Source organism: Aphis gossypii, chromosome 1, assembly GCF_020184175.1.
Source record: "Aphis gossypii isolate Hap1 chromosome 1, ASM2018417v2, whole genome shotgun sequence".
Lineage (NCBI taxonomy): Eukaryota > Metazoa > Arthropoda > Insecta > Hemiptera > Aphididae > Aphis > Aphis gossypii.
In genome coordinates this window covers 74650570-74719874 of record NC_065530.1, presented here as the reverse complement: position 1 = coordinate 74719874, position 69305 = coordinate 74650570, and the positions used below count along the sequence as shown (strand labels likewise).

General features: G+C 25.8%; 9 protein-coding genes across 14 annotated transcripts; 3 read left to right on the top strand and 6 right to left on the bottom strand.

The window, feature by feature from the left end:
- Window positions 1-14252: 14252 nt before the first annotated feature.
- On the bottom strand, window positions 14253-20426 carry LOC114119721 (transcription initiation factor IIA subunit 1). The gene is made up of 7 exons (XM_027981401.2): window positions 20140-20426; window positions 17544-17778; window positions 17097-17435; window positions 16903-17028; window positions 16560-16834; window positions 14803-14892; window positions 14253-14645 (listed from the first exon to the last, which is right to left on the bottom strand). Exons 1-7 carry the CDS (start codon window positions 20161-20163, stop codon window positions 14538-14540), a joined length of 1197 nt encoding a protein of 398 aa, XP_027837202.1. The 5' UTR covers window positions 20164-20426; the 3' UTR covers window positions 14253-14537.
- A 2988-nt stretch (window positions 20427-23414) lies between these two features.
- LOC114119715 (CAAX prenyl protease 1 homolog) lies at window positions 23415-26443 on the top strand. Its single transcript, XM_027981393.2, has 6 exons — window positions 23415-23715; window positions 23894-24040; window positions 24728-24928; window positions 25012-25306; window positions 25453-25736; window positions 25813-26443. The coding sequence occupies exons 1-6, from the start codon at window positions 23629-23631 to the stop codon at window positions 26176-26178; spliced, it is 1380 nt and encodes a 459-aa protein (XP_027837194.2). The 5' UTR covers window positions 23415-23628; the 3' UTR covers window positions 26179-26443.
- LOC114119717 (lysosomal acid phosphatase-like) lies at window positions 26164-29889 on the bottom strand. 2 transcript variants are annotated; one of them, XM_027981396.2, is made up of 6 exons: window positions 29660-29889; window positions 27777-28118; window positions 26959-27135; window positions 26738-26858; window positions 26466-26674; window positions 26164-26395 (listed from the first exon to the last, which is right to left on the bottom strand). In XM_027981396.2, the coding sequence occupies exons 1-6, from the start codon at window positions 29765-29767 to the stop codon at window positions 26246-26248; spliced, it is 1107 nt and encodes a 368-aa protein (XP_027837197.1). In that variant the 5' UTR covers window positions 29768-29889; the 3' UTR covers window positions 26164-26245. The 2 variants fall into 2 exon arrangements, with proteins under 2 accessions (XP_027837197.1, XP_027837198.1); XM_027981397.2 differs by lacking the exon at window positions 29660-29889 and adding an exon at window positions 28290-28307.
- Window positions 29890-32827: 2938 nt separating this feature from the next.
- On the bottom strand, window positions 32828-36435 carry LOC114119716 (testicular acid phosphatase homolog). The gene is made up of 7 exons (XM_027981394.2): window positions 36178-36435; window positions 35854-36097; window positions 35674-35784; window positions 34479-34718; window positions 33584-33766; window positions 33112-33447; window positions 32828-33020 (listed from the first exon to the last, which is right to left on the bottom strand). The coding sequence occupies exons 2-7, from the start codon at window positions 36040-36042 to the stop codon at window positions 32871-32873; spliced, it is 1209 nt and encodes a 402-aa protein (XP_027837195.2). The 5' UTR covers window positions 36043-36097; window positions 36178-36435; the 3' UTR covers window positions 32828-32870.
- Window positions 36436-41061: 4626 nt separating this feature from the next.
- LOC126549355 (FAD-linked sulfhydryl oxidase ALR-like) lies at window positions 41062-43318 on the top strand. Its single transcript, XM_050198236.1, has 4 exons — window positions 41062-41670; window positions 41804-41900; window positions 41968-42115; window positions 42797-43318. The coding sequence occupies exons 1-4, from the start codon at window positions 41461-41463 to the stop codon at window positions 42957-42959; spliced, it is 618 nt and encodes a 205-aa protein (XP_050054193.1). The 5' UTR covers window positions 41062-41460; the 3' UTR covers window positions 42960-43318.
- Window positions 43319-43616: 298 nt separating this feature from the next.
- Window positions 43617-45635, bottom strand: LOC114119937 (baculoviral IAP repeat-containing protein 5-like). The gene is made up of 2 exons (XM_027981681.2): window positions 45455-45635; window positions 43617-45352 (listed from the first exon to the last, which is right to left on the bottom strand). Exon 2 carries the CDS (start codon window positions 45337-45339, stop codon window positions 44860-44862), a length of 480 nt encoding a protein of 159 aa, XP_027837482.1. The 5' UTR covers window positions 45340-45352; window positions 45455-45635; the 3' UTR covers window positions 43617-44859.
- A 330-nt stretch (window positions 45636-45965) lies between these two features.
- On the top strand, window positions 45966-65158 carry LOC114119941 (coiled-coil domain-containing protein 174). Its single transcript, XM_027981687.2, has 7 exons — window positions 45966-46144; window positions 47169-47377; window positions 47901-48125; window positions 48268-48572; window positions 63902-64123; window positions 64194-64331; window positions 64485-65158. Exons 1-7 carry the CDS (start codon window positions 46112-46114, stop codon window positions 65033-65035), a joined length of 1683 nt encoding a protein of 560 aa, XP_027837488.2. The 5' UTR covers window positions 45966-46111; the 3' UTR covers window positions 65036-65158.
- LOC114119942 (uncharacterized) lies at window positions 52081-57973 on the bottom strand. 2 transcript variants are annotated; one of them, XM_027981688.2, is made up of 3 exons: window positions 57620-57973; window positions 53088-53303; window positions 52081-53024 (listed from the first exon to the last, which is right to left on the bottom strand). In XM_027981688.2, the coding sequence occupies exons 1-3, from the start codon at window positions 57675-57677 to the stop codon at window positions 52666-52668; spliced, it is 633 nt and encodes a 210-aa protein (XP_027837489.2). In that variant the 5' UTR covers window positions 57678-57973; the 3' UTR covers window positions 52081-52665. The 2 variants fall into 2 exon arrangements, with proteins under 2 accessions (XP_027837489.2, XP_050054192.1); XM_050198235.1 differs by having other exon boundaries at window positions 53088-53297.
- A 126-nt stretch (window positions 65159-65284) lies between the features above and the next one.
- Window positions 65285-68962, bottom strand: LOC114119955 (GRIP and coiled-coil domain-containing protein 1). 4 transcript variants are annotated; one of them, XM_027981705.2, is made up of 11 exons: window positions 68728-68962; window positions 68512-68671; window positions 68322-68434; window positions 68065-68196; window positions 67602-68006; window positions 67363-67527; window positions 66582-66726; window positions 66303-66517; window positions 66019-66231; window positions 65741-65946; window positions 65285-65671 (listed from the first exon to the last, which is right to left on the bottom strand). In XM_027981705.2, exons 2-11 carry the CDS (start codon window positions 68594-68596, stop codon window positions 65488-65490), a joined length of 1863 nt encoding a protein of 620 aa, XP_027837506.2. In that variant the 5' UTR covers window positions 68597-68671; window positions 68728-68962; the 3' UTR covers window positions 65285-65487. The 4 variants fall into 4 exon arrangements, with proteins under 4 accessions (XP_027837506.2, XP_027837504.2, XP_027837505.2 ...); XM_027981703.2 differs by having other exon boundaries at window positions 65741-65952; window positions 68728-68960; XM_027981704.2 differs by having other exon boundaries at window positions 65741-65952; window positions 68512-68621; window positions 68728-68960.
- Window positions 68963-69305: the final 343 nt, after the last annotated feature.

Sequence of the window (69305 nt, the reverse complement as noted above, 5' to 3'; positions counted from 1 at the left end):
TTCACATAATATACCTACGCTCCGCTATGATAGGTATCTGTATTATATTATTATAGTAAAAATTAGAAAAAGTAATTTATTCCGTTTGTTGTTTATAGGTGCGCAGTTTGTATTGACAAAAACGCTCGGGATTTCGATTACCGCCGGCTCGTATTATACACAGCAGTCATTTCCGGGTACGGTATGGTGGGTAGACGACCGCGGTTTTACGCTTCGATTGGAAACGTTACGTTTAGCGACTATAAATGCTTTTAGAAACGGATTTTCTGCAGATATCGAACATGCGATAGTTAGGTTCTCTTTTTTAGCACTTGCCGCGAGTTTCGAATACCATACCGCACGCCACTGGCGTAGAACTACAAAAAAAAAAAAAAAAAAAAATACTACCTACCAACGTCGGTGTGTCACCTACCGTTCTCTACATGTAATAATTACGATACACGTACGTCGTTCCCACTCGACCCACCGCCGTGTTTTCGGCCGAAACGGAGCGGTGGTGCGACGGGTAGGGGTCGGTGAGCGCCAGAGGGACCAGCTAATTGCAATCTGGCGTGGGTTTAATTTGCTGCAAGTCTACCGGGATTTATTTATTTGTCCAAGTCGTGGTCGAATCCCGACCACCGGTGGACTACACATCACTACCGCAGGGCACTGCAGATCGTATTTTTCAACATATTAAACCGCCTATACAACTATATAATATATATAAAAAAAACTCGTCCAAATTAAAAGTTTTTAAAACACGATTGGTTTACTTTATCTTATTTATTTATTTTTATTTTTTTGTTTTTCAGCGATATGCGTTTCTTTAAAGTATATAACATTTTTTTATACACACGTGTTTGTACGGACACGGTCAAAACCACTAAAACCCCATTACTAGTAATAGTATCGTTTAAATGGCAATCTCCAATATATCTATATAACATTTTATGTGTATCGATTACTAAACCGAGGGATCAACGGGATATAATATAAATCGCAATGATAAATCTTAAATTCTAACATAACTATACTACAATAATTGTTGTTCAATATTTTTCAGTTCCGTTTAACTTGAATCGTTATTTTATAATCAAACACTGTGTAAAATATGATTTAAATTATAATATCGAGAACACACAAAATAATGTTACCGATTTCATCATCAAAGAAAAATGTATGAAAAGCACATCCTAATAAACATCCAATTAAATGAATTTATAATTGTGTTTCAGAGTAGGTATATAGGTACTTGCCATTCGTATACATTAGGTATCTATTTAGATACAGTTATGAATAATGATTTTACAATAATGTGATAGTTTGTAATTAAACAATTTAACTTTACGCATTGATGAAAAGTTTCCTGTAACATAGTATAGGCTGTAAACAAAATGGTAAAAAAAATAAATTTTAATTACATTTTTAAGATTTTATGATATTGATAAATTTAAAAAAATAAATTTTTCTTTTATTATTAAATAAAGGGGTGGCTGTAAATTACGTCCCATTTCAAATTGTTTATGTAAATTGCGGACTGGGTATATTTTTAAATATACCTACCTAAATATTTTTTCGTACAATTCAAATATACTCGGGACGCAATTTACGTATGTTTTAAAAGTACACTGGCCGCAATTTACATAGTATATGACTATGATCTTTTTTGGAGGGGGGCGCAATTTACCGACTCCGAAGAAGGTTTGGGCATCTATGAACATTGAACATTGTTAAAAAAGTTATAATTAAAGACCTGAGGGCAACAACAAGACATTTCAATATTTTAGTCAAAATCGGTTTTTGATTGAACATTACCAAGAAAAAAACTGCGTGTTTTGGTACAACAACCAAACAAATCCGACTGTTAAATACAGAGATATCATATAAATGGATATGTCTGATTCTTATTTTAGCGTAACAACAAGATATCTCATAACGAATATGCATATCATTTCTTAGTGCAACAACACGACATCTCCAAGTCTTAGTGCAACAAAAAGACATCTCCAAGTATGTTTTTTTTATTATTTTACAACAAAAACATTTTAATTGTACAACTTGTCATTGGCACTTAAACTTATTGACGTTGGATTTAAATATTTTTTTCTCAATCTAAAAAACTAATTTTTAATTTTTAAAACGGTTTAAAGTTATTCCTGAAAAATTGTATTAATTGGAGAAGTCTTGTTGCTGCCCTCAGGTCTTCAATTTTATTTTATTTTTTATACAATAAAAAGATAAGAACAACATTATTTGAATATAAAAATTAATTGATAAAATTAATCATAATAAAATCCATAATATAATGTACCAATTACATTATAACATTATTCTAAATTCAAAAATATTTTTGGACTGTTACCTCCTCGTAACCAGCACTACCTAAATCGTGCAATAGGTTTTCGAAGTAGTTATTATCAGTTCCATACAATATACTGTATTCGTTATTATGTTAAAATAACTAAGATATATGTAATAATATACTCGTAGGTATTAAACAAATATTATAATACATTATATTTAAGCATTTCAAATTATTTAATGTATTCAACTACTTTTATTTAAAATTTAATCTAACTTCTATTACTTTAGATTAATAATTTAAATTTCAGAATAACTTATAATACCTATAATTGAAAATGTTTACATATAATATTTTACATGTCCCAATATATGCTTATATTCATAATCAATTCATAAAATATACAAAATTGTCGTTATATATTTATTTATAATGAAGACGTATTGATACATAAATTACTAATTGAAATATTGTGTACACACGAATGCTAATCGAAAATTTATATCTAATTCGTATATAGTTAACGAAAAAATTGCATTAAAATATTGTATTTATTCATTGATATACGTATACTAAATAGGTAAGCATCTCTTTTGTACTTTATAGTAAGATGTCAAAAAACGTTTTGTATTTTGGCACTGCGGTCATTGTACCCGCTATAAAAATAAATGTTCAAAGGTTTTTATTTTTTATTTTTTAAACTTTAAACATAGAAAACATTTTATTTCGAAGCACATTCTACACATATAGATATTTTTGTTCGTTCACAAACTATTAGTTTTTTTATACTCGAATCGTTCCACTCAAATATCTTCAACGCACACCTATCTAATACAGTAATACATCTATATACACACTACATGTGTGCTATACATGCCTTATGTGTAGGATGTGTATACGAGAAAATAATAAAAACAACAAGATACCTGTGGGAAATTGTCTAACAATTCTATGAACGTCCAACATTTTGAATCGAATTACACAACTCAATAGAATGTCGACCAAAATTTATTTATTTATTCCTATGTAAATTGAGAGTAAATAAATTTTTATAAAGTAAAAAAGTGTCATATAAAAATATATGGAGTGAATGACTTTAACTATATTTTACAATACAACCATGGCCTATATGATTATCCATGTATTATATAATATTTCAGTATGACTGCAATTTCAAAAATAGAATGTCAGTAAATTTTAATATTTCTAAATTGTATATACAATTTAGTTTATTTTAAGATCATCTATATTTATAGTATAAATTATAATAATATTATAACGCCTGATCATTTACAGTCCAATAATACGACCTTCCTTCATTAAAACATAATATTATGCCCTTATAGCTACTATAGAAACACCAACTTAATAATATTAAATTACAATATGACATTATAAATGCAATGTTTTATAAAGATCATTTTTTTTTTTTTAATTTTATGTTTAAATTAATTTTATGTGTAGTTTCTTTCAACAACATTTATTTTATAATAGAATTTCTCTGTGTTCTGTAGTTTTATTTATAAAGCCACTTGGCCCTCTGTGTGATTATGTCTTTAAATTTACTAAAAGAAACATTTATTTGAATATATTGTATAAATGTATAATGTATATTATAAAAGAACTTATAAGAAAGTTGTTGCTGTCTCAAAGATGTACATTTACTTGAATAAAATTTTTAGTTGTTGTTATTAACCGCAGTTCCTTAAAGTTAACAATAATATAATACCAAGGAAACAGAACAAATTTTGTAAAATCATTACGTCTCAAAATCTTAAAGAAAAAACAAAACTTGCATAAAGTAATTGAAACAATAATAAATAATAAATTAATACAATATAAAACAAATTAAAATAAAAAAATAACAAATTTAAATATACATATATCTATTATTATATAATGATCAGTACAGGTTTTAGTTTTAAGTATTGTTGACTGGGGACAGTACTTATCTGGCCACAACTAAAAATATTTTTAGATACCTAACTATACTCTATAAATTTTGTACAGGTAAAAACTTAATTTATATGCCTTAAAATAAATGTTTTATTTTATCATTATAACCTTCAGATATTCTATAAATCGTTAAAACTCTCAATACATCAATGACATGACACCATATTATTTGCTAATTGCTATTTAATATAAGACATATACTGGCTGCTGTGCATCGAATTATTGGGATATAGTTTTGAGGATCTACACACAGACGTACTCAAAATCGTGATTCCCCTAATGGGCAATGGCAACGAACTTTTGAACATATTTGTTTATATACCTATCATTAGCTAATAATAAATCATAATATTATAGTTTTAAATAATTTAAATATATATAAAAAAAGTTAACCTTCGATTAATGTTATAGTTTACCTACACCACCTATACCAAAAAAATTTATGAAAATCAGACTCTAATCATTCCGTGTTCTTGATTTAGACCAACTTCTATGATTCCTAAGCTAGGGATCCTAGCCTTACAGTAGTTTAAGCCTATTTATATATGTTATATACTTATATGTATATAAGATAATTTGGTCATGTGATTCTTGTACAGAATATTTTTTAAAAAAACCACCCTTTTTCTGAATTTGAAATTTTTGGAATTTTTAAAAATAGATTTAAAAAACACTTCATATATTTTTTTATTATTTCTTTTTTATTTACTCTTAAATATTTTCATGATTTTTCTAAGGTTGAAACTACAGTTCCTATGAATATCCCTTTTTAGAAACTGAATTTTTCTCATTAATCTTTAGGACGTACAGGAACCAGATTGTTCCCAGAAATATAAATACACATGATTTTTTTTCTAATATAATATGATAATTTAAATATTTAATTTAGTTTTTAATAATAAAAATTGTATAAAATGGTATTTTTATATTGTAAGTATTGTTATTTAAAAACCCCACAAAATAAATAAGAATTTTGATTTTAAAAGTACAGACTAAAGTTGTGGTGATTATATTTTATAAACCTATATAACAAATCAAATTAAATCATTTATTTAAAATTCAAAGTTATAAATAAATAATAATATAACATTGTTTGATATATTCCGAGTATATGTTAGGAACTTCAGCCAAGATACAAATTGTTCTAAGAAATTGTTAACCCTGTTTTCCGTAACAAATAAAATGATATATTTTTATAGCACCAAAGACGGAGCTCACAAAACGAGAAAATAGATACAGCCAAGAGTCCAAAATCCGAAACATTACATTTCTGAATAATGTAATTTTTTAGCAAATACAATTTATAAGTTATCAGACTTTTTTCAAATATTATTTTTTGTAAAAAAATCAAATTCATATAAATACAAAAACACACTAGTTAAACAAAAATAAAATTCAAGATTTTCAAAGAAGTTAAGTTAATTTAATTACGACAGTTTTACTATATTATAATTTTTACTCGGGTTGTTGGTTCGGAATAACAGAAAATGTACGATGTATTTTTTACACTATATAAAATCTAATTAGCCTAAAAGTACTAAAAGAGGTTACTATTCTATGTAAGTCTACAGTGTCTATGCTGTCTTATCTTTTCTACGTCTAAGATTTTCCTGGATGGACGAGAAGTATAAATTATTTATAAGTGAATTGCAATGAAAGTTTACTAAAATATAATTCGTAGGGACTTGGTTCTTTTTGCCACGGTGGCACGGTGTATATTATTATTTACTTCGTAATTATTTTTTTCATTATTTCTACAGTGAAATGCTCATTTAACTCCAACTAACATCAGAGATTAAGTCTAGCCTCTGCTTCAAAACATTTGATTTATTTGTAATTTTTTGATTTTCTCTGCATACATTTTTTAGACGTGTTAAAAAAACATGTTTATGTTAGCGATCGAAATTTAAAAGAGGATTTTTATCAAAATCGTCTTTTAAATGATTAATTACGATTTACAAACACTGATGTCAAGTTGCATAAAAAATTAATTGATTCATTAGTCGACTAAAATGTAATGTACCAATCATGGGCTGCTAAATCATGTTTAAAGAAACATTTATTATAGCTCACTATCGATTTATTAAACGAAAAATGTTATGTGATCGATTAGGTTATAACCAAACGCTTAAAAACTAATCGGGTCCAAACTGGATAATGTAGTCAAGATCTCATATCATACATTTTACGAAGTATAGTTTATAGTAATTAACTATTTTATTTATGTAATACATTGTACATAGACAAATACTTCATACAATTTATCATGATTAATTAAATAAGTTTAAGGTATATAAATTTAATTGTTGACTACCTTCTTCAAATGAAGGAGTTATTTCAGTTATATACCTAAAACATGTATAAATGTGCACAGGTATTCCAATTTTCCACAAAAACCGATCTTTTCGCTTACCGCAAAGTATATTTACCGCCAGTAATATAATATAATAATATATTAATACATATTTCTATTTTCCACCACGACAAATTTCAGTTATTAGATTTTGATAATAACATGTGTGAGCTCACATTGGATTGGCTATCTCTATAACATTTTTCAGAGAAATTGGGTTTCAAAATACTAGATTGTGCTTCATGAGAATTTAAATCGACATTAACTTTTAGATAGAAAAAAAAATAATAATTTGTTTTATGTAATAATGGATTGATCAAAAAAATATAAAAGAAAAAAAGAAAATATTTTTAAAAATGTAATGTAATGTATTCTTTGAAAATATTTCGATTCTACAATACTGTCAATGCTTGTGTGAATTTAAATTGATATGAGAAACATTTCTACGTATAAAAATCATAAGCTATAAATAATACGTACAATATCGAACAATATTTTTAAAAAGGTCTATCACAATTATTAATAATATAAATGTATTATAATTTATAATAATTAAAAATAATATTGGAAAACGTTTTTTTAGCCAAAATCAACTACCTAATATAAACGTATTATAAGTATCGTATTAACTAGATATACCTAACAATAAAAAAAAAAAATTACTCATACCATAATTCAAATTTAATTCCACTCATTATCTACTCGATGGTGAGATGCACTCAACACCTACTATATATAGCAAAGAGAGTATCCTATTTTATTTTTAGTTTATGCTCGATAAATATTGAAAAAAATTTTTGTTCCTTAATCGAAAAACATGATAATTCAATACAATGTTCTTAGGAATTTTTTTTACATCAGGTAAAAATAAATTTTAGTTACGACAAAAATCCAATAATATATCATAGTCACAATTTTTACATGCCATAAATTAAATCTACAGTATCATTTTGGAATAAACACAACTCCTGTGCACTACATAAAACGCTCGGACTTGAGCTACAAAACATGCGCCTAGAAAATTTCTTATAGTTCAGTATCATACAGTGATCGGTGTTTACGATTACCCGTTCAGACGTTACTTCAAATATCCTCACTATAAAATGCTGTGTCAATATTTTTTCGCAAATGGACAGTAATATATATAACATAATTTTTCACGGCTATCAGGTCTTGTGATTCAGTTTGAACCGTCAAGGTAGACGGTGTTTTAGTTTTAAACTCAATTCTACATGCCATCATTGTATAATCAGATATAGTGTAACGATTGTTATAGTGTCATCATTAATATCGATATTGCTTGTCACTTGGTGTTTGTTTGGAAAATTTGACTTGATTAAAACCAACCAGGAACTAAGTAGACGCACCGTGAAGTCAAAACTACAGACATAATTTAAAATATCAGGCATCGAGATAAGTATACGTACCTTCGTCAGTGGACCAGCAATTGACTTAATTTATAATACCACGTCAATATTTCATAATATATATATATATATATGTTGTACAATACGTGCGTTATTACTTTTATTAGGTACAATAATAATAAGTTCGTAAATACGATTCTGACATAATTGTGAAACAAAAAATAATTAATATATTTAAATAATATAGTTAACTATTTCTATGATTACTACATTTTTAGTGTTTTTTTTTTTATATAAATAAATAATTTTAATTTTATTTAAAAAACAAACTATATAGCAACGAATGATGATAAATCGAATAGATTGTACAACATAAATATATATAATATATAAAACAAAAAGGTTAATTTGTTTTAAGTTGAAAAAATCGCTATACTTTAATTATTTTACCTACATTTATTTAATGAATACATATAGTAATAGCAAATTGTATAGAAAAAATAAATAAAAAATAGAGAGAAAATGTGCAGTAAGAATGATGAGTATACCTCTTTATTGAGAAGTAATTAACTGTATAATTGCACGTGTTAAATTTGAATTCAGTGATAAATCATTGCGTACAATAAACGATTTTTGTTGTTTACTTTTAATTTACATATCAAAGTTTATACCTTTGTTTTGTATTAGGTCAATACCACTCGAACAACTGTGTTAAAAGTCTATCTATATAGTTTATATTTGACGGAGTTTAAGAAGGGACAAATCCACGAGCATTTAAATTGTCACGGGCAACGCCGTGCAGGATCAGCTAATTATATACACAATACTAGCTACATAATCTATCTTAGCCTGGGAAAAAAACAGACAAAAATACGGTGCTACACCGATGTATTTCGGTCTTAATGTAGATGTCTCAGTTGACAGGAAAATCGGTACCGGTGTACCTCGCTTTGTGAACTAATTCGACCGAGGCAGAACTTGATATATTTGTAAACGTGGTTCAAACTACTCTCTTAACTTTTCTGATATTTCTAAGAACGACCTTTGCAACTTTCATCAACATCGGTCGAGTAGTTTTCGAGTCTAAAAACCACAAACATAAGGACATTTCATCGTGTTGTACACTTAAAAACAAACAATTAATTAAATATTATTTTCTTTTATTTAAAAAGAAATTCCATGGTAACAAGTTATGGCGTCGACTAGTCTATGCATATTTTTAAAAATTTGTATTTCTTTTACCAATAACAACCATACATATTATTATATAAAAATAAATATTTTATTTTCGTGAACCGAAACGAAATTCAATTGTAAATCACCCTAAATAAACCTATACGAGTTTAAAAAAAGTTCCCACCGAGATTCAAAGGAAATCTATTGATATGACTTCCGTTTAAATCGACCAATATTTATAGAAATAAAACATAAAAGAGAAATAATATTATCGCCGAATCGTTTACCCGTCGTTGTACTTATATACATAAGTAACGTAATGTATTTATTGACCTGTATAACAGGGGAATTTTACTGCATGAAAATTTTTATTAAATCAAATGGTTAATAATTAATAAAATATAGATCGAATTTATTAATCATCATGATTGTTTTTTTTTTTTTTGTCATCCAAGGTACACTATATAATATTTATAATATAAATAGAATTAGTTCCTGTTGCGCAGTTATTACGCAAGAGTAATCTTTTCAAAATTAAAATTGAGAAGTTAGAAAATTAGCTGGGGAGAAATGTTTTTAAAGTTAGGAGTGAAAGTTGAAAAATTAATAATTTTATTTGTGATGTAAAATATATTTTTAAATATTTGAATTTTATTAAAATTAGATTATTTAACTACACCCTCGCCCAAAAGTTGTAGTGCTTATGTCAAAATAGATATGATGAGTGATTTGTTAATGTTATGAAAATTTATAGAAGTTTGTGAAATTGAAATTGAAAATGAGTAATTTAAGTATTCATAAACGAGCACAATAATCTAATGTCTATTGTACAGATTATCCTAGTAATTGGATAAAACTTTTGGAAACTTATTTGAATTCGCCATAAAGTTTATTTGAAAATTACTTTTTCACTTTTTATAAATTTAGCTCATAAACCCTTCAAAGTTAATTTTTTTTATATAATTCTATATTAAGAAATAAATTTAAAAATGTAAAAAAATCGATTTCAAGTACCTACACTTTATGACGAATTTAAATATGTTTTTAGAAGTTTTATAGGAAAACTAAGTTAGTTGACACAGTTGTCAAGAGACTTGATACTTTTACTTTTTAAACAAAAAAGTATTAGAATAATTAATATTCATGGTGTACACTGTACAGCGTTATTAATTTATTAATAATATGAACTATGAACACTTATATATATATTTTCTTTAACACTGCTTTTACACTACACGCACTTCGCACTTAGAAAATGTATTTACTTAACTCCCAAGAAAGGGTCAGACAGTAACAGTTTCTTCGTGTGAAAGTGTAGTGCATGCCGCATGGAATAATTTAAAGTAATTCATTTTATTAACTCTCTGTCTATGGGAGGTACCAACCAACTATTGAATTAAAATGGGATAGTAAGTTAATTGAAACTGTTACTGGATTTTCATGAATTGAAATAATATCTTATCGGGTTGGAGTAATCAGCTACTAAACTAACTTCAAAAGTAAGTTAATTTAAGAAAAAATATATTAAATAAAATAAGATACACGAACGATAGGTACCGCATCGGAATACTCTACTAACATTGATTAAAGAAATATCTAAAAGAACTGAGCCTTTGTATTTATTTAATAAGTATAGGTTAGAAAATGAATACTACTTTGCTGTACAGTAAGAGTTGAGTCTTGAATGGGTCACTGTAATAGATTTTTTAAATTTTAATCCAATAATGATATTGATCATTGTACCTATACAAAAAAAAACAGTTTTGAGCGGAGATTGTTTTTCACCCAATATCAGTAAGTAGCTACTATAATGATATTATTTTTTTGATATTGTTATAAAATTAATTTATTTTACTACTTATATTACCTACTGTAGGCTAATTTAATTTTTGAAAAAGAAACATTATTACATTTATCATATTGTTACTATTTAATTATCATAATAAGTATTTATAACATACCTACTAAATTATTATTAACTTTGGAGACAATACTCTAATAATTCTCTTACTTTAGACTAATCTGCATGTTTCTAAAGTATAGTACAATTGATAATATAAATAAAAAATTTAAGTAACTCCCCCCTCCGTTCCACCACAAATAATGTTTTTTTAAATATTACAAAATTGCTAACATCGCTATTCTCCGTTTAAATAATAAATATATAATTTTATCAAAAATGAACTTGAAATGTTTATAAAAATAAATTAGGCTCGTGTATTTTTAATGTTTTTAAATATGCAAAAAAAAAAAAATTATATGAGATAATTTGTAAGCTGTTTGACTGTGCAAAAAACTTTTGTCAATAAAAATTAATAAAAAATTTAAAACTTCTTGCGCCCATTAATATTTCAAAACGAATCAAAATATTTGAAAATGTCATTATAATATACGCGTATACGTTTATAAAATGCCAATATAAAAATTTCTACATTTAATACAAATGTCAAGTATCTACTCGACACTTACTGAACAGCAGAACGATAACCACTAATTTATTTTATTACTCTCGTAGTTTCGTTTTTATTTAATAATAGGTTATTAAAAATTGACGATTATTTGAAAGTTTAATCGTTTAATATTTAATGTTTTATCCATAATTTGAAAAAGCAATAAGTTATCAGTTTTTCTCTTAAGATACTACTGAATACTTTCAAGTTTATAAATAACGTTAAATAATTAAATCGATTATTTCGTAGGCATCGCAATAACATAATAATATGTGTACCTATCTAAAAACTAAATCATGCTTAACTGATGGTTTTTATTTTACAATAAAATTATTGTAATACCTACAAGAAAACCTATGAAACAAAACATTTTTTTTTTTTTTTTTTAATAGTAAAGACAATTTTTATAGTAAGACATTATGAAATGTTTAATAAACGTTAATAACTTTAATTAATTTTAACAGGGAAATTATTTCTTTGTAATTTATCGAATTGTCTGACGACTAAATGTTCGGATTATTTTATATTATTTGTATTTAATTAAATTTAAAAATATTTTTCATATACACAGATAAAAAGGCATCAACCATATTGATAGAAATTAATTATATTTTCCGTTGTTAATTTATTTTTATACAATATAAAATAAACAGTAAATTAAAAAATAATTTTTAATTTTATATTGTGCAGCGCACTCTAGTAGTACCATGCACAAATAATTTCTAAGTAGCTAATATATACATTACTCATCTATGGAGAAAATTACTGCAAAATTTTAAGATTCAATTTTAATTGTATTAATTTTATTCTATATACCTATAAACATTGACGTAAGTAGGAGGGTACCTAACCTACCCCCCCCCCACCCCTTAATATTAAATATATATTTGATCCTAACTGAATGGCAGTCGGTATAATTATGAGTTCTATTGCAAGTAAAGAAAAAGTAAATATTATGTTTATATATTGAATTATAGCAAGAGTATGTTTGATACATTTTTTCATTTTTGCCTACTGACTTTATACCAGGAAAAAAAATGTAATACCAACAAAATACTTACCAGTTTTAGTAGTTTGTTTGCCTAAAAACAACTATAGAAGAAAAAGCAGTGTAAGTGTTCATTATGGTGTCAGTGTTTATTAATTATTCAAAATTAAATACAAGTTTATGTAAAACTATTTAATTTTACAATTAAAGAATTTATTTTATTAATTTATTTATTAATATTTTGTTATATCATGTGTGGAATTATTGTATTTTCACATAGTATTTAATTTAACTATTACAATTATAATATTATGTAACATTTTGAAGAATTCAAACCATTATCTTACTAAAAAAAAATATGAAATAACTTCCTTTATTCATTGATGTGAAATACAATATATAATATTATTTACTCAATATAATATTATCAATAGTGAATCTGAGTTAAAACCCTGTTATTCTGGTTTATTTCACATAAATTGTATCATTTAACTTATCGTAAAGATATTATTTCCATACTGCAAAATTAAAGTCACAAAATCTAACAGTGGCTTATAAATGTAGAGATTAAAACTGTGTATAATCATATAATTCTTAATTTATAACATAGAATACAATTATTTTTTGTAAATAAAACATTTATATTATTTAACTATTTTAATAAACATCATAAAATATTAGCATTAGGTATTACTTTAAGTGTTATGCCATTGGATGCATGTCATAATGTTATATATCATATTTTTTTTTAGCATACACGCAAATCATCTATTAATTTATAAAAAATAAAAAAAGCTTCTTTTTAAACTGAAAAATTGTATTGAACAACAAGATACTTCAACGTTTTCAAAGATAAATGCTCTTCTATTGTCAGCTAAAATAAAAGTTATCTTAAAACAATATTTCCTAAATTAATATAATAAAACAATTAATTGCATGTTAATATGTTATGTAAAGACATAAAGTAAAATAAAAATTAGTGTTAAATATTCATTTTATTTCATCATTAAAATAAAGTATATCTATCACATTATATATTAATATATTATTTCACATAAGGTGCATGTTGTACCTAGTAGGTACACACATAGGAATCAAATCTAATAAAATGATATATCATACATGATATATACATACTTTGATAAAATATTCAAAAAAAAAAAATAGTTACATAAATGTTATAATGTATATTTTAAATTTTTATAACCGTCTAGTTGATTTCACAACAGTTAATTTTTAATTTCTCTTAAACTACTTTGTGACTAAAATAGAGTAAATGTAGTTATTTTACATTTCCCTTAGCACTAGGGACCAACCAATACAATTTAGGACTGGTAACAACGCTTGATATTATGCCACTATAAACCAATCTGCCATACCGTTAATATATTATTATAATAATATAATATAATATAATACTCCTTAACTATGTTGATTTTAAAATGTTTTATTAGTCTCCACGGAAGAAGTAATCTTTTTCTGAACTAGTAGGTTGAACCACTAACTATGACACTATAAATATAGAACCATCCTTTTGTTGTTCATTCTTTAACACCTTATAATTTCTTATTTTCATTTTCTTGATGTTCATTTAAGATTTAGGTTAGGTAGTATAATTATTGTTTATCATTGGCTTATCTGGCCATTCTTTTACAATAAACAAATAAATATATACATATTACCAATAAATAAAAATATATTATATATTATATTACTGTTATCCAAACTAAATTGATAGGAAACTTTATTGATTGTTAAAATATAATACCTCCACATTTTCAAAAAGAATATGACATAATTTGTATGTACATAAATCAAATTTAATTATTTGGGAATTTACTTAAAAACCTAAAGTAATTTTATACATTGAAGAAGACTTGAGAACAATTTATTAAATACATATAATTGATTCATACAGAGTACTTAACATTAGTTGTAACTATAACACAAAACATATCACCTCTTACCACTCAGCATCACCAGTTGCTTTTTGGAAGACATAGTCATAACCATTTAAACTCATTATACCATCTTTAAAATAAAGTTTCCATTTATTTCTGCTACGAGTAATCTATAGTAACAAATAAAAACATATTATTTTCAAACAATTTTTGAACTTTTAGATGAAAAATATTAGTTTAAACAATAAATAGAAAAAAGTCACAAGTTATCAGGAGTAATATACTTGATTACTTATTAAATTACTTTAAATTAAACATTAAATTTACCTTATCATATTGGCAAACAATAACATTTTCAGTTTCAAATAATTCACCATTGTCAATATCACTTACATCATCACCAGAATTCAATGGCTCCTGTAAATTTAAGTATATTTGTACATTTAAAATAGAAGTATCAACATATATTACAGTAATATTTTAATACATTTTACTTAAATATTCAATTATTTAAAATTGTAATTGTATTTAATGAATAATATTGTTTTTACACGAGGTCAATGTAGTAGTCATATACAAACAGGTTTAGGTTATAGCTTTATAAATATACAACCATGACACAAAGTGCATACCTATTATAATAAGTACTATATAATAATATATTACTATAAATTTAAAACATTTATCATATTTAATTTTAATTTATATTAAATTTAAAATATTTTAATTAAGCTATTTCAAAATTAATGTGTTACAGTCAGAGGTGGATTGGTTCACTCAGTCAGCTAGTTGACAAACGCAGATTGATCAATCACTAGTACTATATAGAATGTTTCTGAAATGAATAAGGACACTAGTATACGCGTAGTACTCACTGTGATGAACCAATGAAAATGTTTTTCTATCTTCAAAATCTGGATTTCTTCAAGTTATTTTTAGAATATTATCTTAAATGTAAAAAAAAATGTTCCAGTTGTATTTTTTGTAAAATTCTCATACGAATCAAGACGTCACATCGTCTCTTGAGCTTGTCGCGCATTTTTAACGCTCAAATCACCGACCAAAAAAAAAGTGGTGTGACACATTGATTTGTATGAGAAAACTGCAAAATTAACGCTGGTGATAGTTATTTGTTGTTATTTAACATACATAATTAACTAACACATTATATTAAAAGAAACCGAGATTTTGAAGATAGAAAAAAATCTTCATTGGATCATCACAGTGAGTATACGTATACTAGTGTCCTCATTCATTTCAGAAACACCCTGTATACTTTGGTCTTTGAACCAAGTTTTAAGAATAAATGAAAACCAACAAATATGCATCTTACCATCTTAAAATAATATTAAAATGAATTTTAAACACTAAATATACACGATGTTTACCACCAAAAATAAATGAATGTAGAAACATATAACAGAAATTCATATTTTAATTTTGTTATCAGTTTATTCCATTTTTGTTCAGATTATTTCCCTATGCAACTATAAAAACTCTAAAAACATAGTTAATAAACAAAAGAACATATTGTGCCAAAATCAAACCCAATTTTTTTTTTATACAACTAAAATGTTATTTAATTTAAATTACATTGCAACAGTTTTGAATAGCGTTAATTTACCATACGATTGTCAGAACAACAACATATTGTATAAACGAAGATAGAATAATAACTAAGAAATATTTTGTTTTGATAACTTATAATTATTAATTAAATTAAATTGTAATAATTTGGTAATGCCAGTGGTTATTTTAAGTGGTACCTACTAAACTATACAATTATTGTCACATTGTGAAATAATTTTGTCCCCATATAAGTAGTGTTTTTAAAAACTGAGCGACATTGTTTTTACTTTATATTAATAAGTATATACTCTAAGCCTAAACATTTATCTATATAAATACATAATAATTAATACTAATACCTATTTAAATAGTTGCAAAAACCTTTTTTTTCTTTTCCTTATTTTTTAAAAATAAAAACATATCTTTACCTACCTAGCATAATTCATTAAACTTGGTATTTCAACAGTTTTCACCTATTGAGATCTACATAATTAATTTATACTATATATGCTTACAGCATCAGAAGCACTATTTTGATCTTTGTCATCGTCTTCATCGTCATCATCATCATTATCACCAATATCATCATCTAAATCATCATCATCATCATCATCATCATCTGATGTTGAAGAATCGTTAGCTCCATCTATCTGAGCAATAGTTCTTTTAACACCACCAGTCACATTCCCACTAATAAATGCTTGATTATTTTGTTGAAGTTGTTGCTGTTGCTGTTGCTGTGTATTTCGTACATCTGATAAAAATTCTGGTTGAACAACATTTTGAACACCTAAAAATTATAAAAATATAATATGTAACATTAAGATAAAACAAAAAAGTTTCTAAAAAATAACTTACTTGAAATTGATTGAGCAGCAAGTACACTATTGACATGCTGTTGTAAAAATGATGTAGCTAAAGGAGTAGTCATTGCCATACTATTAGTTATTACTGGACCACTAAGAATACTCTGTAGCATGTTTCCTATTTAACATTTAAATTAATAATAACAATCTCTAAAAAATAAAAAATAAATAAACAATTATCCAAACCTTGTATGGCAGAACTTGGAACTTGAATAGAAAGAACTCTAGATCCTGATTCTTGGGAACCAGTCTGAGCTGGTAAGGTTATTTGAATTGGTACATATTTGTTTGCATAATCTGCAGGTAAAACTATAGTGTTCTGTTGTTGTTGTTGCTGTTGTGGCTGCTTTTGCTGTAACTGTAGCTGCTGCTGCTGCTTCTGCGGTAGTTGTTGCTGCTGCGGTAATTGTTGCTGCTGTTGTAGTTGTTGTTGTTGCTGCTGTGGCTGAAGTGGTTGCTGATGCTGTTGCTGTTGCTGTTGTATTTTTTGTTGTTGGACCATTTTTAATTGATGTACAGAGTTATCTAAAAATAATAATTGATAATTTAAATATACTATAGCATCTAAATCTATTTATTTATTAACAATTATAAAGAATATTTATTAATGATTTAAGATAAAAAAATACTTACTGACTATCGTAGGAGCATATTGGCTTTTAGTTTGTTTAACAACAGTTGAAGTAACAGTTTTAGGAAGTTGAGTAATTTCTTGAGGAGGTGGTGCATCAACTGCTTTACTTGCCATTACTTTAGATTCCCATGATTGACGTAACTCCATTAAAATTTGATCGTCAATACCTTCTTCAGCAAAAAATTCTCGAGAGCTATTTATTGTATCATCAATTACAGATTGATATAATTTCATCTGAAATTATTAACAATTATTTACTTGAATTAATATGCATACTACTATTCCTTATAAATAAAATAAACATATTTTCAGGTAAGATAAAACAAAGATGTTCTTGTCTGGACTAGATTATGGATGTGTGTTGGTAGAGAGGGGAGTTTCCTACTTTGAAAAAATTTACAATAAAATAAAATATATAAATTTATAATTAGGGCTAGGATTTATATGCATTTGCATGTTTTTTTCCTTAAGTCCAAATTTAATGGTTGTCAGATTTGTCCACGATTTGGCTTATTCTCGTTTAAATAGAACCAATTTATTTTTGCATATTTTTGCATATTTTGAACACAATGCATATAATTGCATATTTATAGATTTTTGGAATTTTGACTTTTTTTAACTTAAATTTTCAAATTTTTATAATTTATTGTTAATTTTAAATGGTGTTTTTTTCATAAAATCGATAATTTTTGGTTTATCCGTCGAATTATTGTAAATATAAAGTATAACTATTATCTGTCTAAGAAATCGATATTGATTAACTCCAGGATAAATCGCATTATTTAAAATATGCACAAATAACCTCGTGTGATGTGGAAAGGAGTTTTAGTCAGTATAAATCTATTTTACTTTCAAATCGCTGGATGTTTGTATTGAAAATTATTGAAACAACACATTATAGTAGCATGTAATAATGATATAATATAAACTAATATTTAATATTTTAATGTAATAATAATACAATTTTGAATTATGATAAATAATAATACTCTAGAAATAATAAAAATTTGTTTTTGCATATTTTTGCATATTTTGGTAAATAAAATGCATATTTTACAATTTTTTATTGCATATAAATCCTAGCCCTATTTATAATTATAATTTACATTCTCATTAGGTACTAAATACTCAGTAACCGTTAAGATTTGAAAAAAGCAGTGGTCAAAAAACTATATTATATTTTTAAAAATATATTTTAACTACGCTGTATATCTTAGACTGTAGCTATTTCCGATTTTAAAAAGACTGTTATACACATATACGCGTATCTTTAAAATTTAAAATAATTAGGTAATAATACCTTATCAATTCTATTAAAACAAACTATAATTAACTTTGTAATAATTGCAAAAAATAAAAAAATAACATTTTTCATGCTGATTACTATATAAAACTGAGTTAGGTAGGTAATAAAAAATTAGTTTAACAGATAAATGTATAAATCAAAATCAATAACCTTAGTCTTATAATATTAGAATTGTAAATGTTTGGTTAACTAAAACATTGTAGGTACCTATGAACCTTTTAATAGAATCATTGAAAATAATTTGCCTAATATTATATCAATTGTATCCATTTTATCCATTTTATCCAGCACTTCAAAATGTATTATAGGCTCAAAAATTAAAATCTTATAAGAAAATGATAAATTCTACTTAAGGAAATAAAAAGTGAATAATGAATTTTTAAAAGAACATAGATATAAAACAATAGGTAGACTATCGCAATTATTTATACTATGAAGTGCTAAAGACTAAAATATCCATATACCTAATTAAAAATTGTATAACAAACTACATAGTATTTATTATTATTTAATTATACTTATAACATTATTACTGATTATATGTAAGATAAGTGAATAAGTTTTAAAAAAAAAAGTAGATACACATTTAATGATTTTCATTATATTAGAATATACATGTTTATATTTTATAATTTGAATGCTTTATTTACATTCAGTTTAATAGAATTTAAGTACAAATCTAGTAACAATGGCATGAATATTGAAACAAAAAAAATTAAAAAAATTTCTATTAAATTCTGAACATTTTATAAAACTGACGTATATTATAGGAATAACATAGTACATAATAACAATAATTTTAAAAATGAGATTTATCTACAGGTATCATAGAAAAATTACTACTAAATATGATACTACTGTACAAATAATTAAATTTAATGACCTACAAAATTAACCTTTAAAAGGAGTCACAAATATAATGCATAACGACTGAGTCATTGCCATATGGAAATAATAGTCAGTTTTATGCTAGCCATGAAGAGTGGAATTCTTTATTCTTTACAGTCAAGCTCAACATAAAAAAAACCTGGTACTTATTACGATAAACACTCAACATAATATATCAAAGAACATATAGTAATAATTATTATGTGACCGAGAAAACCGAATGTGAACCAGCGCATATGTGGCAATATCGTATTACTTATTAGAAAAAAATATGATTTAGGTCGGACAAAGCGTTGGTCGATCGATGCGCGTCACTCAACGACAAGAATGTAAACTGTAAACGGTCGGGAGTGACATGCCCACAGAGGTGTACTTAGTAAGTAAAAGTAAGTACTACTTACCACAGACGATTGGGATAACGACATGTTTGAAGGGGCCTATGGAAACGTCCGTCAGTTTTATTTAAAATATTTTGCGGCTTTACGCGCGGACGGCGACGGCGAGGGCAAGGAAGCTAATTTTTTCGCGTTAGAAATAACCGACCGGACGCAACAACACGACCGCGACAGCTGCAGCAGCTAAGGAAAGCACTAGCGCAGGATAGCGAGACGTGTGGGGTTTCTCGTGCGAAAGAACCCAAGTTTCACCATGTGCTACGACTCCTTTTATACTGTCAGCGGATATAGGGAGGCAGCGGGTTTTAACCCACGACCGACGTCATCAGCCGCACGGGTTGGCCAGATGCTACAATAATTTACTACCGTACACCGTACCGTGAAATGTCTACGGAACAGCTGTTGCTGATGAATTTATTTTAAAATTAGTTTCATTTAGGTCACAATGTAGAGAAAAAATATGGATAAAGGTATCTTTTATAGTCTCCAATGTCTCTACAGACTACAACAGACGTCTACATCGTGATTTAGGTATACAATCTAAATAATGTACCTACCAGCTAGTACCAAAGAACATAATATAATACCTATAGTAATGCCTACGTACTACGTCGAGTACGTCCTAGCTACCTATATATAGGTATTTTATATTAATATGGTACACGATTTATCGACGTAACGAAACTTAGTGTCCCGGAATTTTGATATTTTAAGTATTTACTATTTTCACTATAATTATTTATAATATTTAAATATTTACCATACCCTGTGTGAAAATATGATGAACTAGGGAGCCTATATTTAATATAGCCTTTATATTATATAGGCTCTCTATTAAAAACTGTATCATAGTAAAATAGATTCTATTTTTTTTTTATAGTTACTTACGTAGGCAGTTACGTTGTAATCATTTCGAATGCTATTGAGTGTTCTGTGTTGGTTATATATCTATAGTGTTGAGATAGTTTTAATGTATAATTTATTGAATATTAATCAGTTGATTTATTATTGATACTTATTAATGTGTTGTGTGTTTAACAACATAATTTAAGTAAGATAATTATATTATACTATGTGATGTATCAACTTAATTAGCTAGGTATATATTTTATAACTTATATTGTACCTACCTATTAGTGTTTAATTAAGTATATAAGTACCAAGTAGATAATATAAAACCATTTATTAATTTATTAATTATTTTTATTGGATATTATGTTCCTAGTCACCATTAGGTATATAGTACGATGCCACATACACATAGGTACCTACCACATTACAAAATATTATGCATTATAATATTTATAACCCATCGTCCATCGATTAATGAGTAGATATAATAGGCTGATATAGCCATATAGGTATTAGGTACCTAGCTATTGGCTATTAATTATTATTATTATTTTAAATAATAAAATGTACTAAATCACCTACCTAATGGAAAATATAGAAAATTTAGAAAATTATGTAAAAAAAATATCAATTAGATATTATACACCATACACGAGGGTATCAATTTTATATACCTACCTATTGAAATAAAACTATTATATAATTTTAAAAATTAAAAAACCTTTAACTACTAGGTATATATAATACCTACTTAGACACTACTATAAAAATTGTTATAATATCATAAAATTAAATACTTTGAGCTTATTGAAACCACTACCTATATAATATGTGTATTGATTTTTTTTCATTATAAAGTATATTATGGATGTATATTATGGACGGATTACCTACCACTAAATAGTAAATACCTGCTAATTATTAATTACATAAGTAGGTACATGAGTTATACAATTGTTTTGTAACAAAAGTTAGCAAGGTACATATATCTAAGTATTAGATACCTACCTATCCATAATCTATCTACAACATGTCTCGTAAATACTTTCAAGTTGCAATGCTTTTATATATATCCTCTAGGATTATAATATGGTATATTTAGGTACCTATCTTAAACTTACCAAATTGGCAATTATAAATAATAACTCCTTAATATAATATACAAGTGTACAAATGTAGGTATAAAATATAGACTTAGATTGTCATGTAGGAAACAGTTTTATGAAGTTCAAGTGGGTTCTTGAACTTCAGTAGTGCAATTGTAGGTACATCAATGATGTTACTAGAATCAGCTACACTAATAAAACGTTTATGGCGGGTGGTTACACAATGACTACGATTATTATTTTTTATTGTAATTAGTATCACTGTATGCATCAATTAGCAAATATTTATGGTTTAAATACCTACCTAAATGTAATTATTAAATAGGTAGGACACCTATAACTGGCTATAACATACGTAGGTATACGTAATTTTATATCTACCAAATTGTTGTGCAATTCAGAATTGAATTATAAAAATAATAATACATGTTGTAGTATATGAATATTTTATAGTAAATTTAGAATTAATTATATTATTTTATAAACTAGCAGTCGATAAATCGAACTATCACAAATTTTTTTTTGTCATGAGACTTTATAGTGGAACCAAAGTAGAACTTTCTTTGGGAAAATCCAATACATTTTTTCCGTATTACTTTCTAGATTTTTTTTATTTTCAAAGTATTTATAATAAATAATAATTATTATTTAATTAAGCCTGTAGTCGAATCTGTATACATTTCTACCGGCTACCGGATTAGTGATGGGCAACCAGACGTCCAGATGTCTAGATGGCAGAGTTGTTGAGAGGCTGAGAATAAAAAATAAATTATAACACAGATTTCTATATAGAACTACTAGATAGCGAACTCCCGCTATCAATTGAAGCCAGGTTTTATATAATTTATATTGTAATGTATTTTATGATGACTAAACCTGTTGTTTAAATAAATTAAAAATATTTTATATTTGTATATAAATAATTTTTCATTTATTACTATATTTTACCATTAAAAACGATGTTATTCCTAATATTTTTGTATAGGAAATGTAATGTTTTGCCAACCGGCAACCGACAAAACGGCGGAAACTAATACACGAGCTTCAATGTAATATAAATAATTTACGAGTTCCTTATCTAGTTATAGTATAGAAGTCTGTGAATTATAAAAAATATGATTTTTTCTGTTTTTCATTCATTCTGTAATACTGTGATAGTGTGATGTGATTATATAAAATACAGTGTGTTCGAGATTGGTATATGAAATATTAGAAATTCACGTTAGCACTGATTTCGATTTGTGATCCGTTTATTTGTCAACTTGTCTTTGTTGTTGTTTGTATTTGTTATCTTTGGACTTGGAGTAAAATTATAATGTAATATTATTACTATTTCAATTTCATATATTTTATAATTTATAATTTTGTCAATTTTACAACTGACTATTTTATCTTTCAGGGTATGATTATTATGATGTTAATTTCTTTATGAGTTCATTCTTTATTTCAAACGATTTAGTTCGTATGTGTTTGAATATCCAATAAGTATTATATTACTACATTTTAATTTAGTATACATTTTCCAAAATTTTTAATCATGATACCCGAATTTTGTGTATTTTATGGTGTTTTAACTTTCTCTTGGATAGAATTCCTATGGGAACAGTATTTAACGCTAAGACAGGTAAAATATTTAAATTTTATATGGAAAAATTAATTTTTATATAAATAAAATGTTTATTCATAATTATTGTATTCATTTTTTGTACAACTTTAATTTTAAGAAAAATCTATTTAATTAAAAAATCGATTAGCACAAATGTTTACTTAATTCTTTACTTATTAATGTAATACATTTTTAGAGACGTGTGTATAAAACTACAGACAAAATTCCTGAAAGATTAACTGATGTACTAGATGTAGTAACATTTAATAAGGCAAAATCTTATGGTATTGATAAAAATAGTTTCAGTATAGCAGAAGAATGGATTAATATGATCATTTCAACTGTAAGTAAAAATATTATTAAGCAAATTATTTTAAATCTACCAAAAATAATATAATAATTTTGTTTATACTATCTATGTTCACTTTTTGATTATATACAAAACAGATTATAACCAACAAGTTTTAAAATATATTAATCTATCTTTCATTATTATTACTTATTTAAAATAATTTTATCATGATTTTAAAGAAAATTTTTATCTCTGTTTAATTACTCTATTACATAGGTACCTAATTTAAAATAAAATCATATGTTACATACATATTCAAAACTTGTTTCTTAACATCTGAAAACTTCTAGTAATATACAACTAGTTATTCTTATGGTTATTGATATGACTATTTTTAGATTAATTTTAAGAATGATTCATTTATAATTAAATTAAAAACTTAAAAACTGTTAGTGCCGTAATATTGGATTCAAAACGTAATATGTCATACGTGAACTATAAAATATTAAAAAAAAAAAAGAGCAAACAGATATTATTATTTTCCAACATTTATAAGAACATTTTCTACTATTTTTATGATTTAATTTTATGGACACTATAAATTATTAATTTTAATAAATAAAACAAAATAGTTTTAATAAAATTAATATTGCATTACATATTTTATCAGTATAGCATAATTACAAATACACCATACTTTAACAAGCTAAAAATGTATTATTTGTTTTAAATGTTTAGGGTTTCATCTGTTTTAATGGATTTACATTATTATGGAACTTTAGCAAATATTGTTTGGCTGAGACTCGATATAATGATAGTGAAATCATGACCAGTTGTGTATTTCTTCTGTGCATGAATACCTTGGGTACAATAATGTCTTTGCCAATCACAGCATACAGCACTTTTATTATTGAGGAAAAACATGGGTTTAACAAACAAGTAAATCACTAAATTAAATACCCAATATAAAATTTGTATTTAATATTTATTTATTAATATTTTTATTTTTAATATTTAACTAGACTTTCAATTTCTTCATTAAAGACAAGATCAAGAACTTTTTATTGGTTCAAGTAATTTCATTACCAATAACTGCAGCTGCAATAACTATTGTTAAATGGGGTGGACATTATTTTTTTATCTGGTTGTGGATATTTGCAGTGGTGACTTCATTATTTATCATGACAGTATATCCAGAATTTATTGCTCCAATGTTCGACAAATATACACCATTGCCGGATGGTGTTTTGAAGTCTAGAATCGAAGAGCTGGCTAAGAAAGTTAAATTTCCTCTTTACAAAATATATATTGTAGAAGGTAAATTATTTAAATTTCATAAAAAAATTATTTATCACCTATTAAATTATGTTTGTTTTATTTAAATATTGTCATACAATTAAATTTGTTGTATTAAAAATAATGATTATTTATTTTTATTATTGCAAATTTGTTTTTAACTTTAGGTTCAAAGCGATCAGCCCATAGCAATGCATATTTTTATGGATTTTTCAATAACAAACGCATTGTACTGTATGACACATTATTGAAAGATAATAAAGATATTATGAATAACAAAACATTAGTAGAAGAAAATACTTTTGATGATGAAATCGAAGAAAATATTTATGTTGATAAAATCAAAGAAAACGGAAAAGGAATGAATGATGATGAAATTTTGGCAGTCTTAGGTCATGAACTTGGTCATTGGAAGCTAAACCATATATTATTTTATCTTATAATATCTCAGGTATTTTTATTAATAATTTATCTTTTTGGTGTACAATTAGATTGTTATTTAATATTATAATATACTTTTGTTTCAGGTAAATTTATTTATAATGTTATTTGTTTTTGGATGGCTGTATGACAATTCTATGTTATATCGAGCATTTGGATTTTATGAGTCAACCCATCCAGTTATCATTGGTCTAGCAATTATTTTTCAATATGTATTTTCTCCATATAACACTGTTATATCATTTGCTATGACTACACTCAGTAGACAATTGGAGTTTCAAGCTGATGCTTTTGCAAAAAAACTTGGACTTGCAAAGTCACTTGAAACTGGATTAATAAGTTTACACAATGATAACTTAGGATTTCCAGTTTACGATTCTCTCTTCTCAGCTTGGCACCATACTCATCCTCAACTATTGGAGAGATTAGAAGCAATCTCTAAGACAGACTGAATATTTAATTTCAAAGTACACATAATTCAAACTAAACTTAAGCGGTGTTTCATACAATTTAATATTTTTAATTTTTACATTCTTCAATTAAATTACGAGGTATCATTTGTTGTGTGAGTGTGCGCAAATCTTCTAGTCGACATGGCTGTGGACAACCTGGTAATTCAATTAACTCAATGTTTGATTCTTTCCATTCATAGTTTCTGTTGTATAGTAGCTAGATTTTTTTAAGTTAATAAACATTTAATAATTTATAATTATACAACCAATATTTTTATATTATTTACCTTTACAACTGTTTCATTTGAATTTGTTGCATATAATTCCATTACAACAGCAGCTCCATAAAGTGGATATGTTATATTTTTTATATTTAGTGTCTTCAGAAAAGGAACTATTGTTGAATCATGACCTACATGTAAATATATTTTTTTTGCGTTTGGTGACTTATTTATTGATGCTTCCATTCGTGTTAACACATCATTTAACATTTCACCTAATAAATATAAATTTATTCTAATTTTTTGTTAATGAAAATATAATAAGTATAAAGAATAACCTGAATATAAAAGTTTCATTTGATCTGTTTCGGCTAATATGGTCATAGAATATAATATATACTCTTCAATATCAGTATATCGTTCTAATGCCCAATCAGGAATTGGATGGTTTGCCATATGCTAAAAATATATATATAATATGAAATCTATAAGTTGTTTAGTATAATAATTTGTAATGAAAAAAATTAATTTTTCAATTTCATTGATTTGAATTTCTTACTTGTGTCATAATGACATCTGCTACTTTTAATACATCATAAAGCGTATTTAATGGATTTGATGTGTAGTTTTTCATATACTTAATTAATTTTTTTATCTTTTCGGTTTTTAAAGCATTTTCACTAATTTCATGTAATTCCATAGCATACTTTGGACACGTGCTTGGATCTCCTGTAAACTAAAAATTGTTCTTAATTTCAGAAGCAGGAATTTCAGTTTATATTTTAAATAAAATATGAATAATTAAGTTTAAAATTATTCTTTTTATCCTAAAAGTGTTAACCATTTATTACTGACAAACTGTAATTTGTACTGCTTCAGTAAAACCCAATATAATCATTGTATCTCTCAAAATCTAAAATATGAGCTTTTATAATATATTGTAACGTACAAGAAGTTATCATGTGATTTAATTTAATCGGGTGATGTCAGAAAATAATTTGATTTTTTTTTACCAAAGTATAAATTTTCTGAACTATTTTATAATGAATAAATCTAACCTAACGATACTAATAGATATATCTATTGACCTATGTACAATATTGTAAGTAAGCATAAGGAAACAGCCCTAATCTGCTGTTGATGCTTGAATAAGTGAAGACACCAACTAACTGAAGAACTTACTGACTACCTATACAGATTATAAAATACCTATCAATAGGGCAATATATATATAGGTATACTATGTTATACATTAGATACTGGTGTAGGACCATATCCTTTATATACAGGTGTACGGTGTACCTATACCACTTATTAGATACCTACCTATTATCTATAGAAAGATCATGCAATTATATTTTTATCCTTATTTCTTACTTCCTGGTGGTCTTTTGACATACTCGTCTTGATCGGTATGGGCTGCCATTTCAAGTCTTTATTCCAAGTCTGCTCTTCGTTGGGCGGATACATTCCGGCCAGTAAATAGCCTGCGGTCTGGTAACATCTGTCAACCATTGTAGAGGACACGTCGATTTCAGAAGGCGTGTACCGCTGCAGGGGATGTAAGAAGCCCAAGTACCGTTCACGCAGAGCTTGACCTGCTCGATACGCATTCCAAATGCCCTGATCGGTCAACTCGCCTAAGCCTCGGGGCCAGGGTATCTGGTCCGTTTGGTTTTTGTACCGGATCAGCGGTGCGCGATTTGTGTGTCTCATCAACTGTACCGGACAAAAAACACAATTATTGTCAGTTTTCACGAGTATTTTATTATAACTTCGTGATCAGTTAAAAGGTCTCGATGACATAAAATAATAATAATAGTTGTAAATGTACATCTAATATAAATTAAACACATTTGTTTAATGCAATTTATAATAATTAATAAATACCTAGGTAAGTATCTTGCTACCTAATTTAAGAGTATTAAACCACAAAATAAGAAAATATTCCAACACATTATTCACTTATCATGGTACAGGATTTGAAGAAATTCTGTATTGTAAACTTGGAAGATACCTATAGCTTAAGAATTTTTACTTAAATGTGACAATTTTGAAAACTAAAAATTAAATTATTATGTTTTTGTACACCAAACCACTAGGAATCATTTTGTGTTGTAGAACATTGGATCCCAGTCCACCTCTTGGCAACCACGAACTACTATAATATAGGTATAATTTTCTAAGTAACTGTAGAGTACCTATATGATTTACAATCGTTAAGCACGTGCCCCCCCCCCCTGTCAGTTTTCTATCTACAATTTTTTTATGTAACTACTAGTATCATATAATTATATAAATGAATAATGTAGTTAATAAGAATAATATTACATTACTTACTAGCTACCTAGGTACTATTATAGCATTATAATTTATAATCAAAATATTAACGATATTTTTATCCATAACACTTCTACTTAACACTTTCAATATAATATATAGTTACAAAGTATAGTGAGTACCTATATTATGTCATATTAATATTGAGTATACAGTATTCACAAACCACAGAAATGGTCAATAATGTAATTGTGCAAACGCTCAGCCCCAATCAACTAACTTATCTGAATTCTGTCACGTTAACTATTTTCACCTAGCTATTGCCTTTTATATTATGGTAAATGATATATTAAATATTTTTAAAAAATATATTATGTTGAAATTCTCGAGTGGTTTAGGTTAGGTGTATTTAGTAATAATAATTAGTACCTCTTATCGTTATATTATATGTTGAATTGAATCTTATAGTGTATAATTATTAGGTAATTAATTATATTTTCTATGATTACCTATGTTATTTATTTATTATTATTTATTATAACTTGTATGATTTTTAATTGTTAAACAATGTCATTTTACCCCGTAGGGTGTTAATAAATAATAATTAGATTCGCAATACAAACTTCTTAAAACTTTGGTGCCACTGCAGCGGATCACTCCCAAGTTTTTTTATTAGGTACAATTAATGAATAAATGAACTCTGGCATTTCATCTATCTATTTACTTCTGTAGATAATATAATAGATACCTACCTGGCTTCCTATCTATAGAATTGGTAGGTACTTGGTCCAAGTTCATATAATTATTATAATATATACACGCAGTAAAGACAGTATAGTAACTGGTAAGTACAGTAGGTACTGTAGGTAACCTTAATTATAAACCTTATTTTGTGTACAGTTATATCTATGTGAAATGTAGATTGTAGATACCTAGTACGATACGAGTATAATATATTTAGGTAAGATAGTTGTACTTACTATGAAAACAAATTTTAACTCTAAATTATCTTGATTTATAGTTTTAGAAACACATTCATTTGCAATTATTATTAATAAAAATATATACTTTAAACTAAAATACATCATTTTGTATTCAATGTAAGTATTAATTTGTTAGTACCTTAAAATAAATAATACAACTCTGATAAGTCAGACAGTTTTGTACTCGCGACACGAGACAGATAGTTATAGAGTGTTTATTAATATTGTATTATGTTTATTTGCTGTGGCTATACGTCTATACAAATATTTTTAACTCACACCTTTAGACTCAATTAATCTAATGCTAACAAATCCATCATATATGTATACAGAGTGGTCCACTTAACACGCTATACGTTGTGTTCATTTAAAATTTTGATATAAATAAAACATTTTTGAATTTTAATTTGAATTAGGTAACATGATTATAACATTCCTTAATAGTATTCCCAAACAATTAGATATAGTTATACTGATATGGACCATTTCCAATTGAAATAATTTTTACCATTTAGGTAGGTATTTTTTGTCCTTTGCAATTTAAGTTCTTCAATACTAATCTATATTTTCAAGGCCTTTATTCAATTTAAAAATTTAAATTTCCAAAAATTAACACCTGCAGAATAAGAAAAACAATTTGTAACTTAGGTCCCAGATTTATGACTGACTTAAACATTATAACAGTCAACAGAATAAATTTTGTTCACTCATGATTCATATATAATAATAACAAAATTAAAGTTATAGAATGAAAAGTTCTGCATAAGGAATTTTCAGTAGATATAATAATAACTTAGTCCACAATATTGTTACAAAAATTGAAAATAACGTAATATAATATAGGTAATTGAATATTTCGATATTTTTATGAATGATTTATTTAAAATATGTTCTTGCTGTTATTTTAGTCTTATTTCCTGTTGTTTTTTGTTTTTTTTTTTTTGTTCTTATTTCCGTAGCCATTTTTACCGATTACTGTATAATATATTTTGTTAAATCAGTGGCTCTCAAACTGGGAGGCACGCCTCCTAGAGAAGCATGAAAATTAAAAAAAAACATGATAACGTTTTTTGTTTGTATGGTCAGACTACATACACCCGTCATCGGACGAACATTAATTCAGTCGATGACGGACGAAAACATCCAAAACAAATAAAAGTATGAAATTAAATTGAACCGGTCACATTACACCCCGACACCCGAAAATACGGCCGTAAACTGCCAATGCCGGACGAAAACAAAATATTTTGTTTTTTCCTGCCAAATCGGCAATATATTACAAAATATATAAGTACCCAAGTCCGGATTAAGACCATCAGGGGCCCAGTGGCCAATACATGGTTGTGGGCCCCCATCAATGAAAACAATTCTTTAAAATTATAAAAGTATATAATAAAACAAATTTAAATATTTTTATTTTAGTATGATAACGATTAATGAGGATAGAAAACATTAAAAACTTATTATTTTTTATTAAAATACATATTTATAAATAAAATAAAGTATTTTTATGTAAGTTTTTTTCTAGCTTTTTAATGGGCCTAATTTTTCGTTAGTACTAACAAGAAAAAAATAAAAATATTTTTAAAGGTACTATAAAAAGTACAAACTATCACTCAATGCAATTTTAAGCCGAGAAGACTATGGGCCCTTTACACACGTGCCCTCTTCCCCACCCCCTTAATCAGGGCTTGTATATACCTATTCATACAATCAATGGCATATGGAATCTGTATTATAATTTGTATCATAATATCATAAACTAAATAACAAAGCACATAGCACTTCTAAGTAGGTACATTTTTGGTTAAATAATTGATTATGCGAGTAGATACAATGTATCAAAGACCAAAGTCTTCTATAAGTAATCACGATTTATATTACAGTCGAAATAAAAATGTCCAAAGTCGATCGCATCTCAGTAAGATAATCTGTAATAATAATATAAATGTGTGTACCAATGACCAATCTAATATACTAAAAAATAGTAGATAATATACCTTCTTGAATAATAATAATTATTATTTTTATAAACGAGTATAAATCAAAAGAAAAAAATATATCACATAATAATTGGTAATCATTTCTGATTTTTAGCATTGCTGGTTGTTTATCCTAAGATATACCGAACCTTGTTTCATGTTTGTAAGAGTTCGAACTACAAAAATCATTCGTGGTTTGACCAAACTATTCTGTGTATCCTAGGTCTTAACGATATTCGTACTTTAACCGTAACATATATGATATATATATTAGACATAATTCAATCTTATTGTTGTGGGGGGAGACGGTGACATCATAAAATAGTATGAAAGGGCGGGCCGTATGTATAGTATGTACCTCAAAAAGTTGAGAATCCCTATGTTAAATGAATCATTTGGTATCTATAGACAGTAGATATGAAACATAATATATAGGTAATTCGTAAATGTAATCATGTAATACCTTAAAGCCTATTATAGTTAGCCTTCTTTAGATAACAGCAATAACCCAGCAAGATAATTTTGTAATCAATGACATTTTTTTAAACGTAGAATAATTAAGTTTGTTTGTTTAAAAAAGTGTATACAACATTGCGACTTATTTAGTAACACCAAAGAATTTTATGGTAATATGCTTGCAATTTTTATACATATTTTTATGTCAAAATATGACTTCAGTATGATAATTATACAACATCTATTAGTACAAATAAATTATAAATTTTATAAATGGGCTTATTATACCTATGATATAAATAACTTAACCTAACCTTAGGCGGTAAACATTGGCACTAATAATATCTTAAATTATTAATTTATTTAATAGGTAATCAATACAAATACATATTATTATTAATTTTTCAAATATAAAATCCATTCTTAATAATTTTAGATTTTCAGACATAATTTTTTGTATTTATGTCTATAATGGTTGTTATTTGAGAATTATTCTATTATGATTTATGAATTAATTCTGTAACAAATTGAATACATAACTATATAATAAATAAGTAATAAAATAAAAGATAATACCTATTATAATACCACTAATACCAGTAATTCCAACCAGTATAGATAGCACAGTTAATTATTCATTAATCATTATTATTCTTGAACACAAAAATATACATATAGGTACTTATAAGTAAGACAGGTAAGGGATTAAAATATATTAATACATATATATGAACTCAACTTAATGTATTTAAACTAATATTAATTAAATTTTATTTAAGCTGGCATTCTTTATCCCAGTTTTTTGGTACATAATTTTCAGTTGATATTATAAAATCTTCTAATGTTGGTAAAAAACTTGTTTGGCTTTCCATTTCTAGAGATAGAATATCTGGAATGTCGTAGGTTTTTGTGTACATTATCTATAAGAAAAATAATATATTTATTAGATAGGTATCTAACTTTTTATTTAAAAGTTTATATCCATTAATATATATATATTTATATAATTACTTTTACGTAGTATTCCTCTTTTATTTTGTGGAGTTCAACAAAAGCTGAGGCTCCATAACTAGGTTTAAAAAGATTTTTCATTCCTAATGTATGTAAAAAGTCAATTAACGTTTGTTCATGACTAAAGTAAGCAAACATTTTTCTATCTGGATTTAATCTTCCATCCATTTTGTCTCTCATCACTCTAACTATTTCACCGATTAATTTTCCGGACCTTAATTTTTTCATGAAATCCGTTTTCGAATAGGTCACCAACCATTCTAAGACAATATTTTCCATAAGACCCATGTAATTTTTTACTTTTACCCATGATGGCAAAGTCATGTGATTTCTTTGCTATAAATAAATCACGAAATTGTTACACGATTTTTATATCCCTACATAATATTGGTAATGACATAAAACAAAATATATATAATATTATAATAATATAATAAGTAATTAGAAATATTATAAATAATAAATTGAGTACCTGAATAGTTAATGAATTGAATATATTTTCGACATCTGAAAGATGTTTTATTTCTAAACCTGTGTGATTAGATATATAACTGAAAAAAGTTTCATATTTAATTAACATTTGTTTTTCAGTTTCATTTTTTGCTTTCTCAAATTCAGCGTCATAAGCAGGGCAGGATTTTGTAACTCTAAGTATCTAAATAATTAAAATATAAAGTTGTTATTATTATTTTTGTCTACTATAATACTATATAGGTACAAGTGTTTTATAAAGTGGACTGGGTAAGCTATATATATAAGTAAGTTCAGGTTTTGTTTCGTTCTCATTTTAACATAATAAACATTTTAACCTATAACTAAAAAGTGTAATATTAATATAATTTTGTCATTTTTACAGTTATACCTAAACATAATACCTAATTCATAAAAAAATTAGGTATCTATTTTATAATTAAATTTTAAAAATATTATTAGTTATTAGCCATTTTACACTTATATATACATTGTATATTGTATATAATATACATGTATACATAATATATATATACTATATGTTGTTTAAGTCATAGTGTATGTATAAGATATTTAGATATGTACACAGTGTTTGTTGCATTGAAATTACTAAGTTTATAAGTTTGAAAAATTTTAAATTGCTTAAAATGTACCTATTAAAAAATTATAATACAATATTGTTAAATGATTACTATTAATTATTACTTACATTTTAGTGATTTTACTATAGTTCTAATTTTCACAATATTTTAAAAAAAAATTTCAATTAATTGACGAGTTATTTGAAACTTTTTAATTGTATTTTAAATTGTAATAATAGGTAACACTGTTATTTCACCGTATAACTAATAATTTTTTAGGTCTACGCCGTTTATAATATTTAAATATAAATTTACGTTGTCTTGATCTGGAGGTATCGAATGAATTGGTATAGGTATCCATTGTAAATCGTTGTTCCAAATTTGTTTTCCGTTGGGTGGGAATGCTCCTGCTAAAAATGCTGACGCCGTCATCTGTGTACGATCAGTTTCTGTACTCTGTACTAAAACTAAGCTACTGTTATAGGTGATTGGAAGAAATTTTGAATATCGCTTTCGAAATCGTCTTCCAAATTCATATGACTTTAATTTTCCTGCCTTTTGAATTTTAAATTAAATATATATTAGATACACATTCAACAACACTCGCTCTACCTCTATAATAAATATGAGCAAATTTTCAATATTTTTTGGTAGGACTATAAATCTATAAAATACACCATAATTTGACTAACAAAAACAATTTAGTATCTATTATACTATAAAATTATAGTACTCGTATACTCATTTAATATATGGTGGTATTTTCTGCTAATAATTATTGTTACCTTTATATTATATTTAAGTACCTTCTTCTGCTATTTGTGCCAATGGCTCTACATTTAATTAATGAATATGGGCAATAGTAAAGATGAGTTACTTTTTTTTTCAGCACGATAGTAAATTTGTAAATTTTAACATACTATTTTGTTGAAAATTTATTGTTAAATATTTTATTTTTGTATTATTTTGTTACCATAAACCACTGAGATGAATTTTAATTTAATTTTTCAGTTAAAATTGTATTCATATTATGTAATTTTTGGATGTTGAATATGGAAATGTTTACAATTTTTCTTTGTTGGTTTATGAACTCAAACTCTAAGCATTGATATGTAGACTTGCGATCAGTGTCAAAATACATTTTAAATATACCATTGTATCTAATCCCACACCTTTAAAGTCTAAATTAATGGTTTGGAAACAATGATAGACCCAATATGGTTTATTTTGGCAGCAAAGAGAGAAATGTCTGAATTTATCATAATGTAAGCATCTATTTAATTAATAATGTGAAATTAAAATTTTTTCTACCAACAATTTATCTGGATTTTAAGCAAATCGTTAAAACATTAGTTTATAGACTTATAGTATGGTTCGGCTATTACTTACTAATTTCAACATTTTAATTAGAGTATTACGAAAATTTTCAAAGTGTTTCCCCTATTTCTGTCTATCTACATAATATGATTAGGTTACTATATTATACTAACAAATAGATATATTTTCTTACATTGGTCAACTGCCCAAGACCGTCTGGCCATGTCCCTTCGCTCATAGGTGCATAAAGATCATTAGGATAGGTTTCCCATTTCAATGGACTTCGATCACCTTGTCTAAAAATCTACAAGAACATTTCGATTTTGTAATAAAAAAAATACTTATTTCAATCATCGCTTTAGGTCTTACTTACGGCTATGACGAGTTGTAATGAATTTTTTTTCCGTGACTCCTCTCCTAATATTAAATAATACACCACGAATACGGTGATTATCACTCCGGACAATAATATAGCTGCAAATGCTCCTCTTCTTTCATTTTTCAAGTCGGGTGCCTTATTTTTTGGAGAAACGTTATTTTGATTGTTCTCATTTTGAGACATAATGAATAATTACTAATAATGGTAAAGCAACTATACAAGCTGGTTTAACGCGTGCCTGTACATTTTAAACATATACCAAACAAAAATACACTTATTTAAATATTCAAATTTAATAATAACTATAATGATAACTACCAGTGGTTATATAGTATGTTGATTGATTGTACACAGCAAAATTTAATTTTAATCACATAACAGACTACTGCACTGATTTTTAATATTAATCTGCAGGTATATGAAAACAATCATGGTATTAAAAATTAAATAACAGTACAACATATATTGTTTATATCAAACGGCAATTCATCAAAAGGCCAATATTCTGTGATTGTAGTTTGTACGGACAACAGTAGTTTTATTCAGCGCTGCCTGTAAAAAATAAGACCATAGTACAAAACATGCACATATTATTATGTGGCTATTTCCTAATTCTAAAGTATACACAGATTAGATAAGCTAAATCGTCATAGTTCTTGTCTTCTTTTCATTGGCACACTGAAAACGTGAGAAAAATAAAAAAAAATCTCTGTAATAATAGGTACTTATAGTATATACGATATATCCATAATAATAATAATATAATATATATATACCTATGTATAATGTTGGGTAGTTACTATTCAATTACTATCATTAATTATTAACCATGGTACAAATATATAGCTGTTATATTAATATTAAATTATGAACTAACAGAAAACATATTTTCAAATATTTTACTATAAATTATTGTATGTCTATTTATTAGTTATAAATAGATAAGTTTCAATGTAAAATGTGGACACGACAATATGAAAATCTGTCTATAATGCGTACAACACAATGTGCATACCACATTTGCTTTTTAATTAAAACGAAGGATGTAGGTAATAAAGCTATACGCAAAAATAACCAATACAAGAATGCATAGGCACCGACTGCATGGGTGCTCGAGGCCGCAGCCGCCATTGAAAAGATTAAGATTTGAGTTTAATTTAAGAGGAGACAGTAAAAAATATAGACCTAAGTAGTCCACTTCCTGCGTATCTACTCTATAACCACATATATTTAAATTATTTTGAAGAGCAAAAGTTAAGGATAATTAGTAATTAGTAATTAGTAAATTCGGCCCCCATTGGCATTTACAAAACCTGGCGCCTATGCAAGAATGAAAAAAAGGTAGGCGTTTCAAGCTATCGACACTAAATAATTTAATTCCGTAATATTGGAATTGTGTTATAAATCATTTTTAAAAATGATATTTTAGTTATTTATTTGTACTTTTTTAAATTTATTTAAAAATTTAAAATATGAACATATACAATTTATACACAATAAATATAATACATACAATAGGTAAATGTAATATTACATGTAAAGTGGTCAAGTTATGTAGGTGAGAAAGTTTCACAACGGCAGCACCCTGATTTGTTGTACGTATTTAACACAACCTTTACAATAACTAACTCAATGACAAGGTACATTTGACAGATTCAATAGTATCAGTATGGAAGCATGTCATCACTAACTAAATTAATTTCACTTATAAATGTATTAAAATTTAGAAAAATAATGGAACCAAAATAATTTTATTTCAGTGCAGTAGAATATTATATATATAATATTTGTAGCTATATTATAGCTATGTACCAATTCTCTAACACAATCAAAATGTATCTCATACTTTATCTGAAAAATTCAATTGATAGATATTTTACAATTAACACCAAATTATAATGTTGATATCACGACGAAAAAACAAGTTATTTAAATTCCAAAATACCTATATCTCATCATAAGGAAATAATTAACCATATTATGTTCAAGTTAATATATAAAAAACGATAGTCCAATGAATCCAAGTACCCAACAATGTTTAAAATCATGTTTTTCGAAAGTTTTGTTTTTAAAAACGCAAAATCGTTTAAAGCTTAAAGTACAAAATGATTTGTTATGTATAATATATTACATTAATCATTATTTTAGGATTTTGTTGAAGGGGGGATATAAGTACATTGGAAAACATAACTTCCTCGACGGTGGGGGGGGGGGGTACACTTACCATCACCACCGTTTTTAAAAATGAAAAATTTTGAGAATTTATATATTTATTATTGAGTTATTATAGTTACTAAGATTAATCATATTAATAAACAATAAGTACCAATACATAAATTTAAAAACTGTATTCCTTTGTTTTGAAGTTTATTATTCATAATTAATCTTATATTATAAGACGGAAAGAACCCATAAGAATACAATCGGTCATCGGTCATCGAAATTACATGCCAAATAATATAATATGTAAATGTAATAATACCTATATTAATATAAATAAACAAATTTATTAGTAAGACGAAAACAGTAAAAAAATAGTGCACCAGCCAGTACTCCAAATTTTAAGGGTCTCGGGGCATCAATGCAGCTACTAAAGAAGGGACCTTTTTTTGGTACTTAGTCGGGGACCTAGGCTCCGGAAAGATAAAGGCTGCTACTCGCTATAGACAGCTGCCTAGCTTGCCTAGGCGGATGTTCGGCACTGGTACTAGTGCGAGTGTTCGACTAAAATAAGTGGTGAATTATTATGCCGGATTAAAAATAAACTAATGCAATAGAAAATTATAAAAATTTATAATAACTCGTATTTTAGTGCTTAAGTTTGATTATAATTTGTATTCCATTGAATTACGAGAATGCCTATTTATATGTACAAGCCTTTGCTCTGCAATATGTTTTGAAATAGCAACCAAACGCCTATTATTATATAAGCTTGATAATAGCCGAATCATTATTGACAATAATGACAATTGACGGCATTTTGCGATTTACGAAACGAATTATTTTCAATCATATAATATATATTTAGCAGTAAGTTATGTATCTATAGACTACGGGCATCAACCATTTAATATTTCCAAATTCTTAATAAATTAATATTCAATATTATATTTATAATAAAGTGTAGCATTTTCAATAATTTTATTCTGTAATGCTGTCAAATTACTACTAATACTAACTTTTTCTTTTTATAATTGATTATACATTCGAAAAATAAATCCTTGTGTCATTATATACTGTGTATAGTGTGTAGTGTGTCAAAAGTATTTATTATTTATTTGTATGTAGGTACCTATAAAAATTTATTTTGTTAAGTCTCACACTTAAATGTATATATTCGATGTATATTATGTAATGTATATTATTTGTATATAGTATAGGTATATGCATATGTTCTGCATACTCAATTCAGTTATAATTATTAAAAATTTAATTTTGTTAAACAATAATGAAATAATAACAATGTATAGTTACCACATTAATAATAATAAAAAATTATATATATATACAGTGTGTCCCGTTTTATATGTGCCACTAAATATCTCACCTCGATGGCCTTAGATTGAAAAACGGTTTCCTGTGATAGATGGTATTGAAGTGCACGTTTTGGGAAATTTTCAAAGTTTTAACTCCTTTGGTTCACACATGTGCAATTCAAATTAATTTTTTTTTAACTGTAACCCTTATTTTTGACACCAGATATGGGTAGATAATTTTTTTCTAAGTAATTTTAATCTATTGACCATAGTTCTAAACCTAGAATTGACCGAGCTACAGGCCACCAGATTTTTAAAAATTGAAAACATTTCAATTTTTCGAAAAACATGGTACACCTTGTATTGAGTGGATATTTTTTATGAATAGATACATAAAAAAATACACGAATAAATGATACATACATAAAACGTTACAGAGAAGTAACTCGACGAATGGAAAAATATTTAGAAAATAATGGGGGCAATTTTGAACATTTTATCATTTTATTAGATAAACAAATTCACTTAAATAAAATTTATAAATTAGATAGGTAATACAAAGTAATTTATTTTTTGTTTCATTATTATGTATGTATGTATCATGTATTCATGTATTATTAATGTACCTATATATGAAAAAAATCTACTCAATACAAGTGTACCATGTTTTTCAAAAAATTGAATTATTTTCAATTTTTAAAAATCTGTTGGCCTGTAACATGGTCAATTTTAGGTTTAGAACTATGGTCATTGGTCAATGAATCAAAATGTCTTAGAAAAAAATTATCTACCCATATCTAGTGTCAAAAATAATTTTTAGGAAATTGAAACATTGAAACTTTTTCAGGGTTTGATTTATATCTTGACGTACAGAATACAACACAACAAGAAGATGGCATGTTTCAATAATCGGTTAAAATAAATAATTTAATAACAATAAAATAATAAAAAATAATTGACTAAGTCAGTGGTCAATTGTGTAGTCAAAGAATACTGAATTCTAAAAGTCATATTATTAATCAGCTAGTCAGTTAGACATCAGTAAAATGTTGCTTTAAGATATAGTAGTGTAAATATCACTGGCAATACCAATTTTAAAAACTATATATATAATGACCATGGGCGCCCATTGGGAGGGGCAAGGGGGGCACTTGCCCCCTCCTGGACAAAAAATATTAAAAACTTGTAACTCAATAAATATTACCATAATATAATTATTATCTTTACATTTGAGAATTTTTTATTTTGACCCCCCCCCTAAAATTTTACTTATAGGCGACCATGATAATGACATAACTAATAATTTCATGTTGATCTATAATTCAACTAATACAAAAAACAAAGAATTTCATACAAATTGTAATCCCAATTTTATAAATTATATATAAATAATATATATTCCAGTCTCAAAGATTGACCTACAATCTCAAGTAAGACTTTCTTGAGAGGTCCGTTATCTAATCTTATTAAATCTTCTATTCTTTTATCCATTATTAACTTAAAAGGTCCATAATTATTGTTCTTTTGTTCCCCATTAAATACCATTAGGTAAAAATAACACAAAAAAACAAAGATTTTCATACTATACTAATCTATAGGATACTACTCTTAAATAAATAAATAACAATTATATAATAAATAATAATACATTTATTTCAATTTCATTTCACAAAATATATACAATAAACATAATATAATATACAATTATTTAAATTTACGAGGGAAATATTATTTTTATATCACTAGATATTTTTATACCTATATGATTTTTGACGACAATTCGTTTAGAGCACGGTTAACTAGCAGCGCCCATCTAGTTGTTAATATCTGAACTATATCACCGTAACAATTTCTGACCGCGGCTGTGCCATACAAACCCACTACCGACGCATAACCTGTTCTTTATAATCGCGACTGTAGGTAAATTATCACGTGGGCTTATCAGTTACCACAGGTACGTATGTTATCTATTTTTGTGGATGATAAGAAGACTTCTACATTTCGTTAAATGACGGTCCACTTTCATATTCTACCAATTAGTTACCAATAGCCAATAATAATTAAGTACTTTAGTTAAAATTGAATGTGTTGATACTTCAACGAATAAATAATAAATATTATAATAATGTCAATTTTTTACAACATTTATAACTCATACTTAGTTCTTGTTAATTCGTTCCAACGCGGTGTTTTCAAATTAAATGATGTAAAGGAAAAACCAGTTGACAATACTTATAATATTATACAGCATTCTCAAGCAGATGAACCTTGTCGTTCATGTACTGATTTCCGGACGTTTAGCCGTATGAGACGTCAAGAATTCAGTCAAAGCCAGGTAATACTTTTTTTTTATACAAAACAATTGATTATTATTCTGGAAAAAATTTAGATTTCTTTTCCAATACCATATATATTTTTTTAATATAGTCTTGTAAGCCATAAGTTATATTTTATGATTTTATAAATAGGTTCACTCTGTGAATAGCCAATCTACAAATAATATAGATGAAACCAAAATATTAGAACACCAGAGAGAAGACTGTCCCCTAGACAAAGATGAATTAGGTTTGATATTAAATTTATCTTAAATTGTTTTATTTTACTTAATATTATTTTAAATTGTATTTCTTAGGTCGTAGTACATGGAAATTACTTCATACTATAGCTGCAACATATTCAGATAAACCATCACAAGAAGACCAAACTAATATGGAACAGTTTATTAGATTAATACCAAAAGTCTATCCTTGTGAAACTTGTGCCAACGATTTTGCTGAAATGTTAGTATTACTTTTAATCATAGGCGTGCGCAGAACTTAGTGGTAGGTGTTGCTGAAAATTATGTATAATAAGTCTATACATATTATCAGTGGCGTATTTTGAAGAGGTGATATGGGTGTTAGAACACCCCCTATCGGCCGTATGTATTATGTTGTATTTGTTGTCTTAGTATTAGTATTATTTATTTTATGTGCTTTATAATAAAAAAGTTTTATACAACTTACACATACTTATTATAATTTTTACTAATATAATAATTTATATCAATATACCTATGATTTGTGTTAATGTATTATGGGGTGGTGTGAGGGTTCTTCCCCCACCTTCCATGATACTATTAAATATTAAAACATTCCCCATAAAATGAATCTTAGATACGCCACTGCATATTATTATTATTATTACAATGCTAGATGTCTTTTGTAATGTTTCTTATTTTGTAAATTTTAACTATTACGTTACTAACTATTTTTAGTTAGAAAAAATAAAAATTGTGAGTGTTTACAACCCACAGGTGTTTCTATAGCATACCCTGCAACACCCGTGCGCACGCCTATGCTTTTAATTATTTTATTATGATGACATTTTAGAATTCTTATTCATCATAAATTCATATTAACTTTTTTAAATATCATATTTGTTTTAATATATTTATTGGAATGTCTATTTATTTTTTTCAGATTAACATATCATCCACCTAACATTAGCTCTCAAATATCTTTTGCAAAATGGATGTGTGAAGCGCATAATATGGTAAATCGGAAATTAGAAAAGCCACTGTTTGACTGTTCAAAAGTAAATGAACGATGGCGTGATGGTTGGGCTGATGGACACTGTGATTAATATTTTAGTAAACTAGATTGGATGATCAATACAGAATTATAATAATTAATAATCTAACATACATAATATATAATTTATGTAAATATAAGTATAAATTGCATAACAATAACATTGAATGCAGTAGACTGGGGATGCTGATTTGAAGTCAGGGGGTGCTAAGCACCTCCTAACACCCCACTATGTGCGCCTATGACAAATACTTTTTATAGTATTTGATTGGCTTGCTGCATTATTGTGACTAGTGTAATTTTTAGTGTAGTGTATATCATCTATGTCTAAATTCTTTTAAATAATGTTAACTTGTTTTAAGATATTGTTATAAATAAATGTAAAAGAATTATTTTCCCAAATATTTAATATTAGAATTCATCTTTTTAAATAATATATGTGATATTTAAATATCTTAAGAAAATTTTCTTAGTTTCCTATATTTATCGAAGCCTAATTGCGAAGGATTAACTATGTTATTTTAAGTGTAAACTATACACCATTATTATTTACTTTTATTTTAAGGTATGGTGTATTATAAAAGTTTCACAATAAATTTTAAATGGTATGGTGGTGGCCGATAACAAACCAAGTACCAAATTATTAGATTGTGTAAAACCATTAATATGAAATAAATATTAAATAAATTCAATAAAAACTACCAACAAATGTACTGTTATTTATTTTTTATTACAAACAAAAGAGGTAAACAATATAATATATACCTTAGTTATGACGTCATGGTCTCATAACTAGAAAAATTAAAATTTTAAAAAACAGACGTATATAGTGACCAAGGTTTAGGTTTGGTCTGATTAGTCTGATATAATAAACTAGTTTTGTCTCATGTTAACTAGTCATTATCAACTTGGTTGCACTATGGGTATGTAGAAATTAAAATACAAAAGAATAAGTTTTTTTTTTAAGACAAGTTCCTTTACCAAAATCTAAAGAAAGAGCATAAATTAATTATTTTCATTTAAATTAATGAATAATAGTTGAATATGTGATTTAAATTGAGAAGATACACCTAAACAAATATATTAAGCCTAAGAATTAGTATCAGTATATATTAAAAATGAATTTAAATACTTAATAACTATAATTTGTTACTAATTTGCTTTATAAAATGTACCCAGTATTAAATTATTTACACAAATAAAACGTGATATAAAAATATACACCTACAAGAATGACTATTTATATATTATTTATTTTATCTTTAATAAACTTAATAATTTATATTAATCGTATTGGCTATTAAATATATACACATTTGTATAATATAAGTATTTTTAAAATTTAGAGAAATGCTTTTTCAACATCAATTAAATAAAGATTATAGGTACTTAATCATCAGTTTATAAGAAAAACTAAATATTTAATATTAAAATAATACAATACAATATACATACACACCTAAAATATTTTAATCATTTAGCATAAATAATTAACATTTTTAAATTAATTGTTTGTTAATATATGATCCCATTATAAGTAGATAATGATAACTTCTAAAAAATACAAAGTAAATCATTCCAATGAAATAAACAATAAAGTAGACAAAGGTATAAAATCAATCTTAATAAGGCTTATAATTGTATAAAAAGCGTTAAAATGTAACCACTCCAAAAGAGCTTATTAATTTTTATCACTAATAAATAAATCACAATTAAAATATTTATTGTCTAATTTACAGGTGTTAATTTAGAAAAATTATTGATAATAAAATTCTATTTAAATTTGATCAAATCAAATTACAAGCATACATTGTAATATATATGTATATATAATACTATAATTATTAGACAAGTCAGAACTTGTTCAAAATAATAATAACTAATTTACAATAAATTAAACTGCACCTAGCATAGTGAATTTTTTGTCAGACATATTATATATATATACATTTTTATGACATTCCCTTTTTTTGGAGGTCCTTTTTAAGTGCTGATTTTTTCTTTTTGTGAAGAGATAGTGATGTTTTTATGAGTTTTTCACATTTTTCATTGAAAATGCGTAAAATTACACTCTTTTTAATTTCTAAAAAATCATCTACTGTAAAATCTGATTCCTTCTTACATATTTCAATAAATCTACATGGTGGGTTTAACGATAAGGCTCGTTTTTTGTGTTCTTCCCAAGGTTTATCGGTTGGCTCCCAACCATCCAATTCAATGAAACACGAAAAACATCTTACTGTGTCAGGTATATCCGGGTTTGGGCAGTAGAAACCTGCTTCAGCCATTTCTTCAGCACTAGGTTTAGCCATGGTCCAATTTTGTAGTGATTTCAATCTTTTCATCTGCCAGATGTAACAAAATGGTTCTATTTCAGGAGATTCCAATTGATTTTGGATCTGTTTCATTATTATGTTGTCTATATTCTCCATGATGAGTTAAAATCTAAAACAAAAAAATGTTGAAGTAAGTTGCATTAGCTTCAATGAATTAAAAAATAATAATTTTCACAGATAACAGTTCAAGTAGAGTACATAATTCAAATACCTGTAGTAGCCAGTGAAATGGAAAACAAAATTGAAAATCGAATATTGAATGATTAATAATTATTAATGTTCAGTATTCCTTATACACTATCCAGTTATTTACTTAGTGAAATTAGTGAATAGTGAATACTGAATACTGAATAATGGCCAGTGAGCAATGGCTTATTCTGAATCAAATAATAACCGACTTCTAACATCAAACATTAGTTGTTTTAAACAGTGTAGCCGTTATTAAAACTAAAAATATGTTTTGCTAAGGTTAAGATAGATCTAAAACATTAATAATTAATAATTATAATACTTAGTTATACAATTGAATATTTAATATTAACTTTAAATAATAATTAATTAAATTTTTTATTTACTAATTGACGATTTTACAGTATTTTACTACATTTGTATATAATATTATTATAATATATATATTTATAGATTATACACTGTGAGATTATATTATCTATAAGTTATCATAAAAAATATGTTGATATTAATATTGTTAAGACTATTTTGGAAATTTTGGTTTTTGAATTGAAATAATGATATTTGAAATTAGTTCTTAAATGGGTAAATGCAATGATAATTAAATTGTGTAACTGTTTTAGTTAGTTTATTAATTTATTGGTTTCTTAATACATTGTCAAATCAAAAATATTATATAATGAGTAAATCTTTAGATATTTGTAAAGCATCTGTAAGTAAAGAACATATTTTAATTGTTATTTATTTATTTTTTAATTAAATGGTTTACCTAATTTGTATTATTATTTGGATTTCAATACAATTTTTATAAAGTTTTTATATTTGTATGTAAAACTATTATATGATTTTTAGATTATCCATATCCAATAAAATATTTAATTATTAACATAAATATTAATTAATTATATTTTTCTATTTAATAATTGACCATTTTATAGTATTGTATTATCTTCATATTATATTCATATATACTTACCATAGCAGGAAACTTGAACTAATAAATTATAAATCTAGGCTTACAACAATTAAGTTAGTTTAGTTAGAACTAAACATTATAAGGAGCATAACATAGGAACTCTTTAGTATAACAAAACAATCTTTAAATGTAAATAAATTTTTATTTTTCAATATACCTATTCAAAATAAATATTTAAAATTTATATTATATTAGCTATCTATTGACTACCTAGTATTAAAAATTCTATAATCTACATCAAATAATCGATTATTTACATTGCACAATGTTTTTATTCAAATTGATGAATTATTCTAATGGTTTTTTGTCATAAAAATTTTATATGTAACACAATAATACAATTTAAAGATATTTATCATTATTAACAAATTCTTATGTGAGCATTATCGAGTTCCTATTGGTTTTTTGAATGTAAAAATATATCTTGTTGTTGCACTTACGTAAGTAACAACTATTAAACAATAATACCACTTCAATAAACAGTACTTTCTTGTTATATTAGACTATGGCTAATATTGTGATTACCACTCAAAACTACTTCTGTTTTCTTTATTTCATCATTTTTATCCTTCAAAATTGGCTATTTAAAATACATATTAAAAAAAAATTCACCAATAATTAATTATGATTTGTTACTATTAGTACCAAGCAAATAATTCTCATTATCCATATAATATGTAATATTATAATACACAAAGCTTTAAAAAAATAATTTTTAATTTATATCATATTTAACATAAATATATGTTTTATATTTTAGCTAGTAAGTTTAAAAGCAGAACTCTTACGCAAACAAGATGAAGCAAACAAAGCAAAAAGCTTTTCTGGTGATACATTTATTCGACCAATACCTGGTGCTAAGACACCGTCATGTCTTCTTCAGTCAAATGAAGGCGTTGAAAAAAGAAATGCTAAAGATTTAGAAGAAGAATATACTCCAGATATTGAAAATAGTTTGAAAAAATCAAGGTAATTTATTCATAAAATATACTGTATCTAGTATCTATATTATATTCATGTTAAGATTAAACCTCTTTGAATGGATTATCTTCCCCTACCACCAAAGTAATGTTATGTTTTCTATCATTGATGACAGTTGTTGATCATCGGTGTCTGTGCTGTTGCCATGAATATAGACTAAAGAGCAGCGTTTCTTAAACTTTTTTATCCATGGAGCCCTTTTTATGTTCACTTTAATCGTAGAACCCCTACGTTTTTTTTAGACTTTTAGCTACTTATATTAAATATTCAACAATAAGTTATTACCGCTTGATAATTTTGTGGAACCCTGAAATGATCTTTGTAGAACCCTAGGGTTTCGCGGAACACAGTTTAAGAAACGCTGCTATAGAGAATCATTAATGCAAGTGACATAATATGTCAACTCGACAAATTTTGGTTTACTAAGTAGTTCAATCTTAACCCGAATAGAGTATAATATAATGTTACAATTTGAAATTTTCTGGTATTAACATTTTTGTTGTTTTATTAGAGATGTCTTAGCTATGAAAGCAAAATTATATGATAAACTAGTCAAAGGTGAAATGGTAAGTGAGCAAGATAAAACATTTTTAGTTGATTTTAAACAAAAAGTTACCGAAAATGAAAATAAAACTGCTTATCCTGTATCTTCCACAAAAGAAAATGTTGAGGAGCAGGAAAAATCTGATCCCGATGCAGATTTAGATAAATATGATTCAGGAGCTGATGATGATTGGTAAATTTAATTAATATATTTTTTATAAGATGGTTATTCTTAAATTTATATGCTAATTTTAAAAAATTAAATAATTCTATATTATATTATAGTTAAAAAAAAAATCCATTTTATAATTGGCTTTATAATTTTATTTTATTAGGATAGATTATACAGATTTCTTTGGACGGACTAGGAGATGTTTAAAAACAGATCTAGAATTTTTCAAAAAAAGGGATCAGAGGATTGAAAAAGAATTAGAACCTTTAACACCACCACCTAATGAAATGAAACAACAAACACCTATAACTGCACAAAAATTTGTAAAAGAAGGTAGGAATCCAGAAGAAATGTCTGAACTTGTTTCATCAGATATGCGTCGAGAACAATTGCGTCTCAAATGGGAAGAAGAAGAAAGAAAATTAGCCCAACGAACTGATATTCATTATGAAGATATACGATTTGACGGTGAGTAAAAAAAAAGAATATTTATTTGATTTAGAATAGTGTTTCCTAGTTTTAGAAAAAGTAATGATAATTATATGAGTTTTGGACATGACTTACGTAATGTGACATACAAATTGTAGAAACAATAATTAATTACCTTCACGGTTTTTTTTAAAAATGAAGATCAGCTATCAATCTCAGTACCTACTTAAATTATGCTGGATTTATAGATTTTGTTTAAAAATAATTATAATAAAGCAGTCGTAACTCTTATTACATACGCAAATCCATCAGTTAAAGTATATCTAATCATTTTATTTAAATAATAATTAAAGTTTTGTTGAGAAAATGTCTGAGACATAGCTTGAATAATTTGTCCATATTAAACACAGTTTGGATATACTATAATATTATGTCATACTAACTGATGACTGTACAAAAAATAGAAAAAATATAATGTAATATAACTTAATTGGAGTTATTATATAAAATAATATAGCTATACAAAATTTTTTTAAATAATTATTAATTATAAAATATATTTTATATTGATTAAGATTAAAATAAATATTGTTACAAGCACTGATGCTCAATAGAATACATTGAGACATAGGTTTATAGTATATACATCCTGGCACATAATTTATGGGAAATAATAATCAAACCTGGGTTGGCTAACAGAAATTTATTTTAGATTCTTATAGATTTAAAACAGGTTTGTAAACACTATAAGTCTAATAACAATAGAATATAATAAGAGAAGGGTATAAGGAATCATAGTTCATAATTTGGGAAATGGCTCTTCATCCTTATATTTTTATGAACCACATTCTATACTGCCATTATTATGTCTAGTTAGTAGTTGATAACAGTAAGTTGTAAACCTATATTAATTTACCCCTTTTGATTAACTGTGGTAACGTTATGAAGGAAACATGTCATGGACTGGTTGCAGTTGGTAAAGCTTTAGCTTAAGACGTATGTCATCCAAGTGTCATATAGGAATAAGATTATCACTTGTACATAAGAACAGTAGACCTTAGAAACTTGACTATGCGCATCACTGGGGGTAAAGGACCTATAAAGGAGAACCTGAGGGGTCTAATTTAGATATGACATTTCAGAGTTAGAATGAGCACTTTAATGCTAGTCTGGTTTCAGAATTTATAATTTTGGACTTAGAAAATATCGAGTTGTGTTGAATATTCTAGGAAATATATTTTTCAACTATAAGCTACCTCAATATCTTACAATGATTGTTTTTATTAATTTTGCTTTTTTATACTAAACCTATTCGTTTTCTATTTTACACTCTCTTTGATCCAATGTAGTTTTAGTTTTTTCATTTTGAATCATACAACATAAAGATGAAAATGTAATAGTATAATCGTTAAAATTGGTTGCAATTGTATTGTAATGTGATAATGCCTATAAATAGCCTTAAAATAAGCGAAATATTTTGAAAATTAAATTATGTAAATCAAATGGTTATCTTAAGAACTAGTGAAATTTTCAAGTATCTACGACTTGTACTTTTTGAATAATAACAAATATTGAAAATCGTTTGAGGATCGTTATCGTTACGCAATTTCCTAAAAATTTAAATTTCAAACTCTCATAACATTTTCCCTGTTAAGAGGTTTCGAGTTTTCTTTATAGATATTTGAACTTTAAAGAAAAACTTATGGACTACTTGATGTTGATATTTTTTACCTTAGATATAAATAAAAATTTTTTATGAATTTTCAATTACAAAATTACTTATACATTTTCGCAATTTTAAATATTTCGTAAAAATTTGAGTTGTAAACGCTTATAAAAAAAAGTTGTGACTAACGATTTTTGATTTTTTTTTTTTACTACAATAAGAACAACTTATAAAAAAGTTTGTATTGAATTTTTAAGTTTTTTTTAGCATCCAAGATTTTTTATGGACAATTCAAAAAAAAAATACTTGGAAAAATCCAAAATTTCAGTTGTCTATTAATAGCTCAAAACATTTAACTGTGTATAAATAACACTAATATAAATATTTGGTGAAAATTTTAAGTATTTACAGTGATTTGTTTTTAAGTTACAGCCATATAAAAAAATAAATTTTGTCGAAACTGCAGATTTTGCTTAAAAATTCCGGGTTTTCCGTCACATTTTTTTTGTTTTTCCCGAATTTTTTGAAAACTGTTGGAAAATTCTTATTTCTGACCTCTATGATACACCAAGGATATTCTTTTTGTCATCGGAAACCACCTCTGAAGTTTGAAATTGAAGCATTTTTTCGAAAAATTATGCTGTACACAAACACAAAAAAAAACATACATCATTGTAAAATCAATACATTTATCACTTCGTTCAGGATCTAAAATTTCTACTATAGTATTTTTAGATATCTAATGTATATGAAACAAGTTATTAATAACAATTTGATTAATTTTTTCGATTTGAAAGGGATTATTTCTATAATTAATGACCATAAAACAATTAGGAATATATCAAATAAATTATAGTTTGTAAGTGTTTGTTTTACATTGTACTTTTTTGTTTACCTTAATTTACTCTTAGTTATTTTACTGTCAACTCTAATGAAATAAAATGCTAATAGTGGGAATTCCACCATACCGCAACTGCATACCACTTACCATTAGATGTATTCAGTTTACACTAAAATCTAACTAAATACTAATTAACTTATTTGAAAAAATATGATCACTGAGCTACTATTTAACATAGTATTTAAATTAACTCAAGACTATTAACTTATTTAAAATTAACTAACTTAGACTAAGATATACTATACCATTATATTATGACTCATGGTTTAGTGTGAAAAGATTTAAACTTTTAAAGTATAATTTTATGAAAACTAAAATAAATCCTTTTTTGTGTTAATCATATTTAATATTATGAATAGGTATGAATAAAAATTAAATTAAATGTATGTTTTAAAATTATTCGTATTCGTAAAAATATAATATATTCTCGTATATATAATATTTATGTATACATTTTTTTTTTGAAAAAATATTTTGAAGGAGATTAATCAGTTGAGGGCAAATATATATATTTAAAATTTTGAATTATAGTATTCTTAGGTTGCAATTTTATCTAATGGTTCAGTAATTTTTATGAATGTTCTAGAATACCAATAATATTAAATCTGTCTTCATAGTTCTAAGTTCTAACTATAATTTATAGCTTAAAGTTTTAAAATATGTAATTTGAAGTAACAAATTACCTACAGATTTTCATTAAACGTATAAAAATAAAAAAAAAACACTCACATTTCTTTTATAACAGCGGCTGTAATAAAAAACATAAATTATATTTATTATACCAAGTATATTAATTTTTTTAGCGTTTATGTTATCATATTATCTATAGCAAAGTTTGCCTGAAAAAACCTGAAAATCTCACCCATTATATTATATATTTTCACAAATGAAAGTTTTTTTTACATATATTTTAACTAATATTTTTAACAAGGAAAACATTGTAATATAAAGTAAGTCACAACATTTTAAACAGTACGATATAATTTTATATTTTTATTTAATTAAACATTAAGTAAAAATAATTGTACATCATATAACTACAAAATATATAAATAGTATGTACAATTTATAATCACATACTTTTATATATTATTATAATAAGAATATTATATTAAGTAGGAACAATTTTACAAAAAAAGAATAGTTAATATCTATATCTATAAAAATGTATTGTTTACAGTCATATAACACTGAACTGAATACTTAGCCCAGTTATTGGGTACTACCCTCATTTTTACACTAACTAGTGGATATACCTATCTATTATTTATTAGAAAGACTATTTTATTTAATCAAAGCTCTTATGAGTATATATTATAATAATTGTAGAATTTAAATTTATTTATAATAATGAAGGTGTAAAAATATTCAAGATATATATATTAAGATATATAATTTTAATGACATTTTTATTGTTTCGATTAGAATTTAAAAATTACAAGGAACGTTAACCAATTACATTTAAAAAATAATACATATTCTTTATTTCATGATTTTTTTTTAAATATATCACTATTCTTTGCAATTTTATACGTATGAGACTATTTTAAAAAAAGCTGTAAATATTATACAGCTTTATAAGTTATGAATATTAAACTTAAAATATAAATATGTTTATGCAGCAATAATTTATCAGCTGATGCTTTTGTAAATGAATTATTTTTTATAGGTGTATTTAATATTACTGTAGTATTAATAATTTTTTTGGTGTATTTATGTTTATCTAATTGCGTTAAATCATCAAATAACCCGCTTCCATCTTCTGATGTTTGGTCTAAATCTTCATCATCTGTTGAAATTGGAATTGGAGTTAAGATTGTTGCGTCATTACATAAATTATTAGCACAAAAACAATACTTCACATTATTTGCTATTTTACAATCAGTGATGGGATATTCATTGCAAGATTTCAGTATACTTTTACCTTAAAAATAACAAAAATAAAACAAATGAATAATAATTATTAACCCTTAACTAAATTTATTACCATAAGTTTTAGTTAGACATCCTTTATATCCTTCTGGACATTTTAATGTAAAATTGACTGCAGAGTTTGAACCACAAGTTGGTATAGTTTCAATATCATAATTTGAAAACGTAATAGAGATTTCTGAAGCTTCTGTGTTATCAGAAATTGGATTTGGTGTACATACATAACATGTTATGTCTTTTCTGATGGATGCTGAATAAGTTAAACCTATAACTAAATTATTACAAATTATTAACATAAAAATAATGAAATATGAATTAGGGCAAAGTATTACAATTATTGGTAATCATGACAATTAAAAACACAAAAACTGAATCCAAATGACAATATCCACTTTACTGTTTTTTTTATTTTATTTTGGGAAAAATAATACATTTACCTGCCTATATAATTTTTACAATAAGTAGGTAAATTTAAAAATATTAACAAAAAAAAAAAAAAAATTAAATAAAATTTATTATTAAAATTGTAAGTCTTATTTTGGCTTATTTATTAAAATTAAAAATATATATATAATGTTGAAAATTCTATTTTTACCAATTTTTCTTTATCTTTGAACATATTTTAAATGTATTAAAAAAATTAATTTCCATGTGAAGATTTTACCATCCTACCATATATTATAATATATTTGGTTCACAGATCATTAGACTACATAATTTACTTGCATAGAATTCGTATAAATTACAAAAGAGATTGTTGACAACAGCCAAGTGAATGAATAACACATTTATTATTTTTTTTGCTAGATTTTAAAACACGATATATAGTCACGAAAAGGCTGACTCATTGAACTCGTATTTTAACGGACCTAGGGTGTCGTGTTATGGCCAATTGGTTTAATGACTTAGCATTTAGGTAGCCAACTACAATTATAAAAATGAGAACTATATACTATCGTAATAATATAGTCTGTAATATTCATTTAATTTTTTAAACAAACTATAAAGCGATATACTAAAATATTTTCCTTAATGAGTCATATTTTTATTATGAATTTAATAATAAATCTAAGTTATGTTAAGTTATAAATTATAAGTATAGTAATTTAAATGCTATTAAATTTATCGTTATTATTGTTCTTTAAAAAAACTTGAAATTATCTTTTCACAAATTTGGATTTTATTTAATTCGTCAATATTTTAATTATTCTATTAGGACGTGTTAAAAAAAAAGAATGGTAATAACTAGATTTACGATGTTCCTAGATCCCACGCAAATTAATTCGCTTTTATAAATACCGTACAAAACAGTCAATAAATAAAATTCCGTAAACATGAATGATGAAGTTAAATAAATACATATACCTACCATCGTCTATCAAAAACTGAGTTCCACGGATGATTCGTAAGCGTTAAAAAAACATTTTATAGTTAAAAATGTTCATTTGGAATTCAGTGTGTTGCTCATTCACACGTTATAATAACATTAATAATAACTACTTAATATTTTTCTCCCACGAGAATTTTAAATAATCATTGTGTGTAGTCATACTTACACATTTATGAAATGCAATTTTTCAAAAATGTAAACTTGTCATTCAATACGTTGTTTAAATACAGTATTATACACGTATACAATTATTAAATTAATAATTTCCAGTTCATAAAATTAAATTAATTTTTAAAACATTATTAACTGTATTTTATTTTATTTGTTTATAGATATAATTTATAAATAGTAAATGATAATCACATAGTTTATTTATTAATAATAAGCGATTAAAATTATATCTTTTTTTAAGTTTTGGCAATAGATCAATAAATTGTGTTATGTATAATTTTTTGATATAAACACATATATTTTTCTACATTATCTATAGATAATATTTGATTTAACGAAACATTACAAAACGAATTTGCATATGTAAATACTAAATAACTATAGTTATTCACTAAATGTATTATTTGATGTTAAATCATGTTAAACTCATACATCATAATATATAAGATACCATATTATTTCCGAAAATTATATCTTTTATACAGAATAAAACCTAAAACTTTAACTTATAAAACTTTTGTTAAACAATTGTTTCTTTTAGATAGAACTTTTGACATTTATTCTTTTTTGTGGCGTTATATATCAGATGACAATCTTTCAGGCTCCAGTCTCTAGCTGTATGTTTTATAAGTCAAGCTGATGTCTATATCACTATACTAGGTATATAGATATTCATATGCGCAGTAAAATAAAAACTATGTAACCTTTGATAACTGCGATAAAAAAGAAATGGTATTAAAAACATTGTCAATTTAATTTTTAAAGCGTCCCTGTCACGATTTAGTGTGATTTTTTTCTGTCATTTTATGACATGTAGCGTCTCTTGTACATTGTACTACTTGTAAACATTTTGAATAATATATTGTTATTTCACACGTATGTCAAACTGTGTGGAACGAAATTAAATTGAAAATGTAGGTACTATTTTCTTTTTTCTTTATTTAAAATGAATTATCTATTTTGTTTTGACAGTCGTATTGAATCAAGAAATTATTTTCGTTCAAACTTTACGTATCTACTGAGTATTAAGAATTAACTAATTAAAAATCTAAACGTTAAATTATACGACAAATATCGCTATTGCAATTTTAAAAAGTATTGTTATATGTTATATAATATATATATTATATATTATATATATACTTAATAAATAATGTAATTATGTAAGAATTTCAAGTAAATAATATCAAAGACGTTATGTCTTTTATCTTTAATATTTTAGAGAAAAGGTTAATTTTAATAATAATTAGGTATATGTATGTATGGTATGTACCTTGTCAATTCGTAATATCTCTAACACTACTCGCCACTATTTTATCTAATTTTACTTATTTTAAGTTATTACTTATTATAGGTATACTGTCAAATGTATGTGCTACGTTAAGATTATATTTTATAAAAATTATACTATCGTGTTTACTTATTATTGTGTTGTTGCTGTAGAGAATTTATACATAAAAAAATAGAAAGAAAAAATCACGTGAAAAATGTTGTTGCTGGGTAATTTATTTTAACCTGTCTTTCGTGACCATTTATTATTACCTATTCACTACTCAATTATGCTTATTGCGAAAAAATTTATTAATTTACAGATTACCTATGTATTAAAAATAAAATTTAAGAAAAAATTATTATAGCTGTTTCATTAAGTAATCCTTACTTAATTTTAACCCTTTAAACCTATAACATCTCCAATAAATGTGAACTATGATATAAAACAATTTTATTAATAACGCATCTAATTAAATTAATATCAACTACCTAGCTATAAATTCGTGCCACATGTTTTATTAAGTTATTAGTTAAATGACTATAACTATATTTTCAATTCATTACATATTTTGACTTAAATATGAATTTTTATTTAGTTTATCTAACACGTTTTTTGAGGTTAATACAAACCAATTAGTTTTTATTGTATTATTATTAGTTATATTATTTTACTATTCATAAAAAATAGGAACTCAGTTAATACAATATGATTTGTATTATATTATAGTTATATAATGAAAGTAGCATGACCTTTAATGTATTCATAATTTAATTAGTCTTTTTCTATTTAGAGTTTAAACGTGCGTAAAACTGAATTTATGTTTTATTTTATAGATTATTTCCAATCTTATCTAACAAACGAAATTAAAACAACTTAACAAGTTGTAGTTTCAGTGGTTAGTATTAATAATTTTAATCAATAATTTCGTTTGTTTTTATTTTTACAGAGGTGCTTACTTAATACAATAAACTTAACAAGTACTAATATAAAACAATACATTATTACCTACTTTATAGTTTATACAATTATACTACAAGTCTATACATGACTCATATATATTTTGTAAATTATGTTTCTTAATATTCTTAAAATATATGTTTTTGTATGAAAAAATGTATACAGATAGTTTTATAGTTGTTTTTAAAGATTTTTCTCGACCAACATTTATTTATGTACTAATAAATAATTGAAAATAACTGTAATATTAACATATAATTCATGAAGGTATAGTTAAAAGTAGTTCGTAAAATTAATGAGCAACGTCATTTAGCCCGATAATTGACTGATTACTTCTATAATTACATAATAATATTCAAAATTCACCTTTTAAATTCTAGTGGATTCAATAATTTTAGAGCCTATTTTTTTATCATAATTTTTAGTTCAATTAAGTATACAATTAATATTTCTTTTAAGTTTTTATTTTAATTTTTTTAATTTTGATGATTTATCTGTCGAATTTGGCCATCAGCCTATCGTTTCTCATTTCATTTTTATGCCAAAAGTATGAATGACAGTGATAAATAGGTAAATACGTTTACAGACTTCTTAAATGTATTTATAATTTATTAATAAATGCAATGATTTATATGCACTATTTAATTCTTTATAATGCATGCAATTAAATACGATTATACAGTCTAAAACACAGAGCTAATAATAATACATAGGTATTATTAATGTATATTATTAATTTATTATAATAGTAATTACTAATTATTATTAAAATATTATACATTTTACTTTAACTCACCGATTACGAAAAACCAAACCATTGTGATTCTCGTCCATCGCGGTAAACTAACAGACATTTTGTTTTAAAATGTTATTGATAAAACGAAAACTTTATCACATATCCACAGCGGGTATAGAGAAACAAATTTCTAAAAATTATCGGAATAAAATTGATTCTGACCACAAAACTAATATAAAATGTTTAAAAAACTACCCGTATGGTTTTTGGTTATATAAATATAATTGATTGTCGTCTTGTGTATTTATATAAACGTGATCTACGAGCATAAAAATACCGATATATTACCCTGTATTATATCGTTCATTTACTGAAAACAATACAACAATATCGAATATAGTCGAGCGGTTCGCACGGTTTAGGACAGAATGCGAGAGAACGTCTCCGGCCGGCTCGCGCTCCCTCTCGACGTTTCCTATATATAATAATATTACTATCATACGTCTACAACTGACTACGAGGGCACACTATCTCGCGGGGTTTGCGCATATTATACTGTTACACAAACGATCAATTAAAAAAAAAAAGAGTCGGATAAATGTAAACTTTACCGGAGCCCATAGGACCACATTTATTTTTCGTCTCGTGCGTACGTGTAATATATATATGTATATATTGTACAGTGTATATTATATAAGTTGCTAAATGCCAAATGGTTCGCCATAAATTATTTTGTTCTTTCTATGTAAGGGGAACGAAGTAAGTAATGAGATAATTTTTAAAAGCTCTAAAAACACAGGAAACACTGCACTATGCGACTATATTATAGTTTATGATAATAAATTATTTTGTTGCATTATAGTCCGTCCACTACTCATGATTAAATAAATTATGTATATAGGTATTGGTATAATGAAGTTAAATAATATTATAATATTGATCGATTAATATTGTGTTTTATTATTGTATTAATCACCACACAATAATTATTGAAGGATATTAAACTTCCTATTCAGACTCCTTGATTCAATTCTAAGTAAAATTAAAAGAATATACGTTTAAATTATATAATAGGTAACCTATAGATACCTATAGGCTATAACTAATAAAATATAGTATAATTCATGTATGCGGGTGCGTGTAATACCTATTAGTAGCCGACACTAAAATAGTTTTATAGTAATAAAGTTATTTATAAGAATAATTCTATTTTTATTACTTTTTAGGCATTGCTTCTGTATTATTTTAGAGTTGGTTAGTCTATTTTGATTCTGTACAAAAATAATATGAGATCTGTATTTGGTCAATCGATTAATTTGAAATAATCAGTTATTATACCGTAAAAAAAAAAATGGAGAAATCATAAATTTAAGGTTGCAAATTATTAACGCGTAGGTAGTTGGATATTAAGAAATATAGAGCCATGTAGAATATTATGATAAAAAATAATTCTATGATTTGATTTGATTAAATATTATAAACAAATATAAAAACTGAAAAAAAATAAATGATAAAAATAAATTGTATTCCCAACAAAAATAAGTATAGTATTTTAACCTATAATTATTTTGAGTTAAAATGCTATTGACACTTTGACAGGATACTGCAGCAATTGTCGGCTGTTGGGCAACGTCTCATTAATATTATTCAACTCATCGCAGGATAATGGTGTGTTGACGTGTTGTCGTTGTGTATGAACTTTGAAAGCAATGGGAAAATCAATGTAGAATTCTGCAAAATGTTGAAATTTACTTTGTAAGATTTATTCATTATTTTTTGCGGCCATATTATATTGTTAGTATAGGTCTTAGGTAAAACACAAATGCTTATTGAAGGAAATTATATATAGGTACTAAGTTAATCTCTAACTACACAATAATACAATATAGACCGGATATCAAAAATTCTTTCAATACATTTTAAAACTTAATACTTTACGATCATATTTGAGTGTTATATTATAGGAATCGTATATTTATAATTTGTATTTTATACCTACATATTAGTTAGACTTGTATGATTTGAAACTGTTATAAGCACTATACTTTTCATTCGGTGGGGTATTAATAAATAAATAAATAAATACGCGATGTGTGAATATTTTGAATATTTTGAAGCTATAATTTCCTGAATGAAAAAGCGTCTAACGAAGAATGTAGTCATTGTAAATCTAATACATTCATTTTGTATTATATTTTGATTGTATATAGATATAACAATCATGATTCGTGATGTGGTAAAAGTATAAAACACGTCAGAATATAATATTACCTATTGTTTATGATTGAATGGTCGTATAGGGAGATAACATTTTGTAGATAAAGAGGGGGAGATATGTTGTCAATTTTCTGTTTTTCATTGTACAGAGTGTCTCGCGTAGACGCCTACATACCTGTATAATATTTAAAAGAAATGTCAATGAAAAATTTTTAAAACTTCAAAATACACCACAATCCTTATTTAGGTATAATAAATTTAGATTAATTGTTAATACTTTATCCGTATTGTATAATTTTTTAGCGCACTATTATAACCTTTGCGCGTTTAACAGTTCATTTCGCATGATGGCAGTACAAACACTTCGTTATACGATTACCTATATCTATGGATAAATGTCACTAAAATGTTTTGATTTTCAAAAACGAGGGTGGTTTTAGATGACAAATGGAATCTTGTTTGTATACTCAAGAGATCAAGCTAAAAAATTCTCAGTACTTACCTATTTTTTTAATTTGGAAAAACAAACAAAAAAATAAGGAGAACTGGAATTTTCATCCAAATCCAATTTTTGACAAAATTGTTTTAATGTAGATAATTCAAAAAACGAATAATCGTAAATTTAAAACTTAATTTCTTTTCAAATATTTATATTATTGTTTTTTTTTTTTGCATTAAAATTTCAAAAATATTTCTATGATTTTTAAGCTATTTTTAAGCATATAATACTTATATATTACTACTCAAATTTTAATAGATCCCACAAAATAGTTATTCTTATATCCGTATAAAATTATTAAAAATACATAGGTAGGCATAATTTTTTTCTGTGAATTTGAAGATAAAATTCGTTAAAATTGCAAAAAAATTGCAAATTAAAAATTCATAAAAATTTTTCTGTTTGTATCTAAGTTTTGAAATGTAATACAATATTTTTCTTAAGTAGTTCATACTGAAACTATAAAATCTAAAAAAATGGATAAAGACAATATGTTGTTATAATTTAAAAACATTATTCGTGGGAACTTAAACTTTTATGTATTTTATGTTATTATGAATTTTATTATACGCAATAACATTTTTGATTTATTTTAAAATATTATTTATTTATTGGTACTATAAATCATTTTTTACTGTTTTACTGTATTTATAGAAAGATGTTGCTAAATTTTGAATTACATAATAAGTTAATATTATGTGGTATAATTAATATGTATAGGTGTATTATAATAATAATAATTAAATACTAATAATATAATAAATGTAATATTTCCGGAAAAAATATATCAACTTATTATAATACTAAAAGTAAAATAACTTATTTAATAACTATATATAAAAAAAAATCACTTATTAGTTGATAATTCGTTTTTGCTTAGAATCGTTATTCGTTTACAATTATATATTATTGAGTTCAAATTTAACAGACTTACAATAGTGACCCACTCAACACCCAATGTACAACAGAGGTGTACCCACTTACCTATATTTTTATTATATTAATTGCATTAAATAAAGTACACATAGATATTATATATAGTCATTATAGGTACTTCCAATCGATAACATTTATCGATAAAGGTAAAATTTCTAAAATAGTAATTTAAATAGATAATAATTCAATGTTAAATGTAAAACCTAGCTAAAGATATCAAATATGCACTACTAAAATAAAAATGGATCGAAATTTGCAAATGTATACGACATTTATTACTTAATTACTTTCGTATTCTATAGGCCTCTAAACAAATTTTAATTATACTCTGCGATTTATATTATTAAAAAGGAAAAAAGTATGTAGGTAAATGCATGATCATCCGTCTTTTAGTTATTTATCTTAAAAATGTGTATGATGTATAATTATCTGGTAATTTATCAAGAATCCTGATTATCAATTTTTCCTTGAATAATATATACTTATTTAAGTTCTTATTTTGAGAATTCTTATAAGAGGAAGCTATACCAAAACGAGAACATAACTAACGCTCTAGAGATGACGTTGTTTACCGTATCACCTATATACTTATAAAGACTATATTTCCAAATACTTAGATTTTTATTATACCATTAAAGGTTACAGCGACCTGTGGCAATATAAACCGTAAGTTGTTAAACAGATAATTTTTATTAAAATATTGATGTATATAAATCGAGATTCGAATAAGGATTACTTCCCGAGTTATTAAACCTTGTGTAGGTACTAAAAACGATAGTCTATAAATATTTTTTAAAATAGTTTTAAAAGATATAGATCTAATGACTTTAAAATAATAGAACCTAATATTCCTATTTTAAAAACTTGTGATTTGTTAGAACTATAGGAGTAAAATAACTAAAAAGTAGAGTAAACTATTATAATAATATTTTATATTTTATGTGAAATCGTTATTATAAGGTAATTATACATATTTTATATATAATACATATAGTTTAATAACTCAGAAATTACTAGTTCGAATTTTGATTCAAATAATATACTAACATTTTGAATCGTATGGTTATTAAAGTATATTTTCGAGCAAAATAGACAGTTCTTGTTTATAAAAATAAATTTGTATCATCGCAACAGGAGTACCTACAGGACAATATTTCTTAAACCTTAAATAGTAAAGAAAAACAAAAAAGTATGGAAAAATATTGTCTGTAAGTAAACATTTAAAAAATCTCTAAAATCAAAATCTGAATAAAAACACAATTAAGGATAAAAGAGGGGTGAAAATTCTTGTTGAATCATCCTGCATTTTATTTTATATTATAATGTATGTGTCCAGTCCACTGCATTTACTATCTATGGTCGTCGAACCTCTCGTAATAAACAATTTTCGTTTTTACACACAACAACTATATAAGATACAGGGTGTTATAATTTCATGTGACAGCAGATTTCCTAATTTAAGTATGTCATACTGAAATCTGCTGTCACGTGAGATTTTGAACATCCTGTATAATGTATATCTAATTCGACCAACATTTAAATCTATTTGGATGCATTAACCGAGAAGTGATGATGACGTTATTCGTTGTTGTGTTAATCGATTTCTATTGTAACTTGGATGTATAATTTCTGATAAACAAAAGAAAAATGATTAGCGATTGACCGTTTATAGCCTGCCCCGAAGCAGCATAATAATATGATGTTTATGTCGATAGATGGTTACGTACTTGCGTAATTATTTGAATATTTTTTCTTTTTAAATATTTTATTGTTTTAGGGAGCTGTAAATATCTGCAGGTAATAATCAAAAAATATTTTGAGAGCCTAAAGTTATATTAAATCATCAACACATTTGTTGATGTGTATGTATCGTACTTTATGTTTACGTATTATATAACGATGTGAGCAATACACAACTGACTACCTACATAATACGTCCTAATATAATATCATGTAAACGGTACGCATCGTGTAACGTGTTTACCATTTAGTGAAATAAATTGTGAAAAATGTAAACGCTTGTAATATTAATTAATAAATTATTTGTTAATGGTCTTACATCATTTATGAGTATAAATTCCAGAATTCGTTTTAACAAAATTAAAACGTTATTGTTTCAAGTATACGCTTTTCTATATTATAGGTATACCTATTACCTATACTCATAGTTTATTGTAAAATAGAGTTATTATAATAAATTAACGATTTTCTATTGTACAGCGCTAGTATATATAAAACTTATAAAAAACATTAATTATCAATTAAAGTATTCGGTAATTTGAAAAAATATATCTTTTACAATATCGGTTGATTGAATCGTAGTCATTAATTTTTTGGAGATTTCATATTTACACATCTCCGCAAGTGATTATAATGGTACCGTTAATTATATGTATTTAATCATTTAATCAATGCTTGTACATACTAACTATATGCCTATTTATTTTGAAGATAGAGTGATCCAAGTAGTGGAAACCAAATAATTATAAATATAAATAATTTTTTGTAGGGTTATATACGAGTTGTATTAGGACATTAGGTGATCTGAGGCTGGATTCATTAGTATTTACATAATCTTTTTAACGTCAAAAAAATGTACCTATATGGCTATATTATAATTTAAAAATGTAGGATTTAATAGTATTTAATCTACTTTATTATTATAATATTTAATAATATATCGTTTACAGAGGTTCGGGAGCACGGTGTTGGTTATTATTCATTTTCAACGGACGAAAAAGAACGTCATCGTCAACAAGCTGAGCTTAAAAAGCTTCGAGAACAGACTAAAACCACACAAATTTCCGTACAAAAGCTCAAGGAAAAGCGTGCCGCACAGATGGCTGTCCGACTTAAGGCCATCAAGCGACGTAAAAAGGAAAAACTCGGACTTCCGTTGGACTCCAGCTCGGGTAAATTTGTGTTCATCACACTGTTATAGCTGAATAATATGACGTCTATATTTTGGCTTATAATTTTTAGACGAAGAAGCGCCGCCACCGAAGGCTCCGTCCCCGGAAATTGTCGAAGATATGGACGCCGAACGAGCATTTGAAAAGTTGAGAAAAGCCGCTCATGTCAGACCTTGGGACCACGGAAAGGATGGACTACAAAAACCTTGTACGCCTATTTATATTTTTTTTTACAATATATTTGTTATAATTATAATTATTATCTTTACGAGATAGTAATTATTACAGTACGTGTTAATTATATACAGTTGTGACGTATTGTATTTATAATTGGTTTTTTTATGATCGTTTATTGTTTTAGTGTTGACTCAAGAAGAGTGGAACGAAAAGCAACGGGCCGAAAGGAAGCCAGATTTTGCGTGGAATTACGACGACGGCGTAAAAGTATCCAAAAATCGATCCAATAACTCTCAACACGTCGACGAAGACGATCATGAAGATGGTGAAGAGGACGACGAAGATATGGTTGGACCGTCGTTGGATATGTTCATTGTACCAAATAATCCAAACAAACAGAGTACAATTACGTCAAAAAATTACAAACAGTTTATTCACAACGAGTTGGACGATGAACCAACGGCTACTAAGAACAAACCATCTTATGACGACGATAGCGATGATTTGGATAGCATTCCGTTACCGACTGAATCCAAAAAAGGAGCGGAAATTGCGCCGCCCCCCACCTACGAATATTACGGGCCGAGTGGGCGAGGACCAAAAGCACAAGACAACTTTATTAGTGTCAATGAAATGCAGGACTCTATTTCCAAAGGATTTTCTAGTGTAAAAAGCATGAATAAACCTCGACCGGTTAGAGGTATTGTGGACGATGACAATGACGATGATGATTGATGGTAAATAGCTTTTCAAGTGTTACCAGATGAAAAATATTATACTGTTATAATATGTGTGATTTACTATTTATATTGGATTAATATGTGACATGATTATTATAAAAATGTCTTAAAAACTGTATGCTAGTAATATCGTCAATTGTATTACATGTAGTATTAAGTATTATTGAAAACAATTGTATAGGTATGTAAAATTGTTATGATCTAAAGGATAATTTGTTAATAATAATAATAAAAAAAAACAAAATGAAAAAAACAAAATTTCAATAATTTAATCATCACAATTTTGTGTAGTTTAATAAGTAAATAAAAACGATATTTAGTTTGATATAACTGGAATAAAAACTTAAAACAAAATAAAATAAATAAGCATCTAATATAGGAAATATTAAATATATTATATTACATTAATTAAATCTCACTATAATTAATAAAACAGAAAAATAGTATTTATTTGCCTTGAGATAAACTATTAAGTGCTTTCTCTGTTTCACTATTAGAAAATTTCAAAACTGCTGCTATTGCATTTACCATATGCTTTCGAATTTTATCGTCAGCTGTAAGGAAATAACTCAAGGTCACATTTTTCAAATATTCTAAATTTGCTCCTTCCCTAGATTTACACGATTCAAGTCTGAAAAAAATAGATTAAAATTATTACTGTTTTTGTAACAGATAATAAATAAATAAATTTAATACCTACCGAATTAACTGTTGATTTAGTTTATCGACATCTGCTTTATACTGCTGCTGCATATCAGCTGTACTTTTCTGTAAGTCTCTGTACTTAGATTCTATTTTAGACTTGGATTTTCTAAATTTGGATATCTCCATATCTTTCAGAGCTAATTCGTGTGCATAATGAAGCAGATGTGATCCTTTTTTACTAGATTCTTCATCCAAATATTCCTGGAACTATATTCATATAAAATAATCACATATGACATAGTTAAAAATAAAAATGTATAATAAATTACTAACCTCTTTTCTTGAACCAGTAGAGGAATGAGATGTTTTTCTATTATATTTTGTAGAATGCAGGGTTTCACGTAAATTATTTAGTTCCAGTTCTTTTTCTAACACCAGTTCTTGAGCTTTATCACGTTGCTTTAATAACTGCTGTTCTAAAATTGAAGTCCGTTTACGCCATTCCAGATCATTTGTCATATATTTTTCCTTCCAATTGCTATTTTCCTATAAGTTATAAATAAATACAGATACATTAATAATTTTGTTAAATTTAACAACTACAAAAATCTATTTACTTCATTATCTTCTAATTTTTCTTTGTATTTGCGTTCTAGCTGATCTTGTTCAAACTGTAGTGTGTTGACATGTTGTTTTAAATTTTTTACTTGATTCAATAAAACTGAATTATCTTGTTTAGAAGACAAATTATTTTCTTCTTGTTGATCTGAATGTTCAATGTGTTTCATTTTATAATTGTAAACATCAATATCAACATCTTTTAGTATTATATCTGCAAAACAAATTAATAATAGTGAAAACAAACTTTTTAAATTAATTTTTTTTAATATATTAACCTTCAATATTTAAAGGAACTTCTGACGTCTTGGCTAAATTTAATAAAAGAGTTTTAAAGTGCTTGAATTTTTCAACTATTTCAGACACAGTGTACTCTTCATTATTTACACTTTCATTTTCTATTTTTAAATTTTTTATTTGTTCCTATTATCAAAATAATTCAAACAATTAATTAGTAAATAAGATAACTTATTTAGGTAACATGTTTACACTCTTATTTATATGACATGGAAATCAAAATTAAAAATGCATATAATATTTGTAAAATAAAAAAAAACATGGTTATTGGTATTGTGTATTCTACTGATGTTCAATTTAAATAACAATTAATATTCAATGATTATTTTTAATAATAACTAATCAATAAAATACTATGAACAAATTTAATTTACCATACAATATTATTTCTTTTTAGACATTAATATAGTACTCTAGGTACTTGATTAAATATGATAGTAGGATTCATCTTTACATAGTTGAAAGTGTTGAAACCATAAAATATACATTAACAATAATCTACTAGGGAAATGAGTGTAAAACAAATCTTCAACTGGAAAAATTATATGGAGTAACTAATAATACATTCAAATTACTCGTTACCATTTATTATATAAAATTAGTACCTAGCTATCAACAAAGTATTTAAAGTCTCTCCACTACTTTGCCCACACAAGTTACTTAAGATATTTTTGTGTATTCAAACATCTTGTTTTTAAACTGAACGATCACACTTGACAAAACTACATGCAGAATGTGTAGATAAACAAAAACATAACAAACCTTTAATGATTGTATTGTCAGTTCATCTTGATGTCTTATCTTATCATAAACACTAATAGAGTTTGAAAGTTCTGTCAAACGTGTCTCCAAATTTGAGACTTTAACTTCATGTGCAATTGCAAGTTCTCTAGCTCGATTTTCTGCGTCTGCTGCTCTTTGTTGTTCCTTTAAGAAAACAATAATAATTATCTATTTAATATTATCAAATGTGAATAAAATATTTTAAATTAAATTTTTACTTGAGAAATGGCAATTGAATGGTTCTGTCTCACTGCTTTGACTTCATGCCGTAACTGAGATAACATACCAGATGTTTCTTCTTCTCTATACTTTAATTTTTGTTTTATATCTTTCAGTTCATCTTCCATGTCTCGAGAAGATTTTTTTAAGTTTTCATTTTCTCTGTGCACATGTACAATTTCTTTTTGCAAACTATCTGCTAATGATTCAGCTTGCTCTTTTTGTCTACGTTCTTCAGCCATTAATTTTTGTAATTCTCTCATCATAACACCGTGATCATTAAATTCTTTCTCTCGTTGTAATCGTTCTTTATTGAACTTTGCTTTAATATTTTCCATCTCTAACCGTTGAAGTTTTTTTAATGTATCCATTTTATTATTCAATTCTTTAACCAATTTTTCAAGCTAAAAAACATATAGTAGTTACTTTGGTAATTTATTGTATACTAAAATTCAAACATACATCAAATATTTTATTTTGAAGGTGTTGTTTTTCATTGACTGAAATTTCTTCAGCTTCATTTTTTTCTCGTTGTAAATTTGCTATGGTATTTACTAAATTGATAAATCGTGATTGTTGAGAATCATTAGATACCTGTTAGGCACAGTTGTTAAATTATTGAAAATAATTTATGATTTATATAACAAATTTATTCATTTAGGGTTTGGAGAAATATATACAATTGTAAAAATTTACATTTACATTTATAATTGTTTTACCTCAGAAGTGTCAGTCTCCGATGCATCTTCTCTGTCATAGTTTGAAGATACTCTCAATGTATCTTCCAAAGCTTTTTTTTCTAATGTCAGTTTCTTATACGCAACTACCAAATCTGGAAAAAAAAATACACAAATATGTTGAAATATTCAAGGAAACATTTGTATTCCATAGAATGTAAAAAATCATTACTGTGCAAATTCTTTTTATATTTTTCTAATTCAGACTGTTCCTTTATTGACGACTGGCTATGTTCAGTGTTTTCCTTCTGTTCCATTTTAGTATAACGGCGTTAAATCAAACTGTATTTTCATATATGAATAGTTTAAGAACACACACATACGAACATAATCTGTATTTAATCAGTCATAAAGTATGAACTTAATACAATGTAATATTATTTATTACCTAGGTAACGAAATATTTGTGAATAAACAGGAGCGCCTTCAATTACAATAGAGAGTATCTTGAATATTAATATCGTTAAAGTTTCGAAACGTCGTAAGTAAGCATTTGAGCTATAAGTTGAGCCATAACCAGGATAGCCCATAGATGAATTTTGAGATTTTCAAATTTCAGTTTTCATTTTTATAATAATACCTATATTTTGCTATTGTCATCAATTCGGTCTGTAGATTATAGTGATAGTACTATCAGAAAACATAATATTATTATATCATATTATGATGATAAGAATAATACCAACATTACGTACATTTAGTTGCCTATGCAGGATATTTTAAGGTCAATTCCTAGAGTGTATTTATAATTTATTTTCACTCGTCTCTTTCAGATTTACATTTTTCATATCCTATAGATCAGTGTATCCCAAACTTTTTTTACTCAACGCCCCTTTTAGATTTTAAAAATCTCATACCACCCTCCCCTCAATCATTTTGTTCAAAAGTTTAACATTTTAGTTTTTAATAAACTGTTTAATTAAAGAACAAATATAATTTAACATTTTAATGCTACAATTTAGTTAT

Coding starts and splice junctions, on each gene's coding strand:
- LOC114119941 (XM_027981687.2), top strand. CDS start 46,112: ATGAGTAAATCTTTAGATATTTGTAAAGCATCT. Junction 46,145..47,168: donor TAGATATTTGTAAAGCATCT/GTAAGTAAAGAA, acceptor TTTATATTTTAG/CTAGTAAGTTTAAAAGCAGA. Junction 48,126..48,267: donor TCAGGAGCTGATGATGATTG/GTAAATTTAATT, acceptor TTATTTTATTAG/GATAGATTATACAGATTTCT.
- LOC114119717 (XM_027981396.2), bottom strand. CDS start 29,767: ATGATGTATTTTAGTTTAAAGTATATATTTTTATTAATAATAATTGCA. Junction 28,119..29,659: donor AGTTAAAATTTGTTTTCATA/GTAAGTACAACT, acceptor TGTCCGGTACAG/TTGATGAGACACACAAATCG. Junction 26,859..26,958: donor CAGATGTCATTATGACACAA/GTAAGAAATTCA, acceptor ATATATTTTTAG/CATATGGCAAACCATCCAAT.
- LOC126549355 (XM_050198236.1), top strand. CDS start 41,461: ATGTCAATTTTTTACAACATTTATAACTCATACTTAGTTCTTGTTAAT. Junction 41,901..41,967: donor CCTAGACAAAGATGAATTAG/GTTTGATATTAA, acceptor TGTATTTCTTAG/GTCGTAGTACATGGAAATTA. Junction 42,116..42,796: donor GCCAACGATTTTGCTGAAAT/GTTAGTATTACT, acceptor TATTTTTTTCAG/ATTAACATATCATCCACCTA.
- LOC114119937 (XM_027981681.2), bottom strand. CDS start 45,339: ATGGAGAATATAGACAACATAATAATGAAACAGATCCAAAATCAATTG.
- LOC114119721 (XM_027981401.2), bottom strand. CDS start 20,163: ATGTCGTTATCCCAATCGTCTGTG. Junction 16,835..16,902: donor TGCTGCTCAATCAATTTCAA/GTAAGTTATTTT, acceptor TATAATTTTTAG/GTGTTCAAAATGTTGTTCAA. Junction 14,893..16,559: donor AAAATAGTGCTTCTGATGCT/GTAAGCATATAT, acceptor TTAAATTTACAG/GAGCCATTGAATTCTGGTGA.
- LOC114119716 (XM_027981394.2), bottom strand. CDS start 36,042: ATGTCTCAAAATGAGAACAATCAAAATAACGTTTCTCCAAAAAATAAG. Junction 35,785..35,853: donor CATTACAACTCGTCATAGCC/GTAAGTAAGACC, acceptor ATGTTCTTGTAG/ATTTTTAGACAAGGTGATCG. Junction 33,767..34,478: donor TACCTCCAGATCAAGACAAC/GTAAATTTATAT, acceptor TTAATTATTTAG/ATACTTAGAGTTACAAAATC.
- LOC114119942 (XM_027981688.2), bottom strand. CDS start 57,677: ATGTCTGTTAGTTTACCGCGATGGACGAGAATCACAATGGTTTGGTTT. Junction 53,304..57,619: donor GGTTTGGTTTTTCGTAATCG/GTGAGTTAAAGT, acceptor GTAATAATTTAG/TTATAGGTTTAACTTATTCA. Junction 53,025..53,087: donor ATGTCTAACTAAAACTTATG/GTAATAAATTTA, acceptor GTTATTTTTAAG/GTAAAAGTATACTGAAATCT.
- LOC114119955 (XM_027981703.2), bottom strand. CDS start 68,596: ATGGAACAGAAGGAAAACACTGAACATAGCCAGTCGTCAATAAAGGAA. Junction 67,528..67,601: donor ATTCAATTGCCATTTCTCAA/GTAAAAATTTAA, acceptor GTTTTCTTAAAG/GAACAACAAAGAGCAGCAGA. Junction 66,727..67,362: donor TGACAATACAATCATTAAAG/GTTTGTTATGTT, acceptor TTTTGATAATAG/GAACAAATAAAAAATTTAAA.
- LOC114119715 (XM_027981393.2), top strand. CDS start 23,629: ATGATACCCGAATTTTGTGTATTTTATGGTGTTTTAACTTTCTCTTGG. Junction 23,716..23,893: donor AGTATTTAACGCTAAGACAG/GTAAAATATTTA, acceptor ATACATTTTTAG/AGACGTGTGTATAAAACTAC. Junction 24,929..25,011: donor AACATGGGTTTAACAAACAA/GTAAATCACTAA, acceptor ATATTTAACTAG/ACTTTCAATTTCTTCATTAA.